The 60,948-nt window shown below is 35.0% G+C and overlaps 1 protein-coding gene across 1 annotated transcript; it reads right to left on the bottom strand.

The window, feature by feature from the left end:
- Positions 1-1,760: 1,760 nt before the first annotated feature.
- Papolg (poly(A) polymerase gamma) lies at positions 1,761-37,128 on the bottom strand. Its single transcript, XM_026387226.2, has 22 exons — positions 36,905-37,128; positions 33,203-33,364; positions 31,767-31,833; positions 28,077-28,158; positions 27,018-27,127; positions 26,095-26,148; positions 23,954-24,065; positions 21,665-21,754; positions 17,888-18,026; positions 16,315-16,387; positions 15,249-15,369; positions 14,851-14,935; positions 14,383-14,436; positions 12,233-12,352; positions 11,091-11,200; positions 9,248-9,369; positions 8,847-9,022; positions 8,227-8,315; positions 7,928-8,148; positions 7,338-7,403; positions 6,957-7,013; positions 1,761-3,892 (listed from the first exon to the last, which is right to left on the bottom strand). Exons 1-22 carry the CDS (start codon positions 36,919-36,921, stop codon positions 3,794-3,796), a joined length of 2,226 nt encoding a protein of 741 aa, XP_026243011.1. The 5' UTR covers positions 36,922-37,128; the 3' UTR covers positions 1,761-3,793.
- Between the last annotated feature and the right edge of the window lie 23,820 nt (positions 37,129-60,948).

Genomic DNA, 60,948 nt, shown 5'->3' with positions numbered 1-60,948 from the left:
GTAATAGCTTAAAATTATAACAAACTTGATAAATTTATGTTTAACTGATTTTAAATATAAAATTATATCAGAAAAATTATTTCAAAAAATTAGGGAATTTGGGAAGGACATGACGTTGTACAATTCTTCAGAAAACCTCAAAGGAAATAATTTGTTATTATTGAGACTGGTTTTCTTCCATCTGTGCACTATTTGTTATTAGCATCACAACCAATTTAGATTCTAAGCTTTGGATGATTTGTTAGGCAGTTGTTTATTTAAACACAAACACTTTATACAAAAATATTTATTTTTAACTAAAACACTTCTATTTATTGGTTTGTTCAGTGTGTTCTGTCCTGAATGACAAACATGGAGGAGAAAGTGAAAAATTTAATGTTACTGAACGCAAAGGATTAGGACCTTTGATGATTATTCTATTTTATATCACTTATAATGATCATTCTAAGCTATTTTACTCAGATGGATCTTAGGTTAAATTTGTTAGAACTAAAGTTTGACCCTGTTAGTGGATTTAACATGAAGACATATGATAATCTGATGTTGGTATATTTTTTATAATGTTGGTATGTTTCATCTGAAGTATATAAAGAACTTTAGAAATAGTGTTCCAGATCCTCTACCAATACTTTACTAGTTAAGAGCCACAGTACATTTTCAGAAATACACCACAGCAAAATCAAATGGAGGAAATTTGAAATATTCTAGGATTGTTCAATCCTAGTGGTTCCTACCTCCTTTCCCTTTTTCGGGTCATGAATCACTTTGAGAAACTTATGAAAGTTATGACCCCTCATCCCCCTAAAATATATAAACAAAAACATCTCATATATAAAGGGTTCATGATCCCCAAGTTAGGAATTCTCGTTTCACAATTGTGGGATAATAGTGGAAAATAACTTTAGCCTATTTTCTTTAATTGCTACTATAGTATAAAATAAGCACTTAAACACCATCTTAAGATAAAGTTCTTCTTATTTTAAGCACCAATAAACTTGGAAAATTCATTCTTTTGCCCCAATTTTACAGTTTTGAGCCAGTTACTATCTCTAAGTCCCTAAGGTTTAAACATCATCTATTTTCCTTTGATATATACTATTCTCCAAAGTTAGTCACTGAAAAATGAATATATTAAAATCTAATACTGTGTGAAAATGAATATGTGTCTATACACTGAAGAACAGGTTATGGGACTTTATGAAATGTATTTCTAGGTATAGTTCCACTTGAAAATGAATACATGTAGTGCCTCTGAACGTAACATACAATCCTAGACCACACTGTCTCCTTTTACTTCCTTGGAACCAATACAATGGAAGCTCCTACTATGGTCACGAAATGTACTGAGTCCTTCCTGCTTGTCAGGATGAGGAACACACTTCTGAGTAAACCCACCATCTCAAAGCATCTTATCAACCTCCATGACTGAACAAGTTGAAGAATACTATTCTTGAGGATTCTAATTTGAACCATTGACCATGGCTTAACATCATACAGAATGGATCGATCTTTAATCTAAGAGAAATGACTATATTATGGTAGGGGGTCAGATTTGTTGTTTCTTGTTAAAGAAAAACTCCACTGGCCACTCCAAAGAATATGTTTCTATAACAGGGAAAACATGGAGATATAAGGAATTCTTTTTTTTTTTTTTTTTTTTGTGGTGTTGGGCCTTGTGCATGTGAGGCAAGCACTCTACCAACTGAACTATATATCCCCAGTCCTATAAGGAATTCTTAAAGAGATGTTAAAGACTGATTTATAAAAGCAGGGGAGAGGAAATACAGAAACACAGAGACACTTCAAGTATATAAAATTTAATTAAGTCCCTTACCAAAGAATTTTCAAAGTTTGAAGTCAAGTGACAGTTTTTCAATTCTTTCATAATCATTCAATTTTGTCCAAATAAGAGTATTTGTAAAATAAATCCAAAATATGTGAATACAGGAAAAGGGTCAGCTAAGAGAATGACTTTGCCACGGAAACTACAACTTGGTTATGGGATTTCATTCTTATCTTTTGCTGATAGGGAAAAAGTTAATAATGGAACAATTATTTTTCCTTCTAGAAGTTTGCCACATTTTTCTTTGTACAAGCTAAACACTAGAATTTGTATTTCAGAGACCTAGGGGATGGGAAACAGGAGTGGGAGATGGAAGATACTGCTCTCTGACAATCTGAATTCAAGGATTTAAACTCAACGGTAAAGGGGCTTACAAGAGAAAATGGACTGCTATTCCTCCACTGACTAGATGGCATCCCATGAGTCCTATAAAATATACAACCAGGTATTTCTTCACTATTCAATGTACCATTCTGTTTTTCCTACTGGCCCACTAAATGTGGTATGAAAGCTGTAGAACTGTAACATATACTGGCATTCCTAGCTGTGCAATCTATACATTTTCATTTTAAATATAATAATTCAAGCATAATTCATATTTAAAAAATTAGACTAAAGAGAGACAGTAAAGGTTTTAAAGGTTTCTCTTTGAAAAGATGGTATCTTACAGTACATACAAAAATACTCTGAAAATACATACGACTTCATTTACAAAACACTGAATCAACATATTACAAGAATTACATGGTTATGGATTTTAATAAACTGAGCATGCATTCATGAAACTTAAAAAATATTAAGAAGTGCATTGAAAAAAGCAGTGTAAAAAAAGACAACTAATATAGTTAAATAAAAATTACAAAGGTCCTGAGCCAATTAATGGTTGTTAACAATGTCATTCAAAAATGCCTTTAGAGTTCAATAAAATCCACTGCTTATTTCTGCATGCCTAGTCCGTGAAGAAATTTTGAAGTTGTGGGGTAAATTATGGTCAGGAATTATCATGCCGAGTTAATTTTACACTTCAAAAATACAAGTTTGCCGTATGTAAAGGTATCTTGTTGATGGTGAAATGAGTTGATCCTCAGTAAAAAATACTGGTCAACTAACAAGAATGGCATGAGATAGTAGGATACATAACAATTTCACCATTCATATACTGACTTTCAGTATCCTGGATTTATTTTGATTTTTAATAAAGATGCATTTCAAAGGCCTCCATGGGAGGCAAAATATAGAGAATTTATGGTGCCCAACTCTTATGTAATCACTGGACTAATCCTCCCTGGTAACTATGCAACATTACGACAGAAAGGCACAAAAAGAAAAAAACAAAAAAAAGTTTAAATATTCCATGTGCCATCTAGAAAAAAATAATTTAAACCAACAGAACAGACAATACATCTACACAAATGAAGGAAGCAGAAAAGATATCTCACATTCATTCACCTCAGGTTTCAGAAACTGGCTCTGATACTAAAATAAATGCATTAACATTTGGAAAATTACAAGACAAAAATTTTTTTTCAACTTTTTCAGTTCTATACAATGATTACAACATAAGACTTAAAAAAAGAAAAAAAGAAAAAAGAAAAAAGAAAGTGTTTAGCACTTGTTTTCAGTGTCCAAGTGGCCAAGAACTGGTTCCCATAACAAGAGAAACAAACATCAAAAGTTAAGGCAGTAAAACCTCCAAATGCGAAGCCATAATACTGTAGATGACAATTTGATAGCAGGTGATCCTCAGAGGAGTGTATGTAGCAATCAGTGAGAGAATGCTACAGCATCTGCAGGTCAGTGTGAGAGTTCAAAAACCACTTCAAGGTCGTTAGGCTGATGACTGTAACTTTCACCTATTGTACGTATAACAGCCACTTCTATTTTGAAAAGAGTGGCTATATCTATGCCACTATATGATTGCATGCTCACTTAAGTGAGGAGGCACTGCTTTTACCGATTAAGGGTCAGTCGAATGGAATTTTTGATGACACGGATGTTATTTGCTGGAACTGGGGATGATGAATCTGGTAGTTCTTTACTTGGTAGTCTCTATTAGAAAGATACAGAAACAAAAAAGGAAAAGCAAATGTTTACATATATATAAATATAAAGCATTATATATGTGATATCTGTATATATAGAGAGCTATATATAAAATAAAGCATCCAACTGTTTCTCTCCAAATTCCTTAAGCTCCTAATTACTCAGGTATGTGTTGAATATTTCCTTCTAGTATTGTTTGTTCATTTCCTTTCTTGCTTTTGGAAGTTTTTTTTTAAAAAAACACAGAACTGAAAAGTGGAGAAACAAGGGAAAGGGGAAGAATTGGCATGAGGGTGAGAAGGTATAGGAGAAGAGGGCTATGTTAAATCAATTGCTACTTCCGGATTGAGAAATACTACAGAGATGCTAAGCACTGCTACAAATAAATAAAATAAAGGTACTGTGTCCATCCATCTATGACTAAATGTTTAAACAAACAAACAAACAAACAAAAAAGAAATGCATAAAGAACCTAGTCCCTGAAGTCAGGCAATGATACTAGAAACAGGAAGTACACTGTAACTAAATAGGAAACTCTTGGGGTGTGAAATGAAAAATGAGGGTTATGGAAGAAAATCTGATATTTGAGTTATATCCTTCAACTAGTTTCTGGAATACATTCATGAATCTCCCAATCGTGAGATACATAATTTTTCCGGAAAACTGAAGTTTTTAACCTAGGTAGGTAACTGATGACAGTGAAATTCAGGGACATCTGTGTGAGGTATTCTGAGGATGCTAAAGAATTATTATATAATGAAGAACCTAAGGAATTGAGAAGCAAAGAAAGACTTCTAAAAATATAGACCTGTGTGATGCAAACAGTATGATAGGGGCTGGGGTTGTAGCTCAGTGATAGAGCACTTGCCTAGCCTATGTGAAGCACTGGGTTTGAGTCACAGCACCACATAAAATAAATAAAATAAAGGTATTGTATCCATCTACAACTAAAATATATATATATATTGTATACTATATATATAGTATAAACCAGTATCCTGGTTTTAATTGGATTTTTAATAAAGATTCATTTCGAAGGCCTCCATAGGAGGCAAAATATAGAGAATTTATGGTGCCCAACTCTTATGTAATCACTGGACTAATCCTCCCTGGTAACTATGCAACATTAGGACAGAAAGCCACAAAAAGAAAATAACAACAAAAAAAGTTTATATATATATATATATAATATATAAATAAAAGTTTTATATATATATATAAAAAGAAAAGAAATAGTATAATAAAGTTTCTTGTCAAGAAATTCTCTGTGGTACATTGGCTAAACAAATTTCTCTATTTTCACTTCCATCAAAAAATTATGGCTGGGTGTGGTGGCGCATGCCTGTAATCCTAGCAGCTTGGGAGGCTGAGACAGGAAAATCAGTTCAAAGCCAGCCTTGCCAACAGCGAGGTGCTAATAAGCAACTCAGTGAGACACTGTTTCTAAATAAAATACAAAATAGGGCCAGGGATGTGACTCAGTTGAGTATCTCTGGTACCAAAAAAAAAAAAAAGAAAGAAAAATTTTGGACATAGATAAAAGTACAGGATAGATCAATGAAGATTCAGGCATTATTAAAATTACCACATTCGTCTGGTTTACCCACTTACCCTTTATACTCAAAATATTTAAGAACTCTGAACACATTATTTCATTCTTTAATACTTTAAAAATCCACCTCAAATTTTTTTTCTTCCATTATCATACTTAATATAATTATACACCTATAACTTTGTCTTGTGTTGCCAAATCATACAACTAATGGCCTGTGAGGATACTGCTTTGCTTTCTAATGGCTAATATGTCCTGAGACACCTCACAAGTGACAAGCTGACTGTAATGAGCACTTTATCATTTAATGGGAGGGATAAAGATAAACTATTTTGTTCACTGTAATTTCTCAGACAAGGGCTTTCTGTGATTTATACAAGGTTTTTTTTTGAGCACCCGTTTATTAGCTTATCATGCTTAACTGCATATTATTTGTCTCAAAGGTAACTCTTCAAAGATTAAACTTTGAATTAAGATTTAGGGGCTCTTGGGGCTGCCTCACATCTGTGAGGCACTGGGTTTGATCTTTAACACCACATTAAGAAAAAAATAAAATAAAGGTATTATGTCCATCCACACCTAAAAAAACAAACAAAAAAGATTTAGGGACTCTTTAGTTCATGCTCTATATAAAGGTACTTACTATGTATACTGCTATATTTGTTTCCTTCAAAATATTAATATGTATAGTTTCTAATTATCAAACCTAAATTTTAACATTAAGCAGTGGTACAAAATAAAAGCTATACTCTTAGGTGTTGGTAATTCCTAGGATGACCACCCTTTTTTATTTTGGTGGTGCTGGGTATTGAACCCAGGGCCTTACACATGCTAGGCAAGTGCTCTACCACTGAGCTACATCCCCTTCCTATATCTTTAAAGATAAATAAGAAACAAAGGATGAACAAAACCTTAACATTAGTATTATGAAATCTTCTTAAATTACTCCCTCTTTTCTTGATTTCTGAGTTATGTACAGTCAGTCAGAACTATATACTTTGTATGTTATTTCTATCTTTAACCCTAACTAGACTGCTGGTCTTTGAGAATAGGGGAAAATCTTACCATTTTCCAGTGTTGATTTTTTTTTTTTTTTTAGCACCAGGGATTGAACCCAGGGGCATTTAACCACTGGGCTATATATACCCCAGCCCCTGGTTTTACACTTTATTTTGAGATAGGGCCTCAGTTACTGAGGCTGGTCTTGAACTTGTGATTCTTCTGCCTCAGCCTCCTGAGCCACTGGGATTATAGGATTGTAGCCATGGGAGGCAAAATAGAGAATTTATGGTGCCCAACTCTTATGTAATCACTGGACTAATCCTTACCAAGCTGGGCCTCTCCAATGCTAAGCTCTTAATAAGCTTTTTGTATGTGTAGATTATCTATGAATTTTAATTTATGTATTGTACCTGTTGGGCCTCTCCAATGCTAAGCTCTTAATAAACTTTTTGTATGTGTAGATTATCTATGAATTTTTACTTATGTATTGTACCTGTGAATAAGACTATCTATTACCTTTTTGCGCGATGTATCAATAGTTGGAATAGGCATAGATTCTCCTCCAATGGCATCCTAAAAACAGAAGAATTATATACAAGTGAAAACTTTGCCATGTACAATTACTTATTCCTACTTAAAATAAAACTTAAGAGGCTGTGGTTATAGCTCAGTGGTTGAGCGCTTGCCTAGCATGTGTGAAGCACTGGGTTTAATTATTAGCACCATATAAAAGTAAAATAAAGGTATTATGTCCATCTACAACTTAAAAAATTCCCCCAAAATTTTTAAATAAAACAACTAAAGCCTGACAAATCTAGTCTGACCTACTCATATAATTTTTTTCCTGATACACTGCTCTTTAAAAGTAAACATTCTGAAGCATATTAATACGTTTACCATTGATTTTCTTTTTCTCTCTTCAGCAGAATGGGAATCCTTAAATGCTGATTCGAGTCGAATAAACTAAAATATAAACATTAAAAATGAGTTGCTAATACATACCTGCAAAAACCATACAAATCCATATAAATAGAAAATAATTAATAATGAGGCTCATCAAAAACTACCACAAACATGGGGTGGTGAGGGAAGGGAATTTAAATTAGACTGAATTCAACTTCTACCCTTCATTTCTACAGCTTTTTGGTTAAATCAGTAAAGACTCTAACAAGTAAATAAAGCTTTACCACCACCTACTGGAAGCAGAGAATATCAACAGAACACAAGAAATAATCTAATTACCAATAATGACTTGTAGAAGTCAAGGATAAATTTAGACACATTAGTAATTTGAACTTAGGATGATCAAGTAATATTGTTCCTTTAGGGCAGGAAATATTCTTTTCAAACTGTTAATTCCTAATATTCTTTTCAAACTTTCAATTCCTAATAGAAAACTAATATTGCTATGGAGAATTGTGGATTTAAAGTAAGTATTATCCTTACTTTAATAACATACTAAAACACCACTCAAGTTGTAACTTTACCTTCTCTATGTCTTTCAACCTTTTAGAAGTCCCATCTACAGATGGAGAATGGGATCTTTTGGGTGTAACATTCTTAGTTATATTTGACATTCCATTTAGATGTGGTTGTCCCTGGGCAGGGTTGTGGGGTGTTGTGATTCTAGGAATGACATTTCGCCCAACCACAGTAGGAATAGTGCACACAGCTGGGGATGATACAGTTTTCACTGTAGAGTCAACCTCTGAAAAAGAGAAAAACAACTTTAATAATTAAATACCTATGTAGTAGAATCATTCGAAATATAGTGTTAGACACCTACTTGCACCGATGACTGGAATAGATAATCCTTGAGCTGGTGGAACACTCAGTGGCTTTTCCACAATTACAGCAGCAGGTTCAGCATTATTCCTAATAAAAATGTTAAATTATCATCATTACATTATTTAAATATTGCTTATTTTCCAAACTCTAATTTTAACAGAATTCCTTCAAGTATTCCTACTTTAAAATTTCAATAAAGAAAAAGGCAAAGGGCTCAGTGAGAATTAACAGAAAAATCTGAGCAAAAAATCTGTATATTCTGGTGTACTTAATGATTCCCACATGTTTCTAAGCCTATATACCATATCTCACAGCACTACCACAAATTGTAGAGTATTTCTAAACAAACTGACCAGCAGCTATAAAAATCTAAATCTTTTTAATAATTTAAAAAGATATTGGGCTGAGGATGTGGCTCAAGTGGTAACATGCTCGCAGGGCATGCACGGGGTGCTGGGTTCAATCCTTAGCACCACATAAAAAATAAATAAAATAAAAATGTTGTGTCCACTGAAAACTAAAAAAAAATATAAAAAAAGATATTTAGCAAAGTTATTGAAAAATTCGTAATATCCTCAAAAAACCAGAAGACTAAAAGGACAATTTTGATATACAGACCTTTCTGCTTCTCCTGCAGGAGGACTTTCAGGTTTGGAAGATTTGTTTGTAGACACTGGGGAATTAAAAGGCGTTCCATTATCAGTGTCTCTAGAACTATCCAGACAACTACTGTCCAGAGATGATCTTTTGGATTGAAGTCCACCTGAACATCGATTGACATCAGACAGACTTTGCTGAAACAGAGGAAAACAAATGAGAATATAAGACTGATTTCAATTTTGAAGGGTATAAAAGCAAATCATCTTTTATAATTCCTGAAGGTAAGGATTTTAGTCCTTGATTGTCTATACCAGTTTCCTCTTCTCTTAATCAGTATGGGAGACATTAAAATTCAAATTTGATTTCATGATCATTTATTTGAGTGAAGCCATACTGGAGAATTAAGATTACAGACTCACCTTTTTCTTCTTTTGAAGAATCTCCGCTGGAAGATAGTGATGAAGTTGTTTTTTCTTTACATGAGTTGCTTCAATTTTCATTCCTTCCTTTAGCATATTTATATTGTTTGCCTGTCTGTAAACTGTAACAATGTTAACCATGTTAAGTGGAAACTTCCTTCTGAAGTAGGAGCTGTTTTTTCTCCCCAATGCATTTATCTTCAATATTTTCCCAACACAAACACACAGATGCAGACACCTCTTACAGATTAAATATTTCTAGAATATTTGCATTGTGCTACAATCCTATCCAAGAATTGACTAGTTCCACATTTCTATCTTCTCAGACTTTCTCATAATCAAACGTCATTAACAAAATAAATGGAAAAAAGACTTTTTCCAAATATTGGTTTTTGCTATTTTCCCAAAAGGCAATCTTTCTGCATAATTCCTTGCCCATAGTCTAAACTAATTCTTATGCCAGTATCCAAGATGCAATTCAAGTTCCCCCTCTACCATAGGCTTATTTTATTATTGTAATCCACATTAATCACAAAACATCAGACTTCAGAAACTATCTACAAATACATCCGTATTGTACAAGTGGGGAAATTAGGCTCAAAAGCCCTGAAGACTTGGACAAGACCAGAATACATACTGCTCAGATTCCCATTCTACTGCTATTCACACCTTTTAAGATAATGAGATATATTAATGATTATACAAATTACTTAATGTATTTTAACTGTGAATGGCCAATTATAAACCCAGTGAAGAGAGGGATGGGAGGCTTGTTTTGCACAGCAACTACTGTAAAATGTAGTAAATTATTTAATCTCCTGGGTCTTTAAGTTTCCATATCTGGAAAGGAGCATTTTATAAATCTATAATAAACAGAGCATCCCAACCTTCTCCTTTTTGAATTTGACCCTCAATTAGAATGGAATAATTTATATCTGTTTTCATCCCAGTGGCTATTTCATTTCTAGCTGCTCATAAAGTAGTTATTAGAGAGCTTATTCATAATCATAATTCATAATTTGTAGATTTTCTGGTTCCATCCCCAGAGAGTGTGACTTGGTGGTTCCAGGTGAAGTATGCAAATCTACATTATCATATAAATGAAAGGGCTAGTTCAAAAGAATTCAGAAGACCAGGTAAGTCAAGAATAATAACAGCATGTATACTATTTCAGATTCAACAACTCAAATTTATAACAAATATATTAAGATATTCAAAGAGGTGTAGTTGGGGGCTAGATATGAAAGACATTATTTTCACTGATCCTGAAACACATTCAGCAAGTCTGATATTTTTTCTAAAAACACACAGAAATCAAGTCATCTTTTATGACTGTGGTTACGAACCCTGGCTGTGCACACAAAGAACCACCTGTAAAAATTAGCTTGCTTTCTTTTTGTTGTAAAACAGATAACAAATGTACATGGTCCAAAACTCAAAGGATTTATGAGTACTCAGAGATTTATCACTGTCCCCCTAGACATACTGGTTCTCCTACCTAGAAGCAACAACCTTTGACATCTGCTGCTGCTTCTTTTCTTTTTCTCAAATAAATATCTTTTCAAATGGATTTGTAAGCAAAAATACACATTTTTTTTTAATTTATGCAAATGGTAGCACACTATATATATTTTTCTGCAACCCCCTCCCCTCCTTAATGTCTTGAAAATGGCTTCATTATTTTTTCCCTTCTTAAATAACAGTGCAGATTTCTATAATATGTATATACTATTTAATTAACGAACTGTGGAACTTAAAAAATTACAGGCAGCAGATCCTAGACAGACGATAATGAGTCACAGCCAAGGTTGAGAATCACAGCTCTACAATGACAAAGTCTTACCTGTATCAGTAAATGACTGTATATCATATGTCAAGTCTATGTTAACACTTTCTGCATTTTCTACTCTCCGAAAAATTATCCCGAGGAACCACATCGATACGTAATTGTTGCTATAAAGTAAAATTTAAGAATTTCCATTAGTTTTTAAAACAATTTTACAAAAGCTATTTGGAATTAAAACTTCATCTCTATGTGTCTATGTCATAAAGAGCGATTTCAGTGAGTTGGCCAAGTTCTTGAAACTGACATCCATAATACTGGTGAAGTTATCCTGTGTTGTTCTGAAATAATTAAGTCACATTGAAAATGAAGATGCTCCAAATATATATATATATATATATATATATATTTTTTTTTTTTTTTAAAGAAAGAGAGAGAGAGGGCTGGGGATGTGGCTCAAAAGGTAGCGTGCTCGCCTGGCATGTGTGCAGTCCAGGTTTGATCCTCAGCACCACATACAAAGAAAGAAGTTGTGTCCGCCGAAAACTAAAAAATAAAAAACATTAAAAAAATTGTCTTTCTCTCTCTCACTCTCTCTTTAAAAGAGAGAGAAATTTTTTTAAATATTTATTTATTTATTTTTTTAGTTTTTGGCGAACATAACATCTTTGTATGTGGTGCTGAGGATTGAATCCAGGCTGCAAGCATGCCAGGCGAGCGCGCTACCGCTTGAGCCATATCCCCAGCCCGCTCCAAATATTTTGATGGGAGTATTTACAGACGTCTATATGGGCTATCAAAATATTATTAATTATATTAATATTAAATATAAACCCAGTGAAGAGAGGGATAGGAGGCTTGTTTTGCATAAAATATTATGTACTTATTTTTAATCCATGGTCACTCATATTCAGTCATATGTCTCACTTTCCCATCAATACCTGTTATATGACAATCTTAGAACTGATCTGAATGCATATGCAAAATGACATTAAGAAATGTAATACAGGGGCTGGGGTTGTGGCTCAGTGGTAGAGCGCTTGCCTTGCATGCATGAGGTACTGGGTTCGATCCTCAGCACCACATAAAAACAAACAAAATTAAGATGTTGTGTTCATCTACAACTAAAAAAAATATTTTTTAAAAAAAGAAATGTAATATTAAGAAACAATTAACTTAAAAAAAATAAACAGTTAACTTACTCTTTATGATGTTCTTTATTTCCTGGGAATGACTGGGGATTCACATGGGCAAGAGTAATAAATTCATTCCGTTCCAAGTTTCCAACAAGAACACGGATTTTAGATTCTACTAATCCAACCCTAAAATAAGTAAAAATTTTCTTATGTCTATGTCAAATTTGGAAACTATACTTAAGTAAATCAAATAGCATATTAGTTATGGAGCCTTACATGTTCATTTTAAATGAACTTTAGTTCAACATAGTACGGCCTCTTTAAGCTACCATTCAGATGAATGACACATTTAATGAGTTCCTGTATATTTTATCTTTTAAAGTTTGTTTTCTTTTAAACAAAAAGAATTGATCAATATAATGCATTTCTGAATCTAAAATACCCCATCTTGGTTAAGACTATAAAATAGTCCTAATCTGAGCATGAACAAAAACTCTTGATTAAGCTGGTCCTTAATTTTTGTTTCCACTTTCAATCTTTTGTCTAAACTCAAATGCCAAGATACGTTTAAATAATGTGAACAAAGATGCTAATTCAGATCCATAATTTATAAATAAATATGCTCTGATTTTCACAAAATTAATACTAGACCTTGCATTTTAAAAAGAAGTCACTAAATTCAAATAAAATATTAGAAAATACACAAAATTTCATCAGATTTCTGCAACTTCATTTTCTATCTCACTTAATAAATATGATGAGGGGGCTGAAGTTGTAGCTCAGTGGTAGAGTGCTTGCCTAGCAAGCCAGCATGGGTGAGGCACTAGGTTTGATCCTTGGCACCACATAAAAGTAAATAAGTAACCAACCAAACAAATAAAATGTATTTTGTCTATCTACAACTAAAAAAATTTTTTAAAGAAATGTGACTAGCTCCAGCAAAATATTAACTTATTAGTGACTTTATAAATTAGAACAAGTATAAGAACATTAAAAATTTTTTTTTCAAACATCTTCAACAAAACCTTCCACATTATAATTGTGTATGCCTCAACAGTAGATGCACAAAAATCTGCTTTGGTCTAGTATCTGAGAGGCTGGCAAACCTTTTCTGTGAAGGGCTGGACAAAATATATTTTAGGCTTTTTGGGCCATACAGTCTCTTTTGCAACTATTCCACTTTGCTATCAAGTATGCAAAGAGCCATAGACATAAGTTTCACATAAGTGAGTGAACAAGCATTTTCTATCTCCAGTGAAACTTAAGGAATAGGTGGCAGACTGACTTTGGTACAGGCTATAATTTCCTGACCCTTGATCTAGAAAAATACTTTGAAAATGACCCAAAGATGCTCCAAATATTTTCAGGGTCTCTTTTAATTACCAATGAAATAAAACTCTTGAAGCAACAATAAGATAGTACTATGTTTTGCTTTTCTAGAAGTCAGACATGAGGAAAGTACAACCATCTCTGGTGGTCCAACAGTTCTGCCCAATGGAGTCAAGAATGTGAATATACTAGAGGCAGAGAGCATGAATTTAGATGCACTAGAAAGAATATATGTTCCACATCTCTTCTCTCTTGACAGAAACTTACATTCTGAGACCTTCCATGCCACCATCTCCTAAATTTTAAAATAATGTTATATTTTCCTTTGAGTTTGGATGGAGGAAATCATGATGCAAAGACTCATCCAAACCACCTAAAACCTTTTATTCAAATCTGACTCTGAGAAACAACAAAGAGCATAATCTGTATATATATTCTTATCTCATATCACCCCCAATTCTGAAACATTAACTTAGTGGCATTTCTTAATCACTGGTGCTCTATGGATTATACACACCAGCCACCAATAAGATATAATAACTATGAAAATCCTAGTCACTTGGGGATTTAGAGCAGGAATATTGCCAAGTTCTAGGCCAACCTCAGCAACTTAGCAAGATTTTCTCTCAAAAAAAAAAAAAAAAAAAAGAGCCAGGGATGTAGCTCAATGGTAGAGTGTCCGGGGTTTGATCCCTAGTACGGGGAAATTGGGGGGTGGGTAATGAGTGGAATTGGGGCAGGGGTAGTGAGTAGAGTTGAGGGGTGGAAGAAAAAGAAGGGAGAGATTAATAATTTTGGAAATCAAAGTATTTCATAATTGGTAAAGCACCATATAAATATATTATTTTCACCACACAGTAGGTAGAGAAGTTGAATATAAGTCTTACCACTCTAGATGGTTTTCTTCTGTTGATGCACTGGCAGTTAATACTATATAATGTCTATGAAGAATTTTTCAGCAACAATCAGAAAAACAAAGACAGAAACATTATTAGGGTCTGCTTTTCCTTTATTACCTTTTTATTCTCTTTCCCAATGAATAAAAGAGCAATATCAGCACAGTGTATAAAAATTAAAGTATGCTCTGATTTTCATAAAAATAATTCTAGGCCCTATAATTAAAAAAAAATTCACATAAAAAAATCACTAATACTGGATCAGTTACTACTGGAATAAAGGAATTCTATTAACACAGAGGACTTTAATTAACTTATTTTCTACTTTGCTTAAGAAATCTAAAAAACAGCTATCATCTACCAAATATTAACATACCATATATTAACTTTAATAAATTTAAAATCATTCTTTGTGACTGCATAAACGCACACACACACAAAATGCAAAATTTCAAATACCTATACTTTTGAAAGAAATTTGGTGGTTCAAGTAATTTGGACCAATCTGATTTTCCTTGAAGAATTTCATCTGTAACTGCAAGACCTAAAGAGAGGGAGGAAGGGAAGGAAGAAGAAAGAGAGAGTCTGATTTCTTGTATCACTCCACTCCCCCAAACTTCTTTTGTTTACAAAATATAAATATATTATTTCTCAGAACACAAAAATTAAGTTAAACCATAACTGGACTAGCTCAATTTTTGGTCTTAATATTATCATATACTTTGGAAAATATTTGAAAGAAGTTTTAGAAAGAGTGTTACATAATTCTAATTGCCACTCCATAGCTGCAATAGAGAACAAAACTGTCAACCAACCTTGTGGGAATATGTAAAGGGCAATAGGGCCAACATGTTTACCTTGTTTAAATTCTTCTACCATTACTGTCCGAGTTGATGTGGACACATTATACGTAGAATTCTGTTGTGGGTAGGCAGGGGTGATTATGGGCATGAGATGATACCTATCTGATGGATTTACCTGTGAAATTAGAAGCAGAATAATTGATCTATTCTCCTATTTCAGTTGTCCTCACTTCATTTCCCCAAAAGTCTGAAGAATATGAAATATAAATTTAATACTAAGTTTCCCCCAATTCTAAGAAGCAGATTTCCCCTCCCCAACTACAATTTTTTTCTGAAGTTAGATGTGTCTAATAATCAAAGTCAAAGGACCCTTTTGCAGTTTATTTTTCTTCAGAAAAACTGTTAAATCAATGGTGTACCTTACAAATAACAGTCATTTAGAACCAAGGAAATTAGAGTATCATAATCATAAAAAGCATTATCTGGTCCAATGGTTTTCAATGCACCCACTTAATCGATGACTTCCCCTTAGTTATAAGACGAAGGAGCACTCAAGCTAAAAGCAAATTAAAATGCAAGGTACACAAAAATTATGCTATCTTGGAAACAGGAATGTGGTTTAAATTGTACTGCAATGTAAGTTTTCTAATATACCTTGGTACTTTATTTTTAGTAACTAATTACTTGTGAGACAGTTTTTCACCATGGATTATGATATTGTGGTTGATATACACACTTATCTAGTTTTTTAAAATATTGTTTTAGTTGTAGTTGGACACAATGCCTTTATTTATTTATTTATATTAGTTTATTTATTTTTTATGTGGTACTGAGGATAGAACCCAGTGCCTTGCACATGCTAGATGAGTGCTGTACTGCTGAGCCCCAGCCCTAGCCCCACTCATCTAGTCTTACATAGGCAATTTTTAATGAAATAACATTTGGATCAGCATTAGAGATTCAAATCATCCATGCCAAAAAACACAGCGAAGGGAATGAAAGGAGCACAGCTATACAGAAGGGAGAAGAATGGGAACAAGAGGAATTATCTTTAGACTATAATTTAGAGAAATGTCCTTTTCCTAAAAGGTTTAATGAAATTCCACAATAAATCACATACCCGAGGATCCCAGACAGGTAAATTCAAATTGCTTTCTTCTGGTTGCTTCAATAGCACAGGATTTGGCCATTCCCTAACACGAATGAAGCAAATTAACTTACATAGACTCTCATTTCAGATACTATATGAAATATTAAGAACTAAAATCATTAGACTGTTCCAACCTTTATACGGCAGATATTTTGGGTAACTTTGAAAGAAGGGAAGGAAGGCAGGAAGGAAGAAAGAGGGGACAGGGAGGTTAGGGAGGAGAGGGAAAGGAAAAGAAAAAAGAAAGAGGTAAGGGAAAAATATACAAAGGAAAACTATTTTGAAGCAGTGTTTTTTAAATGGGCAAACAGTTCCTTAGTTATAACTAACTGATACCTGAATCTTAACTAATTGGTACTTGAATCTTTTCATTTCTTCTCATTTGCTTTCATAGATTTAAATTTGGTAATTTAATAACAGCAATAACTAACATTTACTGAAAATACTACCAATATGGTAGCTATGATTATTATCTCCATTGTACAGATGAGAAGAGTTCACCACTTCTGCGCAGTTGATAATGTGCAGAGTCAAATGTATTGTAACCATTCTTGCAAGCTAAAAATCCACATTTACAATTATTGTGCCATAGTGTATTCATTCACAAAAAAAGAAATGAGTTGGGTAGGATAGTATATGCCTGTAATCCCAGCTACTCTGGAGGCTGAGGTAGGAGAATCCTAAGTGTAAGGCCAGCCTGGGAAATTTGCTATGACCCAGTATCAGAAAAAAACAAAGGGGGCTAGAGATATAGTTCAGTGGTAAAGTGCTTGGCTAGCATGCTTGAGTCCTTGAGTGGAATCTCACCCCCCCTTCCCGCCCCCCCCCTACACACACACACACACACACACACACACACACACACAGAGAGAGAGAGAGAGAGAGAGAGAGAGAGAGAGAGGTGAAATCCAGAAATCCAGTCATTTGTGACAAAATGGATGGAAATGGAGGTCATTATGTTAAGTGAAATAAGCCAGGCACAGAAAGACAAACACTGCATCATCTCATTCATATGTAGAATTTAAAAAATACTGATTTCACATAAGTTGATATAGAAGTTAAAAGCAGATTAGTGGTTACCAGAGGTTGGAAGAGTAGGTCAGATAGAGGGATGGGGAAATGTTGGTCAATGGGTACTAAGTTACAGTTTGTAAAATAAGTACATTCTAGTGAACACATACTATAGATAATGCTACCAAAAAGAGTTTGAACATTTTCAATGAAAAAAAAAAGCCTGAGTAGATATGTTTACCCTATTTGAATAGTATGCAATGTATGCATGTATCATAACAATATATTAAGGTACTCTATAAATGTGTACAATTTTTGTTTCAATTTTAAAAGTTAAAAAAAAATGCTTTCTTGGTCTGGATGTCCCACTATTGCCTCTCACCAATTTGATGTTTTTAAACTTTTAATTTAAGGAATGTAAAACAGAAAAAAAAAATCTATGTACAGGTCTTAAATTTCCAAATAAAATTACATATAGGCAGAAGTTAGTAAACATCAAAATACATATACATACACACATATGAATACTTACCACTTGGAAAAAACTAAAAAAAACTTATGAACTAAAGTAGAAGCCGCAGCATTTGGATACAATTGGCAAGTCCTTGCAACTAGCATTGCCCAGGAGACACCACCAAGAAATCCCAGCATGTTGGAATAAATACCACGTCCTAGAAAATTAATTACATTTGTTAATTATTGTTTAGATCTACTATCCTTGACATTCAATAGTATAACTTCATCCTTAAGACTTGTTTAGAATGTTTTCCCTTATTGACACATTAAAACTGACAAGCAACACTTCATGCTAGGCCCACAGTCAACCATAAATTGCTCCTCTTACTACGTCTATTTTGCCTTCCAATACAGACACCTCAGTACCCTGCCTTAGTTCCAACTCTACAGCTGGGCTCTACTGAAATTACATTGAAATTTCTCATCATTTAATATTTGTGATTTAGAGAAAAAAAGTAATCAGTAAAGGCATCTGGAGGATCTATAAATGGGGAAGAATGAACATTTCATAAATAATCATACTCATGGGTAGTATTTGAAAATCAAGTGTAAAATTGGCAATTAACTTCAGTATCTCACAGAATCTGGTACCACTCCATAAAGTATAATACACCATTGATATACTCATCTATTATAAAATTGTTTCTTACAGCAATCTATAAAACATTATTATTACCTTGTTTCACCACATCTAAGATGCTCTCAATTATATAACATTATTTTATGATCCACTAAGGAACAGGTGGAAAAAAATTCAACTATACAATGCCAATTTTGGACATGTTCAATGTAAAAAATATGCATCTAAGAATTGACAAAATATGATATTTAATCTGTAAGGAAAAACAAATTGTTGTTACTTAGGAGGCTGAGGCGGAGGATAGCAAGTTAAAGGCCAATCTGGGCAACTTAGCAAAGACTCTGCCTCAACATAAAATAAAAAGGCTGGGGATATAGTTTAGTGGTAAAGTACTTATCTAGCATGTACAAGGCCATGGGCTCAATAAAACACACACACAGCAAATTGTTCACCTTATTCTTTCACTGCAAAAATGTACTTGAATCTGAGGACAAAGTGCATTGTTCAATATCGTAGCCACAAGCCACATGTGGCTATTTCTTTTTTCTTTTTATTTTTTGGTGAATAGTTTTACTGATATAAATTCACGTACCATAAGACTCATCCATTTAAAACAATTCAATGGTTTTTGGTATACTCAAGAGTTTTGCAATCACCACTATAGTCACTTCTAAACATTTGCATCACCCCAAAGAGAAACTTCTAACAGTGACACTTTGACACTTCCCCCTCAATTCTCCCAGAGGTGGGTAGCCATTAATACACTTTTATGTTTCTCCAGAAATACCTATGAAGGTCATTTCATATAAATGGAATCATACACTATATGGTCTTTTATGACTAGCTTCTTTCACCTAACAAAATGGTTTCAAGCTTCATGTATGTGGTATCATGTATCAGTACTGCATTTCTTTTTACTGCTAAATACTATTTTAGTGTAGATATATCACCTTTTGTTTATTCATTCGTCAATTTATGAACATATGATTTCCACTTTTTGGCTATTATCAATAATTGTGCTAGAGACATTTTCATACAAGAATTAGTATGTATGTTTTCACTTTCTTTGGGAACTATTTAGCTTTAAATTCACTGAAATAAAATACAAATTTAAAATTCAGTTCTCCAGTTGCACATTTCAAGAGCTCTATAGTCATAAGGTTACTGTATTTGACAACACAGAAAAGAAAACATTTTTGTAATCGCACAAAATTTTGTTGGAGTGTTGTTTTAAACTATGTAAATATGGAGCCAGAAGTGTAAAAATCTTTTAAACGTGTAGTCATGAACTGCATAACAACATTTCAGTCAATGACAGACCATATATGATGGTGTTCCCTTAAGACTACAATGGAGACAATAAACTCCCACCTCCTCATGAATACATAGCTGAAGAAAAGGCAAGAAAAAAGGAAACTGCAGAAAAAAAAGAACCACCACCAAAACCAAGAAAATTCACATTGAAGGGTATAGCAGAAGCTAATGCAAACCTTAACAAGCTTTCTAAAAAGTCTGAAAACAAGGAATATGGACATAGTTCAGTGGTACGGAGGTTGTTTGGCATGTATGAGGCTTTGGGTTCAATCCCCACTACTGAACAAAACGAAACAAAATAAAACAAAAAACTGAAAACAGGGACCTCCAACACAGAAAGGATTTTCATTAAGAGAAAGGAATATTCATGGTGCATTATCTGCTTATAAGTAAATCAATGATGAAAACATGAAACAAATCCCCAAGAAAAGCTTGAGGCAGGTCCTGAGAGAGGTATTCCAGAAAAAGGCACTGTTATTACAGGTGATGACAGCTCATGCATACTGGCTGTGAGGCCCAATAGAACAAGATGTGAAGATGGAAGACAGTAATAATAATGATCCTAATCCTATGTAGGCCTATGTCTTAATTACTTAAAAAAGTATTAAAGCAAAATTTAAAAATATATATTTTAAATTTTAAAAAGCTTATATAATAAGGATATAAAGAAAAAATATTTTTGGCTAGGTGTGATGGCATACACCCATCATCCTCAGTGACTTGGGAGGCTGAGGCAGGAGGATCACAAGTTTGGGGCAACCTTAACAACACTTTCTTAAAAAAGGTCTGGGTCTGGGGATGTGGCTCAGTGATAAAGAACCCCTGGGTTCAATTCCCAGTACCCCCTCAAATTCTTTGTAAAGCTGTACAATATGGTTTTGTTTTGTTTTCTTTTAAGTGACAGGATCTTGCTATATTGCCCAGGATGTCCTTGAACTTCTGAGCTCAAGCCATCCTCCTGCATTAATCGCCCAAGTACTACTGCGGTCTATGTTTTAAGCTAAATGATATTATAAGAGTCCAAAAGTTAAAAAAAAAAAAAAAGGAAAGTTTGTAAAGTAAAAAAGTCACAGTAAACTAATTTATAACTAAAGAAAGAAAAAAACTTGTTTATAAATTTAGTGTAGCTTAAGCATACAATGTTTATAGTCTAAAGTAGTGTGCAGTAATGACTGAGGTTTTTAATTTTTTAAAAATACTTTTTAAAAAAAGAACTTAATCTTTATTTTATTTATTGTTGTTTTTTATGTGGTGTTTAGGATAGAACCCAGGGCCTCACCAGTGCTAGGAAAGTGCTCTACCACTGAGCCACACTTCCCAGCCCCTATGACCAAGGTTTTTACATTCACTCACTGCTTGTTCACTGACCCACCCATATCTTTAGACATACAAATACTTACGTTGTGTCACAACTTCCTAGAGTATTCAGTACAATAACATGCTACATAGGTTTGCAACCAAGGAGCAACAATTGTATCACATAGCCTAGGTGTATAGTAGGTTTTATCATCTAGGTTTATGTAAGTACATTCTCTGATTTCCACACAACAATAAAATCATCTAACAATGCATTTCACAGAATGTATCACCATTGTTAAGAGACATGTAACTGAAGTTACAAATAATATGGAATGAGGGCCTTTCAAGTTCTGAGCGCCTGGCTGAAATCCAAGATGGAAGGTTAAGGGGCTTTTAGTTTTAACCCAAGGAAGGTGGAAGGAGAGTCACATATTACAATATCATAATCATTATAATTGAAAAACAAATAGCTGTTTCTAAGTCTACTAGCCCCAATCCTTAATAGTTATCAATAGGCTTAGAATTTCTATATGTGCTTCTATCACTGGCAACAGAAAACTGGAATTTTATAACGTAAACATAAAAGACTTGGATACTTACGTTTTGCCCATAATTTGACTGCTCTTAGGGTGAGTCTAAAAGTTTCTTTATTTGGCACTAAATGCAAAATTTCATCGGTAACTCTACATCCTGAAAAAGACAAAACATTCATTTTCCACTATGCAACAAAACTGAATAAAATACCCTCCTAACCTCCAGATTCCCAAATGTTAAAAATGAAAGATATATGTCAGGGTTTATTTTCTATATGTATTTGAAATTTAGCATTCACATATAAGTACTCTGCTTTTGAAGAATTAAAAGTGTATGGGCAATGAAATCCAGTCTTAAAGTAGATGTGGTTCTAAGTATCTTTTTAGATTTTCTTCATTTGACTTTGTTAAATGCATGTAAGTTGTAAAACTGTTCTTGCTTCAAGACAAACCTTATTCACAAATAATGTGATTTATTGTTACATTCTGTAAGTATAGCAAATTAAGCAAGATACTTAAAACCAATGGTTCTCAAAGTACAGACTTTGGACCCTCTAGAATACGTGAGGTTAAAACCATTTTTATAATAGTACCAAAGCTTTCTTTGTCCCACTTACTGTATTAATATTTGCACTGTTGGTACAAAAGCATCCCTGTTAATACTTTAGCAAGTAATCAAGGCAATGGCAACAAAGTGTACTAGAATATAATACATAGTTTACTAACACACACAGTTAAATAAAGGAAAAATGAGTATGATAGTTTGCGCTGTAGGCTGAACTACTTGTTTGTTTTTTTTTCAAGGAACATCAATTTTACTTGAAACTATGATTGACAGATAAACTATGGTTATTCACAGTTACTAAAAATTGACCTAAGTAAGCTCCTCACTTCAAGGAATACAAATGACACAATTTATTGCCAATAATAAAATGCAAACTTTGTTAAATTAGAACATTGGATAACGTTTATCTGCTACTGTGATCCTGGCAGACTTCTAACAAAATTGGTGGTGATAATAATGAATGCAATCTAGAAAATATTTTATACTGAAATGTGTTAACATTTGGAAGATACAAATAACTCTGAATCAGTATTTTCCAAAAGACCAAGGCATGATATAGTATAAAACCACACATGAGAAAAAGATCCATAAGATCCAAAGGATAAAACAGCAAATTTTCATGTGAGAGTACAAAATTTCATTGATGTGATTTTAGATTCTATATTGTAATTAACCTTTTAGAAATTACCACCTTTATTCATCAATAAAAAAGTAACAAACTACAAACATGAATGAAACTCACAAACATTATACTAAGTGGAAGAAGCCAGACACAAAGACCACATATTATATAATTCAATTATATGAAATATGAGGAGAGGCAAACTATAGAGACAGAAAGAGGATTAGTGGTTGCCTGAGATGAGGGGCAGGGGTTGGAAGGGAAAATGACTGCAAATGGGTATGAGGGATCTTTTGGGAATGATGAAATGTTCTAAAATTAGATCATGGTGTACAACTCTGTTAACACACTAAAACACAGAACTGTACACTTGAAAAGGATAAATTTTATGGTATGTAATTATATCTCAAAAAGCTGTTGAAAAGAAAAAAAAACTGTCACTGGTCAAGTTTTGGTGTACTATCAAATAAGAATAATTGCAATTATCTGAAAAGGTTATTAAAACATTCCCCCTTCTCAACTTTATAGTGAAAGGCAAGATTTTCTTCTTATATTTTAACAAAAACAAAATATTTTAAGAAGTTGACTATAGAAGAAGATAGAATAATTTAGCTGACTTTTGTTAAGTCAAAGAGTAAAGAGATTTGAAAAATTTAAGTCATTCTTTATACATAAAATTTATTTACATTAACTTATAATGGATTTATTACTGTTGTTTCTAAATGAACTAATAATTATTTTTAAATTTTGATTTTATTTCTAATATGGTAAATACTGACTTATATAATTCAAAAAAACAAAAGCACTTTGTAGTTTTCAATAAATCTTAAGATTTAATGGTCCTGAGACCAATAAGTTTGTGAACTATAACTAAAAACATAAACAACCTTTCAAATTAAATTTGTGGTTTACAGGATGGTCATGGTATCTATATATTATCTACACAAAGAAAATTACAGCATCTTTGCATGTGTGTATATGCTGGGGATTGAGCCCAGGGTCTTTCACATGCTAAGCATGTGCTTTACCACTGAGCTACACCCCCATCCAACTTAACTTATAAATAACAGAGTTAGTCCAATCCCTAAAAAGGCCATGAATATTTCTACAAAAAGAGCTCTACTTGTCTGTTTTCAAGTAGTATCTGAGATTTCTTTTTAGAAGCTTACCATTTAAGCTGCGAATACACCTTATATCAAGGCTTCTCAGGCGAGAGTCGTCTCTTAGATCTAAATTATCTGATATGGTTTGTATTGCCAGTCTTGCAAAGACTAGATCAATCTTTGGAAAGAGGCAAAAAAAAGAAAAAAATATTACTTTTTCTTCTTCCAGCTCATCCTCCCCCATCCCACATCAAAATGTAAAAAGTTCTAATTATTAATTGTTAAATTCTATCAAAACCTCAAGGATGTATGCAGGTAATCTCATGTGAGTGAAGTTTTACAATAATTAAAATTTCTGGTTTTGGCAAATATTGTGACTTTTAACATATATGCCAAGTGTTTTTAAAAAAAAATCTTTTGAGTGGATTTCTAAATAAAGATGGAAGATCCAACACACATTTACATTCACTCCTTCTTGAAACCCAACTAAAATATCAGATAAATTTTGTTTGGTTAATTTGAATTTAAAGGCATAATCCACTAGGACAAAGAGAAAGAGACAGCAAGAACTATGAAAGCTAGAAAGCAGATGAACAAGTGATAACAGTTCCAGTAGACCTAGCAAAACAGATAGAAAATACATTCAGGAACTAAGGACAGACATAAGCACATCATAAATAAAAAGGAACATTTAGAAAATAAAATTATTTCTAGAAATTAAAAATAGGACGGTACAAATGAAAAAAAGCAAGTTTGAAAGATTAACCCCCCCCCAAAAAAAAAAAACAGAACAAAATTAAAATGATGTGATTAAAGCAGGCTGTTCTGGAGACCCAAAATAAAAATTTGGCGGGGGGTGGGGTGGGGGTGAGGGTGGGGGATGGAAAGCGGACAAAGGCAGGAAATACCATAGAATTCAATAAAGTTCCAAAAACTAAAGGATGAAACTTCCAAATTGAAAGAGAATGACTGACTGCCTAGAACACTGGCTGAAATGACACTAGCCCAAGTACATCACCATGAATTTTACAACTATGGAAACAAAAGCAAAAAACCCCCAAACTTCCAAAAGATAAACTTGGCATATACAAAGAACAAGGAATCAAAATGGCAACACATGTTTCAATGCAGTATGAAAGCTAGAAGACAATAAAGAAAGGCCTTCAAAATTCTGAGAAAAATCATCTCCTACCTAGAATGCTATAACCAACCAAATTATCAATTTAGTATAAGAATGGAATGAATGTTTTTTTTTTTTTTTTTAGTTTTCGGTGGACACAACATCTTTATTTTATTTTTATGTGGTGCTGAGGATCGAATCCAGCGCCCCGTGCATGCCAAGTGAGCGCGCTACAGCTTGAGCCACATCCCCAGCCCCATGAATGCATTTTTTAAACATGCAAGATATTGAACAATACAGTTTTTCAGTAAGTTAGTGGATGAGCTCCATTAAAAACGAGAGTAAACAGAAAGAAGAAAATTCTAGAGAGAAGCAAAAGGAAATTACAAGATATTGGCAAAGGAAGATGCCAGGATGACAGCTGTACACTATTCACAAAAAACAATCAGCTTAGATTGGAACAGGTGAATAGACTCAGTTTTTTTCCAAAATGACAAAACCCCAAACAATTATTTACATCTAAGAAAATAAAATATCACACAGCAAAGAATGGTAATCGAGGATGTTTAGTGCTCAGCTCTGAATATGCTTGTAAGATCATAATAATGTAAACACAGAATACTGCTCCAACTAAAATTATAATAATACAATTATTTTAAATTATGAGAAAAAGAAAGATATATCTAAAAACCATGGGGGTAGAGAGGGAGGTTTGTTTATTTTCCATGGTGAGAAGCCAATAGAAATAAAAAAGGAAGGTGAGGGGCTATTTAAAGATTACTATTTAATTCTTTTAAGATACGTGCCTACATTAGATGAGGCACATGCCTCTAATACTAGCTACTTGGGAAGCTGAGGTAGGAGAATCATAAGTTTGAGGTCAGCCTATACAACTTAATGAGATTCTGTCTCAAAATAAAAAATAAAAGGGATAGGCATGAAGCTCAATAATATAGCACCCCTGGGTATCATTCTCCTGCACTGAGGGATTATAAAACAAAACAAACAAAATCTTTTTTTTTCCCCAACAAAAAATCTTATTGGTTAATCAGTTCATTTATCAAGTCAGAAGAATATAAACACTTACTTCAATACCATCAAATTCAAATTTTATAACAGGTACAAAAGCGTCTTCTACAGCCTACAAAAGAGGAAAACAATTATAACACACAGGTTAATCTTCTCTTTATACTTCCTAAGTGCTGGTAACATAAATCTCTTTGTTTCCAATTTGTATTTTAACTCAACAGAAAAAATAAAAAATGTTCTTCATCTTATATTCAGGTTAAGGACTTCTACTTTGTGACCTGTGTTACTTAAGATAAACAAAATGCCTATGATAATAAATATTAAATTTATTATCCTCCTAAAATATTTGTCGGAAACTGGAAAGCAGAAATGTTGTCATTTGGATACTTACTGTTTCTTGTGTCTAAAGTGAAAAGTGATTATTTAGAAACAGCACTAGTGTTAGAAATTTTAAAATAATCAAAATTCTTGACCAATAAAAAATTATATTTTAGGAATAAGGCCAGTAACTGCAAATTATTGCTATTAAAATTTTATTTGTTGAATGAATAGTTAGATATATAGTTACTAACTGAACCTTCACTCAATAGCACACACAATTTGATTATGTATCAACCATTTATGAGATACTACAGTAAATGGTTTATATAACTTATCTCACCAATCCGTAAAAAAATCTTATAAAAATGTTATCACCATATCTTTAAAATAAAGATAAAATATAAAATAAATAAATAAATAAATAAATAAATAAAAATATAAAATATAGGCTCAGAGAGAGTAGGTAACAACTAAGGTCTAAGAGCTAAAAGTGGTATTCCAGTTGAAAACCCAGGTTTGTATAATTTTAAAGCCTGTGTTCTTACTCTTTATGTGTTAGTTTAACAAAACAGCAACTTCTTATGAGGCATTTCAATAATCCTAAGACCTAGGATAACTAGGTTACTAATTTCAAAATATCAAATGCGAAAAGATACTTACTCTTAAATTTCTAATGCCATCTTGATGTTTCAATTTTTCAAAAAAAGACTGAAAAAAATCAGATCTTTCTACATGTCTTGGAGCTACACAAAGTGCATCGATGTCAGCTCCTACAAATCAAAGTATTTCTTATGAAGAAAAGCATACTATGCATTTTCATTAAAGTTCATGCAAACATATGTACAGAACAAAGTATGGAAGGTGTGTATAAGAAAAATGTTAGTTGAAAAGATGTGGAGAAAAAGGTACACTCTTACAGTGCTGGTGGGACTGCAAATTGGTGCAACCAATCTGGAAAGTGGTATGGAGATTTCTTGGAAAATTGGGAATGGAACCACCATTTGACCCAGCTATCCCTCTCCTCAGCCTATACCCAAAGGATTTAAAAACAGCATACTACAGGGACACAGCCACATCAATGTTTATAGCAGCACAATTCACAATAGCTGAACTGTGGAACTAACCTAGATGCCTTTCAGTAGATGAATGGATAAAAAAAAATGCGGCACATATACACAATGGAATATTACTCAGCAATAAAAGAGAATAAAATCATGGTATTTGCAGGTAAATGGATGGAGTTAGAGAAGATAATGGTAAGTGAAGTTAGCCAATCCCAAAAAACCAAATGCCAAATGTTTTCTGTTATATATGGAGGCTGATTCATAGTAGGATAGGGAGCGGGAGCATGGGAGGAATAGAGGAACACTAGATAGGGCAGAGGAGTTGAAGGGGAAAGGAGGGAACATGGGGTTATTAATGATGGTGGAATGTGATGATCATTATTATCCAAAGTACAGGTATGAAGACACGAATTGGTGTGAATATACTATGTATATAACTATAGATATGAAAAATTGTGCTCTATATGTGTAATAAGAATTATAATGCATTCCACTATTTATATATATATATATTTATTTATATGTATAAATATATAAATAAATAAAGATTAGTTCTGAGTAGTGATAGTGGGAATTTTTTGCTTTTATATTTTCTATGAACAAATAAGCATGTACTCAAAGTTCTTATCACTAGAATATAACCAAAACCAGTTACCTTTAGTGTGTACTCCAAGCCTATAGGATCCAAATGTGAAAATTTTACCACCAACTGTAGCCACAACAGAAGGTGGGAGATTCTAAAATAAAATCACACAAAAGACATTCAATAGTTCAAGTTATTTTGTACAAAAAACATCTTTACATTCTACTGTCATGTAAAGCTTAAAAGAACAAATAAAAAAAAATTTTTAAGTGTCTAAATGCTTACTACATTTTATTCAGCATATGTTACACAGTACATTTGACAGCCTTGGTAAAATGGGATTTGTTAAAGCACTTCAGGGGTCTTTTGGTTTTGACATGAAACAAAGAGGGTATTCCCAGAGGGAGGACAAAACATTTATGTCTACTACACATGCCCCACATCTCTACATCTCTCTCTTTTTTTTTTTTTTTATGGGTTGTTCAAAACATTACAAAGCTCATGACATACATCTCTCTCTTAAATATAAACTTTTTTTCATCACTTGACTCTACCTGACTTTTCCATATCCCTGTCTTTTGGCTTGATCACTTTTAACAGTCACCAGGGAACTCTTAACTACAAATTAATAAGCTTTCAGCTATTTACAACATGATATTCTCAGCCTATCCCATTTCCCCTTAAAGTATGTTTAATTTCTTGACTCTATTTCTGCAAGCTTTCTCAGGAAAGTGAGGTCATTCTTAATATGATATATTCATGAGAGCTAATCTAATAACTTCAATTAATATTTCTATGATTGTACCATAATTAAAAAGCTACTTTGGAGCTGGGGTTTTGGCTCAGCGGTAGAGCACTCGCCTAGCACGTGTGAGGTCCTGGGTTCGATTTTCAGTACCACATAAAAATAAATAAATAAAATAAAGGTATTGTGTCCAACTACAAAAAAAAAAAAAAAAAAGCAAGCTACTTCTTATTATCCATACTGCCTAAACTAATCATTATTATTCTTTTTGGCTAATTCTTAGTTCATATCTCTTAAATTTGTTGCTACCATTCTAATCAACTACTCTTCCCCTAACTTCAGGCTATTTAATAGTTATCCTAAGCTATATAATCTTGCCCTTAGTCTTTCTTTTCTCTTATTCTATGTTGTACAAAATTCACTGACTCGTGTTCCTAAATTATTCCATTACATACTACTTCTGCTCAAAACTTTACAGTGCAATCTTCCTGGACTACTGAGGTAAAGATTCTTGAGCCTGGGGCTGGGAATGTGGCTCAGGCAGTAGCGCGCTCGTCTGGCATGCGTGCGGCCTGGATTCAATCCTCAGCACCACATACCAAGAAAGATGTTGTGTCCACCAAGAACTAAAAAATAAATCTTCACACTGTGCTCTTATGGAACTTCCTTTCTGATGTTACTCCATAACCCAATCTCCTTTCCACTGCATTTGCCATTGCACCTGCCTCAAATGCATGCCTCTTTGAGTACCTTTAATACTTTTTTCACAATTCATTTCAAGTTCTACCTCTTCTGTAAAGACTTCCCTGACTATTCTTATTCAGGTAACAAGCTCTTTTTCCTCTGTGCTCCTCCACTATTAAAATCTTTATACTACACTTATTGACCCATAAATGTCTCCTCTCCAACCATATTTAAAAGGTGAGAATTGTATCTATTACTTCTCTGTATTTTCCTATAATACCTAGTACAAATTACATCTGTTCATTAACCTGAATAGAACTATCTGTATAGAAGAATATGCTTGTTACTTCTTCTGTTTAATGAATATTAATGTTTCAAGAGTATCACAATTTTATAGCTAGAAAGGAGTTGGTAAATTTGTTAATAATTAACATGAATCAAAAGATAAGCCAAACATTGAAAAATCTTTTAGTTTACCTTTCTACTTTGAAATTTAAAAACCTTGCATGATTTGTGAGAAAGCAATACACTGAATCATAAGTAAAATATTTTTTTTATATACCTTTATTTTATTTATTTTTATGTGGTACTAAGGATCAAACCCAGGGCCTCACACATGCTGGGTGAGTGCTCTACTGCTGAGCCACAACACCAGTCCGGTAAAATGTTCTAAAACATAATCATTTAGCTGAAATAATCAGAATTGGTGTTCTAGACCATTTAGAGTTTCTAACACAAATCCTTCAGTTATTTTCCAAACTAAAATATGCATAAAACAAAGAATTACAATTGACATAGCAGATGACCTTATCTACTCAGTGAAAAATGTCAAAACTTCCTTTCTGATTACTAGTAACAAGGATTACACATGCTCAGAATCTGACATATCACTCCACTGTTGATAACCTTGCTGAGAGCTTAGAAATGAGCCAGATTGCCTTTTGGCAGCAAGAGTAAATAGTAAATAGCAAATAGCATAAAGACTGTTAAACTCAATGACTAAAGTCTTAGGAGAATCCTAACCTTACTTGAGTCATTGTTTATAAGAATCAAATCTACATATTTATCATAGGTATAGAAATAAGTAATAAAAGTTGTAAAAGAAATAATTGTAGGATATGTTTATCTAATTTCTAAACCCATGCAGACTAAGGGGCATAAAGGGTCTTTATAGATACCAGTTGGCAGACATGAACTTTCAACTGCTACTATGGGAAGAGATGGAATTATTATTTAAAAAACAAACCAAGTTTATAATACAATAGTTTGAGTTACCTGATGAAGGACAAGTGGTCTGAATGTGAGCAGACCACTTGTCCTCCAAAGGTTTATATGTTAAAGGACTGGTCTCTAGGGTGACAGTATTGGGAGGTGGTGTGGACTTTTAAGAGGTAAGGCAGTAATTCATAACTAAGTACAAAAGGAACTGTGAAACTCCACTGGTTCTATTTCCTGGGTGGGGATGTGCTACTGGTTCTGACATAAACTCTTACTACTGCCATTCACTATCCTCATCAAAGGTCCAAAGCAAAAGGGTCGCCTAATTTTGGACTCAAACTTCCAAAATTGCAAACTAACTAAATGTTCTTTTTTCATAGTCTGTCTTAACAATTTTTTTAGTGATGAAATGCTACCTGCTAACTAAAATAGTTAACTCCCAGTTGAACATGCCCCATTTAATTGTAATCCAGCCATTAAAATAATATTCACAGTGATTATGAGACAATAATGAAAATTCAATTATATTCAAAATATTCTAAAAAAGAAAAATATATAATTCAGAGGAAAAACAGTTAAGCTACTTGCATAATTATAAATTTGTGTTTACAAATTCCTATGTCTTAGAGGCCAAGCAGGTATGCAAATAAGGAACTCCCACATGAGAAATACAGAATTTGATGAATGGCACTTGCCTTGTCAGAAATAACAGGAAATAGTGGGAGCAGGAAGTACTGAGTACTAGAGGGCAGGAACCCAGTCCCATTCAAGCCTTTCTGCTGAGTACAAAAGCAGGCCCAGTGTTGCTAGATCTGATGTTTCATAATAAGTCTGAAATCTAGTTTTTTAAATAAAATCTCCTCATATTTAAATTTTGGCCTACTACATATGGATCCAAAAAAAAAATTTATGTGAACTTGCAGCTATAATTTGCCACCTCTGGGGTAAAACCTCACCTACTTAGAAATTAAATTATCTAGACTAATTTATCCCCTGTATACCACAGAGCTAAGTTATAATGTGTTTCAGATAATTCTCAACTTTTGCATCTTACTACTAGGACAAAAGACCAGGACATAATGAAACAAAGAATTCCATGTAGTATAGAATCTTACCTTACTCTCACTGACATCAGATATCCATTCTTTTACTAAATTATTCAATTTACCAAGAACAACCAACCTATAATAAAAAGTAACATTAAAACTTTAAAAAAATATTAAAAAAATAAACATATAGACAGTATCTCTGTGTTGGTGTTTGAGTAAAAGCACATTGTATATATGCTAATACTATCACATCTGTTGATATACAGCACATTTTTGGCATTCTTAGATCCCTAAAAGTGTCAAAGAAATGATAAATGTGATGATAGTATTTTGGTCTCTGAACTATTTTCAAAATTGAAAAAAATCTAGTAAAAATCACAAAGTTATCTTCTGTGAGTTGCAGAGGCCAACAGAATTGTCAATTTTCTTTGCTTTATTGTGTAATAATTAGATAAATTCAATGTGGTACTAGAGGCTAGCATTTGCTCACTGCCAGTAATAAGTCTTTGAGTAATTAAAATGGGCAAATTAATTATTGGCTAATTTTTGTGAAGTATATTATTTAATAAGAGCAGTTTGGTATTATTAAAACAAATTTACAGTCAATGCCACAAATAAATCAACATTAAAAAATAAAAGAAGGTTTGGGATATAAAAGATAACATGAGAGAATGAATTTGCTTTTCCTCCATCCTTCAAGATGCTGAGACTGAAAACCTTGGCATTGTCTTTCTCATATTTCACAGTCATTAAATAACCCTACCTTAACAATGTATCCCAAATTCTACTATTTATCACCTCCACTGCCATCCTCTAGTTCGAAGTACCATAATTTCCTCCTGGGGTTATTATAATGGCCTTTTAAATAATCTCTCTGCTTCTGCCCTTGCACCCCTATTCCCAATATAGCAGCCAGAGTGACTGTATTAAAACATTAGTCAGATCATGTTAATCTTCTCCTCAAAGCCCTAATAGCTTTACGTTTCATTCAGAATAAACCAAAACCTTGAAAATGCATTACAAGGTCCAAAGTCCAAGTCCCTTCCCACCTCACTTTCTTAAAGCTAAAATTTCCCTGCTTACTTGCTCTGCTTCAGATAGTCAGCAGATTTGAACTTACTATGTACTACTCAAACCTACCAGGTACACTCTCACCTCAGGCTTTCTATCCAGAATGTTTTTCCCTCTACTATCCACCTTCTCACCCATATTCACATTTTCCTCTAAATGTCATTTTCTCAATGAGGCCTTCTCTGAAAACCTCTATTCCCAGCTTTATCTTTCTCAGTAGCACTTATGTGTAATACTGTATTTATCTTACTTATTTGACTGTTAGTCTCTTCTAAACTTCACCTAAAATGTAAGCTGTAGGATGGGCCAAAAATTTTCTTTTTGTCATTTCTGTATCTCTAGGTAGGGATATAGTGGGCATTCAATATATGTTTTTGAATTAATGATTAAATAAGATACAATAAAATATTTTACAGTTTTCAATGACATACCTGTGGTTCAGTTCTTCCTCATCTTCAAATACTCCAAATGGCTTCATGGCATCAATTAATTTCTGTGTATAAATATGATCAATTTCTTTAGGACATGCCAAACTAATTGGAGAGGTAATTCCATAATGCTTTTGTTGACGCTGGCTGTCCAGCATGGTGTTTCTATTGAAGAAAAAGGAAACAGTAGAAAAAATTTAAAGTATCATATCATACTGATGCATTCACCCTCTCAATCCACTCATGTTAACTGAGCTACCTTAGAAATTAATTTAGTACTAACAGTTTGGGCAGGCACTTTTTTAAAGGAAAAATGGGGACTTTTCAAGCCAAAAGCAGCATGTGTTGGCATAACACCACTTACTTTGAATGCAAAAAACCTAAATGAGATCTGTGCCAAGGCTACCTCTACTACACCCAGTACACTAAAAGTCAAGTACCATCTACTTTCTAGAATCTTTGAAATGCAAATGCTTGAAAGAAAGAACTTTCTTGGTAAAAACCATTGGGCTTTTCCTTCTAAGAAAGAAACAAAAACTTACCATCAGAAAGTCCTTGTTGAAATAATCTGGCTTTTAAATGAAATCACAATTAGATTTCTCCTTGGGAAATTCAACACCCTTTGTTTGAATCAGAGTTTATAATCCTAACATTTGTTACTCTTAACTCTTTATTTTGGATTGGCACTAATAATATTTCACACTGAATAATTACCCAATTCTTTACACTAAATGTCAAACCTTTTTTACTGGATACAAGTGATCTTCCACAGACCCTAGCCATCAGGAAATTACATTCTTGAATAAGGTACAATAGATTTCTGAGATTTGGGGTTTACATGGACCAATGACTTCAAAATAAATTTTGGACCCAATAAGGTTATAACATCTTATTTTGCTGTGAAAATAAAGCAAAAGCACACACACACACTAACCAACTAACCTTACCATCCATCTTCACCATGCTTTCACTAAGGGACATCAATACCAAGTAATAGTAAGAATATAATCTCAAAATAAAAAGCAGTCTTTTAACTTGAATAAAATAGTCTTATAAAAATAAGACACAGAAGAATCCTGAGAGGCATGTTAATGGGTACAGGTTGCAGTTGAATAGGAAAATGAATAGCACAGTAGGACAACTGTGATTGACAACAATTTATTGCACATTTCAAAATAGTGGTGAATTTGAATGTTTCCAACAAATGTGTAAGGTAAAGCATGTAATTGCCCTACTCTGATCATTATATATCATATACATGAATTGAAGTATCATACTGTACCCCATAAATATGTACAATTACTGTGTCAAAATTTTAAAATCACAGCCAGGCACATGCCTGTAAGCCCAGCAGCTAGGGAGGCTGAGGCAAGAGGATGGTGAGTTCAAAGCCAGCCATCAGCAATGGCGAGGCACTAAGCAACTCAGTGAGACCTGTCTCTAAATAAAATACAAAATAGGACTGGGGATGTGGGTCAGTGGGCACTCGAGTTCAATACCCACTACAAAAAAATAAATAAATAAATAAAATTTAAAATCACAAAAATGCAACATAATTATTAACTAGTCAAAACATTGGCTTATCACCACTATTATTAAATCTATAAAATAAGGCATGTTCTTTAGCTACAGATTTCACAGGGAGGGAGGGAAGAATCAAATAGAAGAAACATACCAAGAAACTCCAAGAAATATACCAGTTTAATTTTCTTCAACATTGATTTTGTAAATGTTTATTAGTTATTTCATATATATATTTATGTGTGTATATGTGTGTGTGTGTACACACACATATACACACATATATTTTTTTTGGGGGGGGCAACAGGGATTGAACCCAGAAGTGCTTAACCAGTGAGCTACATTTCCAGGCCTTTTTATTTTGAAACAGACTCTCACCAAGTTGCTTAGGGCCTTGCTAAATTGCTAAGGGTATATCTGAACTTGAGATCCTCCTGCCTCAGCCTCCTGAGTTGCTAGGATTATAGGTATGCACTACTGCACCTTGCTCAAGTTGTATTTCCTTTTAAAAATTTGGCTTTTTATCTTCAGTGAGCTACAGAGGTGTTCTGGTATTGTTTGTGTTTGCTTACATGAATATGATAGACATGGGACAGACTGATTAAATATTACCATTCAATTAATCTCAATAACCAAGAGGCAGGTCTTGAATAAGTGCTATTTTCCAGAAAAGTACCTGAGGTTCAGAGAGAAAAAGAGCCAGAATCTGAACTCCAAAACCTTTTTCCACCATTCTATTTTCTCTTCCATAACTACTTCTGACACTATAGTCCCAGGTCTCAATTTCTTATCTATATTCTCAAAATGTTGGCTATTGAGATCCCTACTGATCATAAAAATCTCAATTCTAGGGTTTTGAACCTCCCTCATCTAAACAGGAAGGGGTGGGGGTTGTAAACAGCATAGTGCACATTCCCTTCAATCCATCAATTTCACTTATAGGCAAAAACCATAGAGAAAATCTAGTACAAGTGGACAAGAAGACATGTAAAAGAATGCTCCCTGCCACACTGTAACATTAAAAACTTAAAATATCCTAAACAGTCACTAAGAGGAAAAGGACTAAATTTGGCCGTATCCCCACGATGGAATACAACACATTAGTTAATGTAAATTAATTAAAACTGAAACTATTAACATGGACAGCTGAGAGGTACCATGTTGCTCTAAAGAAACAAGCTGCAGAATGACAAGTGTGACACTAAGTTATAAAGTTTAAAAATAAGTAAAACAACGACAGCTATTATAGACACAAACGTATATAAAGCATAAAAAGATGCATCAACAATAAACATCCAATTCAGAACTGTGGGGATCTCTGAAGAGGAACGTGAATGGGACCAGAGAAGGGGGAATAAGAATCCTTCAGATGTATCTGGAACGTCTGACTTCTTTTAAATAAATAAATGCAGACACACACACACCACACACCACACACACACACACACACACACACACACACACACACACGGGCGTGTTATTCTTTGGGAGAAATGGGTGGTGGCACAAGCCGGTGTTTCAGCTATTCTCTGCATTTTTTTATATGAATATTTAAATTATTTCCCAATAAACCGAAAGAAGCTCTAACAAAATCTTGGCAAGCAAAGAAACTGTTTCTGACTTATCAAAGTGAGAGCAGGAGATACAGACCGGTAGATATTGTGGGTAGGTGGGGAGGCCCGAGGAGGGGGCGTCAGTGGCGAAAAGGCCTCTGCCTTTATCAAACAGAAACCCCTGGGCTGGAATAGGTCATTCACCCCTGAAGACCTGAAGACAGCCACTCCGGCAGGGAGGAGGGGGAGGCAGGGGGATGGTATTTGCGCCAATGCAGACAGAAGCAGACGGGCTCAGACAGTACTGAGGACAGGAGAGTGACCGACAATTTCTCCCCACGGACACAAGCACTTCTCTCCCTCCTCATCAGTGTCTGGGGGGCGTCCTCAGAGGCGGGACCGTGGGGGTAGACAGGGACTCCTGAGTCTCCGAGTCCAGGCAGAGGTGGGTAGGTAAGCCACCGGGTATAGGGGAGGTGCCACTGCGGACTGGCTGGGAACGGGAAAGGAGATCACTGAGGCAAGGTGCGGGCAGAGTACTAGGGTCAGGGAAGGGAAACGAAGCCCCGGGGTGACCACCTCAGCTCACCTCTCCCCACCTCGCCCTCAACCGCCGCCCCCCACCACTTACGCAGACATCTCTTTCATCGCTTCCTGCGTCTCCCTCTTCAGCGAGTGTCTTTCGCTCTGGAGTCCTGTTCTTGTCGCTCCCTTCTCCCTGTATCTACTTTCCTGCAGTCACTTGCAGCTCGTTCGCTCTCTCACTTCCCCACTTACTACGGCCGAGGCATCCAAACGAGTAGTGAAAACACCACAAAACCGGCTCTATTTATGACAATACAGCGCGGACGACGCCAATATGGCGCCGCTTCCCAGACTGCCTCTCGTCCTCTGCAGCCCCGCCCCCTTGGTTCCCGGGCCCGCCCTCAACCACGCCCGCTCTGCCTTCGGGCTGCGTTGGCCCCGCCCACGGGGGCGGTGAGCGCCTTCACTCGGAACGCAGACAGGGAAAAAAGCTTTTGATCCTCTCCTTTGTCCATGGGGCTGTCAATCCAATCACACCTCTTGGAATGTAATTTGGAAATATGTTTTTCTTGTTTCTCCATTGAAAGCATGTATGTATTTTTTCAAATATCACATGCTTGCCTAACAAATACTATTTTAACTCTTCAATTTTCCCACATCTTTAATTTAATTAAGCGTAGTCAAACGTAATCAATCCACTTGTCAAGGAGATTATGTTGGGAGAAGGTCACACCCAGTAACGTGCGACTTTAACGCAATTATCCCAGGGGAAAGCAAGCTTGTCAATTGGAGGCTAACTGTTCACTTCACCTCTAAGTGCCACCCCCTGATTCATGACATTCTGGCATTTAGCTCAGAGAGGCTGAAAGTAATTGCTAACAGTTTGCAACAGGATAAATCCAAGGGTGAATCAAAATCTCACACTTTGAAATAATGAAGATCATGTTCTATGTGATTGTAAGGATGAAGATGGGAAAATAATGACTGATTTAAAAATGTTAAATTTATTTAAAATTTCAAATACTAACCCATTACAAAGAAAGGTTGTCAAGAAGCTGCTTATTCTTGGAATATGACTCAGAGTCACAGTTAAATAGAAGAGATTACTTATTGACTCATTCATTTATTAATTCAAAATATTTATTGAAAATCCAGTCTGCATTAGGCATTGTTTTATGCTCCAGGACTTACTGGTATGTAAAACCAGATGTATCCTTTGATCTTATCAAGCTCAGAGTTTAGTAGAAAACACTATCAGATATAAGTGTTACTTTTTTTGTTGTTGTAAAACTAAAGCACATATTATGTGGAGAACCTTAATTTCTGCCTACAAGAAATCATGTCCTGGGGCTGGAATTGTAGTTCAGTGGTAGAGTGCTTGCCTAACATGGGTGAGGCACTGGGTTCCATCCTCAGCACCACATAAATAAATAAATAAATAAATAAGTCATGCCCTAGGGGAGAAAAACATATACACAAGTCATTAAAATACAATATGGTCTATGATACAGATGGCATCGGGGTGATAAGGGACTTATCATCTAAATTTGGAATGTGTCAATAGTGGATTGGATGTAGATGGTAGGAAGAAGGCAAAACCTATTCCTGGAAACACAGAGTAGGAGCTAGCATGGGTATTAATGCAAGGTAGACCCAAAATTGAGTCCTAGGTTTGCTGTTGACTGGTTTTGTGACAACAACAAAACAAACTTTTAAGTTAACCTTGAAAAAGAAAAACTTTTTCCTCATCTGTAGAATAAAAGAGAATCAAATGAGAAGAGTATGTATGACCAGTATGAACCTCAATCCAAAAATCCAGACTTGCAACAATTAGCACTTTATTTTCAAAAATTTAAGTTTTGACTTTGATCCCTTCAGTCTTCTGAGCTAGCATACAAGGCAATTTTGATCATGTTTTCTCTCTATTCCCCTTTCTTGGGATAGTACTAAGGGACTTTTAGATATAGGGCAGATTATATATGTCTGGTCCTGGGCCACTTTCCTGTACTGTGGGCTTCTGGTTCTGGAGGTTTTCTAATGCATCTGGGTCGTGTCTGGGGCTCACGGTAAGGACCTGTGATCTCAGCCCAGAGTACCACAGAGATAGCAAGTCTTCCCATCTCCTCCACAGGTTAGTGTATCTTGCCACTCTAGGAGACAAAAAGCCTCCTTTCCTCAAGTTTTCTAACCAAGATGTGGAGTTCTCTTCAGGGCTTTGCCTTGTTTCAAATACAAATGTCAGGCAGACTTGCAGGGTTTAACTCTGCTATCTAAATAGTGTAGAGCACTTAGCACAGTACCAGGCTCATACGAATTCAATAAATTAAATTTTCTCTCTTTTTTGGTATGGGAAATTGAAACCAGGGGTGCTTTTACCCTTGAGCTACACCCCCAGTCCCTTTTTACTTTTTAAAAATTTGAGGCAGGATCTCACTAAGTTGTTAAGATGCTCACTAAATTGCTGAGGCTGGCAATTTCAATTATTCTGTCATATATTTGTTTTTTTAAATATTTATTTTCCTTTCTATTTTTTTCTGATTCTTTATCTGAAGAGAATAATTTGTTTGCCATCATCTGTTAGAACAATTTGGAAGGAAGGTGAATTCTCCTTTTAATCCTATTAATTCAGTGAAATCTTAGGTGTTTCTAAGATAACTTTTAAACTATATTTAAATAATCAAAGTCAACATCAGGAACAATATATTTTAATTTTCCTCTTTATATAATTTGTAGTTTGGCACTGTATAATTGCCCTCTCCCCCATGTTTATGTCTTTGATAATCTACCTAGGATTGAATTCTATTTAAATAAGGACATTTTCTCCTTTGCAGTATACATTATAGATGTATTTGTTAAGCTAAACTAAAGTTTTTCAAAATATAAAAGTAAACCATGTTCATAAAAAGAGAATGGATATGTGTCCCTCCCCCTTTCCCAGGGGAACCATTATTAACAGCTGTGTATTTATCTTTCTTTTTTTTTTTTAAGAGAGAGAGATAATTTTTAAATATTTATTTTTTTAGTTTTCGGTGGACACAACATCTTTATTTTATTTTTATGTGGTACTGAGGATCGAACCCAGTGGCCCCGCACATGCCAGGCGAGCGTGCTACTGTTTGAGCCACATCCCCAGCTCTGAATTTATCTTTCTAGCACCCCAAATCACATATAAATATGTACCAGTGATTCTGATGTATTGTTTTTTAATTTTGGAAACAATGGAATCACATCATACATATTCTGCTCCTTACTTTTTTTTTAACTCAAAATTATGGGCATCTTTCCATGTTAGAAAATGTTATGGGTTGAATAGTGTTCTCTGTAATTTCTTTTTCTCTACATTTTTACTTCGGTGCATTATTGTACATAATGGTGGGATCTGTTGTTAAATATTAGTACATGGACACAAGTGTTCTCCAAAATTTCATGTGCTGAAGCCCTAACTCATGGTACCTCAGAATGTGACTGTATTTGGAGATAGTCTTTAAAGAGTAATTTAGTTAAAATGAAGTCACTAGTGTGGATCCTACAACATGATTGGTGTCCTAGTCAGAATAAATTTAGACACAGATGAATGGAGAGGTACTATAATTTGGATCTGGAATGTTTCATATGTTAAAGGCTTTTCCCCAGTGAAATAATGTTCAGAAGTAGGATTTTTGGGGAGTGATTGGATCATGAGGGCCTAATAAATTAATCCACCGATAACTGAATGGACTGTTGGAAGTGATGGAAACCAGGAGGAGGGACCAAGTTGAAAGATGTGGATCTCTGGGCGCATGCCTTTGGGGACTTCATCTCATCCCTGTCCCTTTCACTTTCTCTCTTTCTCATTATTTCTTCATCCTGGCTGTCAGGAGCTGAATAGCTTTCCTTAGCCACACCCTTCTCCCATGATGTTCTGTCTTGCCTCAGGCCCAAAGCAAAGCAATGGCCAACCAGAGACTGAAACCTCTGAAATCATGAGCCAAAATAAACTTTTCCTCCTTTAAGTTGTTTTCTGTCAGGTATTTTGGTCACTGTGTCAAAAAGCTGACCAATATATCTACTTTGTTCTTTTTTTTTAATAGCATTTTTTGGGTTCTTTTTTTTTATATCAACAGTATTCTTTGTCATAGGTAATACATAATGCATTGTCATAATAATGTGTAAGTATAGCTGAATCATGTGGTGGTTCCATTCCTAGTCTTTTGAGGAGCCTCCAAACTAATTTTGATAGCAGTTTTACTAATTTACAATCCCACCAACAGTGTAGAAGTGTTACTTTTCCTCCACATCCTCTTCAGCATTTATTTATATTATTTGTATTCCTGATGACTCTCATTCTGACTGGTGTGACATAAAATCTCCATGTAGTTTTGATTTGCATTTCCCTAACTGCTAATGATGTTGAATATTGTTTCATTTGTATTTCTTCTCTGGAGAAGTGTCTAATTCATTTGCACACTTATCAGTTGGGTTGAGTTTTTTAGTGTGAAGTTTTTGAGTTCTTTATGTATTTTTATTTATTCTAAATTACTTTATGTATCTGGAAAACCTTACATTAACTCAGAGAGCTTTGTCTGGCAGATTGTTGTAGCAGGTCATTACACTGGTTTATTACGAGCACTTAAGGAAAAGAATTTTGGGGGGGGTTTGTGCATGCTAGATGCTCATACTCTACCACTGAGCTACATGCCTAACCAGGACTAGCACTTTTTAAAAAATGAAGATAAGTGTGATTCATCGGATAGGATGATCCAAAAATGATCTTTGGAGCTAATGCTGGGGTTGCCTACATATTGTGCCAGCTGGGACAAAGGTCTCCCCAACTATCAGCAGCAGGGGCATTGCCAAACTTAGCAATCTGTCCCTAGCAGATGGGGCAAAAAATTCCTAAAGATCTCCAGGTGCTAGGAAGTTGGCTTTCCCACACAAGTCCTGTAACAGCTGGTTCTTAAACTCAGTCACCCTGGCCCTAGTTTCTTTGTCCCACATTCTGATAAGGCTATTTTCTCACAATTTTGCCCTAAGAAAGTGTCAGAAGACAGCAGAAAATATCCCTTCACCAGAACACATATAGCACCTAGCCTTAGCATCTTTCGTTTCTTTTGTTGATCCTTGACTTGTATGTTTCCCGCATTAAAGGCTTGTTTTAGTCAGCTTGTTCACTATTATGACTAAAAGACCTGACAAGAATAATTTTAGAGGAGGAAAAGTTTATTTGGGAGCTCAAGGTTTCAGAGGTCTCGGTCCATAGACAGTATTGGATACGAAAAATAAAGGACCCCAAAATAGTGAGGCCTGGGAGGAGGAAATAGAAAAGAAAGCAATGCATTGATGGCTTTCTTCCCTCCCAAGATAAAACCTTTCCAGATGCTGGCCACAGGCAGGGAAAAAAAAAAAAAATTGGCTCATCAAATCTACAAGTGATAGTTTCTAGGAAATACTATCTCTTCCAAGACAACTCGTCTTCAGGTGCTGACCACCGACCCCCAACTCAAATTCCTGAGTGCCCAAACTGACATGCTCACTAAATCACTCACAACCTATATAAGTCCAGTCTCCTTCTTTGTTCAGGGGCTCATTTTCCACCAGGAAAGTGGGTCCCACTGTGTCCCTTTGTCCCTGCTTACCCTGTTCCTATGTGAAATTTCATTCCTGAATAAAAACAAACAAACAAACAAACAAAACTGAGCTGATTGGTGAGGTTGGTGTTTGTCCTGGTCTTTTTTGGCTCACAGATAGCCAGCTCCATTCCTTGGGGCTTAAGGTAGGCTAAATATCATGGTGGAAGAGTGTGGCAAAAGGAAGCAGAAAGAGACTCCACTTGCCAGATAAAAAATGTTTCAGATAAAAATATAATATAAAATATAAAAATGTATCAGATTAAAAAAAGGTCCACCTTCAATTCTCACCTCCTTCATCCACACCCTACCCCCCTTCAGTTACCACTCAGTTAATCCCATTAGGGGATGGGATTTAGTTTTGATTAGTTGATTTGAACAAATAGGAGCTAGTTGAATGTTGTCAGAAACTGATTGGATCCACAACCACATTTTTAACAGATTATCAGAAGAAATAAGACAGAAAAAAAGCTGACAGTAAAGATGCTTCAGAAGTATAGTAACATACATTGTTGGTGGGACTGTACAACCACTATGGAAATAAATATGGAGGCTTCTCAAAAGTCTAGGAATGGAACCACCACACGATCCAGCTATACCATTACTCATTATTTACCCTGATGATAAATTAAATTCATCATACTGTAGTGATATGTGCATACCCATGTTTATAGCAGCACAATTCACAATAGCCAAACTATGAAACCAGCCGAGGTGTCCATCAATGAATGAATGGATAAAGAAAATGTGGTCTATGTACACAATAGAGTTTTATTGAGCCATAAAAAGAAATGAATTTATGGCATTTGCAGGAAAATGGATGGAACTAGAATCCATCATGTTCAGTGAAATAAGTCAAACTCATAAGGTTATCATAAAGTTAAGGGTCTTATGGTTTCTTTCATATGCAGCATCTAGAAAGGAAAAAGGAAAACAAAAATTGGGGTGGATTTCCAAAAAATCAAAGGGAAGGTCAGTAGAGGAAAGGGACCAAGGGGTGAGAGATAGGGAGGGAGAGGGAAATGCTGGGGAATGATACTGGCAAAATTATGTTGTTAAATTGTGTGCATGTAAAAATATGTAACAACAAATCCCATCAATACGTACAACTATAATGTGCCAATGAAAATGTAAAAAAAAAAATTACAAATTTAAATGGAAAAAAAAGTGTAGTAACATGTTGCTATAAAATTGTGGGGGAGGAGCAGATGGGATGAGGGAGGTGGAGTTATAGCTGAAGCCCTATAGTGGTAGAGGGAAAAGGACCCTACTCTTTGAGGTTTTATGCTTGCATGACTAATTCTGCCTTGTTGAGACCTCAGCCTGCAACTGAGGGTGTCAGAGAGGGAGGAACATCCAAGTGTTGCGGTTTCTAAGAAGCTTCTCAACCCACCTTCTTTTAACACCCTGCAACAGGGTGGCTTGGACCACTCAATGTCTAGCATTTCCTATTTACAATCATTTGTTGTCTCCTCACAGAGGAAAGAGTACCTTCTGTGATTTGGTTTTATTTTGCTACTTAGTTAATTTAACCTTGAATTTAGTAGAAATTGCTGTTTCTAATTTGAAATTTCTGTTGCTGGGGAAGATACAGTTGGCTCTCCACATCCACGGACTCAACCAACTTCAGATCAATCAAAAATATCCAAAATAAAACTGTGTACTGAACATATATGTACAGATATTCCCTCATCATTATTTCCTAAACTATGTACATAGTATTCACATTGTATTATGTATTATAAGTAATCTAGAGATGATTTGAAGTATATGAGAAGATTACATAAGCTATGTGCAGATACTACACCATTTTGTAGAAGGGATTTGAGTATATGTGAGGTTTGGCATCTGTGGGATGGGAGGTGGGGATCCTGGAACCAATCTCCCAAGGATACCAAGGGATGACTGTGTTTAATATGCACAATTTGTTACTTTAAAATATATATATTAATTTGGTGCAAAAGAGGGGCAATCCAAGTTCCTATTCATTTTTCCTACATTTAGAACAAATATGTGAAACCCCTGACATGCTTTGAACAATTTACAAGCCCATTGATTTAAAGAGTTTGATTTTGAGAACATTTCCAATTTCAAGTCTGTGGATTTTCATGGTATGTGCTTGTAGGATGAGGCTCCCTAGGTTCTCATAGTGTTTTCTTTCATTAAAACCCTGCTAGCTTCATTGGAAGAGTCTTTGCCCTGTGTGCTGAGATGCATCAAATCAAGTAAGGTAGCAATCAACTGCTTTCCTAAGAGTTGTCTTGACAGCCTGAAGTTAGGGAACTCAGCATTCCATTCCCAACTGTTTGTTCTCTACACATTCAGAAGGGAAAAAAAAAATCTTTACACCAATTTAAAACTTTTCCCCAAAACTCAGGGGATTAATATATAAACGCTGTGGACAGGGAGGTAAGTTTCCTACTTCCCTCCAAATTGAAGCCAAGATTAATTACGAGATTCACCTGTTCCTGAAACAGGCCAGGTAATGGATCCTGGCTGTGCGCTCCCTGAAGCAGTGCTGGTCCCACAGTTCACAGACTTACTTGCTTTGATCAACTCATTCTTTCTCAGCAGGCCCCAAATGGTTGCCACGGGGACACAAGTGCTTAGTTTACAATCATGTTAATTTTGCTTTTTGTTTGTCTTTAGCAGTTGGAGATTAATGAGTAAAAAGGGTGTTTAAATTTTCAACCAGGCTTCTTCTAATCGCTGGGCCGCATTGTGGCTGGCAGTTTTATTACTTTGATTTCCTGAATCAATCAGGTATACGGTTTCTTTGTTCAATATAGGTTATGGTGCAGGAAAAGACAGTCCTACCAAGAATGACTGCAGCTGCTCTGGATTCCGTGGAAGGCGATTGTGAAAATACTTTGGCACCTTTGCAGGTTTTCATAGGAGGACTTTGTTGATGGCATAATTTGTTTGTTTGCCATGCTATGTAGGGATTGACCCCAGAGACACTCCACCACTGAGTTACATCCCCAGCCCTTTTTGTTTTTTTTATTTTGAGACGGGGGTCTTACTAAGTTGCTGAGGCTAACTTTGAACTTATCCCTTTTGGGCTCCCAAATTGTTGGGATCACAGGAAGTAAGCCACCATGCCTGGCTCCTGGCATTCTAAATAAACATACCTGAAGCATCTAATAAAGGAGGTTACTATGCCTGTTTTTCATACTGAGGAAATCAAATTAGCTGATATCTGCTGCAACGGTGAAAATTAATTCAGAATTTGAAATAAATTCCTTGGAAGCAGGAATTTGTTGCCACTTCAACTCTTGATGCTTCTGAAGTGAGGAAAACAAACTCCATTCTGTAGCAGGGTTACTTCAGTGTTTGCCTTCAGGTTTGTACATAAACCAGTAAGGCCATGGGGATTCTCTCTCAAAAGAGACTTTAGATCAAAGAAATCCCCTTCAGGTCTCATACATTGTAATAGAAATTTTACACACATACTACAACTGAATATGCATTGTTCCTGAATGTAAGAGATAAGGAGAACTTTGCTTTAACACAGTCTTTCTAAAGCACAAAACTGATCATGATACTTCAGAGGCCCAGGTATTGGAGGCTTGATCCCCAGCCTGTAGCACTGTCAGAAGGCAGTGAAACCTTTACAAAGTCAGGCCTGATGGAAAGAAATTAGGTCATTGGGAGTGGACCCTCAAGGAGGATCTTAAGACCCTGGCCCCTTCTTTCTCTGCGCCCTGGCTGCCCTGAGGTAAACAGCCCTCCTCTACCATGTGATCCCACCATGATATACTGTGCAGCCCCAGGCCCAAAGCAACAGGGCCAAACCACCATGGATGGACTGAAACCTTAGATGTGTTCTGAGAAATAAATCATTAAGCAAATCCATGTGTGAATATCATAGAATGTACTTACACAAACTAAGATGGCTACAATGTCATTAAGTACTGTATGTGGTCTCATGGAACCACCATCATGTGTAGTCCATCTTTAACTGAAGCATTGCTTTATAGCATTGATCCTTCTGATCCCATGTGTTCTCCTTACAACGTGATGTAATACTCCTCCACTGAGAGCCAGGTTTGTGTTCTCAATTCTGGAACCCGAGTAGGCTTTTTTTTTTGTAACTGTCTCAACCAAAATGGTGAGTGGAATGATGGTGGAATGTTGCTATGTGACTTCTAAGTCAGGTCTTAAAATGTAATCCAGTTTCTGCCCCTTTCTTTCATTTTTGGGACACTTGCCTTTGGAACCCTGAGCTGCTACACAATCCATCTACCCTGAAGCTGTCATGCTAGAAATACTATACAGTTAGAGTGGGAATGCTTGAGGAGCACCCAGCTGTTGGAATCTCTCTAGTTTAGGTACCTGGTATATAAGAAACCTTTGAGATAAACTAACCCCAACTTATCTGACTGCAACCTCTTGAGAGACTTTGAGTAGAACTGCCTAGCTGAACAACTTTGGAATTTTTATCACATAGAAACCATGAGAGAAAAATGATCATTGTTGTCCCAAACCATTATTTGTTGAGGTGATTTGTTTCATAGTTATTGTTAGCCCCAAAAGTACCCAACTAGGTACAAACTTCATGGATTAGCAGAGCTTTTATTCAGTGGTGAAGTCACCCCTCTGATGGACCTACTTTCCTGGTGGAAAATGAGCCACCAGCCAAAGAGGGCATCTGTGCTAATATAGATTACACTGATAGGTGACTTAATTAATGACAGAGCGTGTCAGTTTTCTGCTTTTACTAGAAAGATGGAAGGTCTGGGGTCAACGCTCAGTATCTGGGAAAGGATTTGTTTTGGGAAGGATCAATGCTGTGACTTCTTCCCAGAGACTGTCATTCTAGGGGTGATGAATATCTCCTCCCTGGGGCTTAGCTTGTCATTGGGAAAGAATGTATTGGGAAAGGATCAATGTTTTCAATGTGTTGCCTTCTTCCCTTTCCCTCTTCCCAGGCCACACTATTTTGGGGTTTATCATTTTCCGTATCTAACAGTTATAGTGTCTGGAAAAGGGAAAAGAGGGCCGAAAAGTATCATGGGCCGTAAATTAAATCAAATTATAGCTGGGACTAAAAAAAATAATTTGGTAGGAATTGCAATTTAGTCTTAAAAATATGAATCTAGAAAATACCAAGGCAATTATTTATGAATAGGTTGGGTTTATTTCAGAAATGCAAGGTTAGTTTAACATTAAAAAGTTAATGTAATTAACTATATATACAGAATATAAATAAAATATTTATTTTATATTATAATATATTTACAATTAAGTAAATATTTAGTAAAATTCTATATATACCTATGATTTTAAAAAGTCGAGTGTCAATGGTAAGAAAAAATTTTCACTAACTTGATAAATGGTTCTACAAAAAAATCTATATCAGATACATACTAAATAGTAAAATATCAAAAATTTCCCCATTAAAGCCAGGCATGGTAGCACATGCCTGGTATCCCAGTGGCTTGGGAGTCAGGAGGATCACAAGTTCAAAGCCAGCTTCAGCAACAGTGAGCCGCTAAGCAACTCAGTGAGACCCTGTCTCTAAATAAAATACAAAATAGGGCTGGGGATGTGGCTCAGTGGTCAAGCACCCCTGAGTTCAATCCCTGGTACCCACCTACCACCAAATTATTCCCCACTAAAGTTGGGAACAAGAGAAAGATATTCACTATCATAATTTCATTTTCCTTTTTATTTCCTTTTTCTTTTTTCTCTCTTTTTCTCCTCCCTTTTCTCCTTCTCCTTTTTCTTATTACTGGGGCTTGAACCCAGGGCCACTTGACCACTGAGCTATATCCCCAGCCCTTTTTAGTTTTTATTTATTATTATTTTTAAAAATTTTGAGACAGAGTCTCCAAAGTGACCCTAGCCTTGAACTTTTTTTAAAAAATATTTTATTAGTTATAAATGGAACTTTATTTATTTATTTGTTTATATGCAGTGCTGAGAATCAAACCCAGTACTTCATGCATGCAAGGCAAATGTTCTACCAATGAGCTACAACCTCAGCCCCTTGAACCTTGTGATCCAACTTCTTCAGCCTCACAAATACCTGGGATTACCACTGACACCCAGTTCTGCTGTTACCATTTCAATTTAATACTGTCTTAGAAAGTACAAAAGGCAAGAAAACAAAATAAATAAAATGTATCAGGTTGGGTCTTTTTTTTTTTTTTTCCTGTGGTGCTGGGGGATTGCAAGGCAAACACTCTACCAACTGAGCTATGTCCCCAGCCTAAAAAGTATCAGGTTTAAAACAGAAGTTAAAAATAAACGCTTTCATTATATGGAATTAACATGTATACTCAGAAAATTCAAAATAATCTATAAATAAATTATTGAGTGACAAGAATTTTAAAATAGTTAAAATACTAAAAATATAGAGAAATTAGAATCTAGCAAAGTTGTTGGATAACATGTTAGTCTACTGTCATTAACCGAATTTCTATACATCATTAACAATTATAAAATTTAACTTAATCAAGAGCATCAAAACCAAAAAACAAGCCCACAACAACAAAAACCCCAAACCATATCATATTGGGAAAATAATTTTGTAGTTGAGAAACCTGGAAAATCCTACCTTAATCAAGTTATCAAATATTACCAGAAAAGGGAATAATTGACATTATGTATATCCTAATATGGTACATCAGGAAAAAGAGGGCTGGGCTGTAGCTCAGTGGCAGAGCACTTGTCTAGTATGTATGAGTCACTGGGTTTGATCCTTAGCATCACATAAAAATAAACAAATAAAATAAAGGTATTCTGCCATCTACAAGTACAAAAAAATTTTTTAATATTATTAAAAATTTTCTGTATTAAAAAAAAGAAAATGTCAGTTCTATAGTTCTTTTCTGTTCAAATTGCATAAACTATATCTAATGATGAGAAAATGTCAGATAAACCCAAATCAAGGAATACTTTGATATATCTGGCCTGTAATTTTAGTATGTATTTATTTATTTTGTGGTACTGGGGATTGAACTAGGGGTGCTTTACCACTGAGCCACATGCCCAACTGATTTTTCTCCCCCAGGGCTGAGGCCCAGGCTCACCTTGAATTTGTGACCCTCCTGCCTCAGCCTCCTGGGTCCCTGGGATTACAGGTTTGTGCAACTGCACTGGCTGTCCTATATTTTATAACTTTTTTTTTTTTTTTTGAGAGAGAGAGAGAGAGATAGAGAGAGAATTTTTTAATGTTTATTTTTTAGTTTTCGGCGGACACAACATCTTTTGTTTGTACGTGGTGCTGAGGATGGAACCGGGCCGTACTCATGACAGGCGAGCGTGCTACCGCTTGAGCCACATCCCCTGTCCTATATTTTAAAAGAATGTCAAGATAAAGAAAGTCTGGAAAACAATTCTGGATTAAAGATGACTAAACATGTCATGATGAGGTTTAATATGAAATATATTTGATTTTTGTCCTGTTTCTTAAAAACCCTGGGAATTCCTGAGTGTTAAACATTTTTTATTAATAACAATGGTCCCTTTCAGATGCTAATGGAGTGACTTAGGGTGGGGCCCCTACAAAGCCTCTGGAGAGGGCCGGCTACTGGAAAGACCAAGTGATTAGACTTAAGAGGGTTGAAACTTTCTGCACCAACCACCAACTGCTGGACAGGGCCTGGGGTGCATAATCAAGCTCTGTAAATTGTTAAACAAGAATGAGCTTCTGGCTTGTTGAACAGGTGGAGGTGCTAGGGGGGTGGCAGTCCCAGAGAGGGTGTGGGTTCCTGGTGCCTTGCAAAATCTGTCTCTCTCTTCCTGGGGTTGTTTGTATCTTCTATAATATCTTGTATAATAAACTGACAAATGTAAGTAAATATTTCTGTGTCATTCTAGCAAGTTATTGGAACTCAAAGAGGAGGCTGCAGGAAACTGGTTGTAGCCATTCAGTTAGAAGAACCTGTGGCCTGGGCTTGTGTTTCTTATCATCGGAAGTGGGTAGTTTTGTAGAAATGAGTTCACAACCTGTGAGATCTAATACCATCTCCAGATAGATTGCATCTGAATTGAATTATAAGATACTCTGCTAGAAAATCACTGAAGGATTGTTTGATGGGGAGAAATCCAAGGATCACAAAGGTATTCTATATTGATTGTGAGATTAAAAAGTTGTTTGTTTTTTCCTTTCACATTTGATAAGAAAATGTAATATGTGATTTTGGATTGGATCTTGAACCAGGAAAACAAACTTTTTTCCTTTTGCCACAGGGAACGTTAGTGAGATTGAATTAATGGGATTGGAATAGATGAGATTTAAATAAGGTGTACAAATTAGATCATCGTACTATATCAATGTTAGTTTCCTGGTTTTAATAAGTGTACTGTGGTCATAACATTGCTTTTCCAAAAAAAGAAAGAAATATTTATAAGGAAAGTGACACTGTTGCTGAAAGCTCAGTTCTAGTTACCAAGGCCAATCCAATAATGAGGACACAGTTTCGAGAAAAAGGAAAAAGAAGATTTATTGCTGTCCTAGCAAAGGAGAAACACAGGGATTCCTGTCCCAAAGGTTGTGATTCTGCCCTTCGATAGGAACAGGGGGCTTTTACAGAGGTGATTTAAAGGCTACATTCCGCAGAGTTGCCTATGGAGTTGTAATTCACTTGTTAATTTGGGATATAGTCATTTCTGAGATCTTCTGGTGCCATCCCCAAAGTATGGATTACTTTGTTCCTATGATGAGTGTGTACTCAAGGACAGAGTAATCTGCCTAATAATGGAGAAGAAAGGTAATACTGTTTCCAAGGATCAGGGAGAGAGGAAGAGAAAGGAACATGTCCATTTTAAAAATAAGTTGTAGGCAGCAAGGACTATATTCAAAGCATAAAATATACCACTGTTACAGCATTATGTCTGCAATTTCCTCCAAACATTTAAATGGAGGAAAATACCATGTTCATGGACTGGAATACGATTCTCCTTAAATTGATCTGTACTCTAATGCAGCCCCAATAAAAATTTTAGAAAGCTTTCTGTTTGCTTGTTTTTGTAGGTTTTGACAAGTTTATTTGAATTTTTTGTGAAAAAGAAAATGATCAAAAATAGTTATGAGAGTCTTGGGGAAAAAAAGTAAATAGAAGGACTTGCTAGGAATATCAAAGCTTAAAACCCTATATTTAAGTTTAGAGACATAGACAAGTTGGACAGAATACAATAATTAGCAACAGATACACACACAGACACTTAATTTATAAGGTCACTTCAGGGTAGTGGGGAAAGATGACTTTTTTAATAAATAGTACTGGTATGACTAGATATCCTTAAGGAAAAAAAGATCTGGCTTCTGCACCACGTCATATAAAAATTAGAACTCTGGAAAATAAAACTCTAAATGTAAGAAGTTCTAAAAAGTAATACAGCATTATGCTTTGGATGTGAGGGTTTCCCAAAAGTTCATGCATGAGACAGTTCAGAGGAGAAATGATTGGATTGTAAGAGTTCAGAGGAGTTCATTGGATTGTAAAAGTTCATTGGATTGTAAGAAGGTTCAGAGGAGAAATGATTGGATTGTAAGAGTCTTAACCCAATCAGTGAATTAATCCCCTGATTGGGATTAACTGAGTAGTAATTGAAGAGATAGGGTGTGGCTGGAGGAGGTGAGTCTTTGCGGGCTTGACTTTGGGGATATGTATTTGTATCTGGTGAGTGGATTCAGTTTCTGCTGTGGGATCACCACGTAAGCTACTTTCCTCCCCCACTCTCTTCCACCTGGTCCTTCCTGTCTCACCTTGTGCCCTGAGGAATGGAGCCAGCTGTCTAAGGATTGAGACCTCTGAAACCATGGGCCCTCAAATAAACTCTTCTTTCTCTATAGTTATTCTGGTCGCTTCATTTAATCACAGCAATGAAATAGCTGACTATACTACATAGGAAACAATCTTTCAGGATCACAATGAACTATTTCTTAAGCAGGATTAAAAAGTGCACTCATGAGCTGGGGTGGCAGAGCACTTGCCTTGCATGTGTGAGGCCGGGTTCAATCCTCAGCACCACATAAAAATAAATAAAATAAAGATCTTGCGTCCATCTATAACTAAAAATTTTTTTTTTAAAAAAGTGCATTCACCATGAAGGAAAAGATTGAGCCATTGAACTAAGCTAACATTATTAATGCCTGGTCATCAAAACACATCATTGAGGGAGTGAAAAGGTGAATCATAGGATTTATGTTCAGAGTACATAAAGAGCTTTTCCAAAACATCAAGACAAATATAAACAAGCTATTAGAAAAATGGGCAAAAGATTTGGATGGACTTCACAAATGGACTACTACTAATACTTTATATGAGAACACACCTCAAATTCATTGTAATCACGGAAATTAAAATTAAAATGCACCATACCTATCTACTGGCATGATTAAAATGACAAAGACTGGCAATCCAATTATTGGTGAGAATGTAGACCTAGTGGCATCTCATACTTTGATAAAGGAGTGTAAGCTGGTACAACCACTTTGGAAAATATATTCAGTTAAACAATACACACCACAACCCAGCAATTTTATCCCTAAAATACATGCCCTGCAGAAATGTGCACATGTATCAACCAAAAGACACATATAGGAATACTATTCATACTATTTCCAAACTGGATGCAGTCCAAAAATAGAATAGTTAAATAAATTGCAGCATATTTGTATAATTGAACACTATCTGCAATAAAAATGATTGAATTGCAACTATATTCAACCACATGGCTGAATTTCCCAAACAAAATGTTGAGCAAGATATAAAAGAACATATGCTTTATGAGTGCAATTACATATTGTTTAAAACCAGCTAATCCTTTAAAAAATTTCACTCTTTATTAAAATTGTAACAAGTAGAAAAATGCAGGAATCTTAAATGTACAGAATATTTATTTAGGGAAACGGGAATAATGGATACCAATAATTATTGAAACTGGACTTTCATGTAGGACTTAACTTTTACTGTTTTTATTTCTTGCCCCCTCCTCTTTGTGATGTGCAATCTTCCTATTAAGATAATGTTAAGCTGTTGGGATAACTAATGTTGAGGGATTTAATTTTTATGTAAGTTAGTTTCAATTTAATCTCCATTTTGTAAAGTTTCCTCAGAATTGATTGATGACTATAAAAAACTAATCACTTTTAGGAAACAGTTTGGACACTGTGTTTGTACTCTCAGGTGAACATCAAATGGAATTTTATGTTTGAAAAATTAGAAACAGTTAATTATACTCAAATCATTACTCTCTCCTGAGGAAAGTACTTTTCAGACTATAATTATTAGTAATGCTTTGTAAATGAAAATGCAAGTATTGAAGAAATTAAATGCTCTATATAAAATTAGAGCCAGGAATGAGTCTTAGGAAATTTTGGTTCTTGTTTCTGTACCAAATCATCTGACCATGGGCAACTTTTAGAATTCAATTAAAAAAAAAAAGAATCTATCAAGATAACCTATATGAATTAATATACAATGTTAATATACAATTATCTTCCACATTAAATTTATGAAATTATTTAGTATATACTTTTAAGATATGAAAACTTACATCCTCAGTCTCAGCTGGTATCCTGCTGCCTAAGCTACAAACCTGGGAGTCAATTCTCACTCCTTTCTCTCTCAATCAAATCAACCAAATTTTAAGTTCTGTTAGCTACTTTTTTTTTTTCTTTTGGAATAATTTTAAGCTTACAAGAAAAGTTGCAAGAGTAGTGTGAAGAATGTTTTTTCCTTGAACCATTTGAGCACAAGTTGCTCAAATCTCTTTCTGGAGTACAATTCCATGGTATAAATGCACCATACCTTGTTTAACATTTCACCTATTACAACTAAAGTTGCTATAACTTCTGGGTATAGGTTTTAGCGTGAACATTAGTTTTCATTCCTCTGGAATAAAGGCCCAGGAAGGCAATTACTGGGTGGTTGCATGTTATTTTATAAGAAACTGCCAAGCTATTTTTTAGACTGGTTGTATTATTTTACACTCCCACCAGCAATGTATGAGTGACTTAGTTTTCACACATTCTCACCATCATTTGATGATAATTTCACTATACTTTATTTTGGCCATACTGATAGGTGTGTAGCGATGTTGTAGGGACAAACGAGGCAAGGCACCGAAGATAGCAGGAAACAGTTTTATTTGGCTGCAGCCAGATTCAGAGGGCACATCTTTTGCTGTAATCAATTAATCCCCTGAACCCCAAGTTCAGGGAGTTTCAGAATTTTATACTCAGCATGGAAAGGGAGGGGCTCAGAAGTTCACAGTCTGCAGAAGTTCACATAAAAGCAACTTTTTCTTTCACTGATCTGGGCAAGTTAACTCTTGAAGGACAACACCTGAGAAGGGGAGAGCTTCAACTCCCCTTTCTTTTTTTCCCCCTGCCAGCTGTTACCATGGGCCCATTTGTAACTTATCTTAAAAATGTAGACATCTCTGTGAAGCCCAGCTCAAGGCCAGAGGCCTTGTTTGCACATTTCTTCAAAGTACTATACTGGATACGTTTGTGAAAAACTAGTAAGGGGGTGTCCAGCACCTGGAGTGCTGGTATCTTTTCGGCCAGTGGCCAAGTAAACAGGGCGACACGAAAATAGGAAATTTATCTACATTGAACTCTTTTGCAGAGACTCTTTTGCTGACAGTCCTAAAATCAGCCATGTTGAAGATTTCTGGAGAGGCCCAGTTAAGACTTTTCAGTGGAGAAAGGGGGTGCCACTTCAGCGATATTCCATTGTGGTTTTAATTTGCATTTCTTTACAGTCAATGATGTTGAACATCTCTTCATGGATTTTATCTTGCCTTCTAAATGTTTTCTTTGATGAAATGTTTGTTCATGTCTTGTACCCATGTTCTAATAGGACTGTTAAATCTGGAGAGTTCTTTAAGTATTTTAGATATGAGTCCTTTGTCAGCTCTTGTGAATAGCACCCCTACCCCTGTCTGTGGCTTATCCTTTCATTCTCTTAACAGAGTCTTCTACAGAGCAAAAATTTTAAATTTTGTGAAGGTCCAATTCATCAGTTTTTTCCTTAATGGATCCTGTTTTTATGTCTAATCATTATCCAGAATTTTTAAAGTTTTTTCCCCATTTGTTCCTAAAGTTTTATAATTTTTTTTATGTATTACATGTCAGTCCATGATCCATTTCATTTTAAAGTTTTAGAAGGTGTGGCATGAGGCTGAGGTTTATTTTATTTATTTATTTTTGCCTCTCTGCGTCCATTTATTTCAGCACCATTAGTTGAAAAGGCTACTCTTCCTCCATCAAATCGCTTTCACACGTTATCAAAAGTTGGTTGGCCATCTCTGTGCGGGTCTATTTCCGAATTCTCCAATCTGTTCATTGATCTATGTATCTATCCTCCAACCAAGATCACACTGTATTGATCACTGTAGCTAAATAACAATATTAAAATTGCTCTAGAGTGATTCCTCTCTATTTCTTCTTTTTAAAAATTGTTTGAGCTATTCTGGCATCCATGCCTTTCCATGTAAATTTTAAAATAAGACTGAGTCTACGAAAACAAATAGCAGCAACAATAAAAACCTTTCTAGGATTCTTTTAGAAAATTACAATTAACCTATAGATAAATTTGGGGAGAATTGACATTCTTCTTATATTAAGTATTCCAGTCCATATGCATGGTATGTTTCTCCGTTTATTTAGGTCTTCTCTGATTTCTTTTATTATCATTTTGTGATTGCAGCAAAAAGATCATGTACGTGTTTTGTAAATGCATCTCTAGTATTTAATTTTTCTTTGGGGTGATTATATATAGTATTATGCTTTTATTTTTGATTTCAACATATTCATTGTTAGTATATAGAAGTGAATTGATTTTTGTGTGTCAATTTTGTATCCTGTGGCCTCACTGAAATTATTAGTTCTAGGAGTTTTTTGGTAGAGTCATTGGGATTCTGTACATAAATAGCACTGCAATCTTAAAATTGGATAGTTTTATTTTTTACTTCTATATGCTTGCTTGCTTCCATCCTTCCACTGGTCAGAACTTTCAGTACTGTGACTGAATGAGAGAGGTAAGAGGACATCTTATCTTGGAAAAAATTCATTCTTTTACCATTTGATATGATGTTGGATGTAGATTTTTGGTATATACTCTTTATCAAGTTGGGAAAGTTCCTGCTATTTCTAGTTTGCTGGAAGTTTTAATTTTAAATTGGTGTTAGATTTTGCTTTAAAAGTGTGCTGGGCATGGTGGCGCACATCTGTAATCCCAGGGACTCAACTTAGAAGGCTGAGTCAGGAGGATTGCAAGTTCAAGACCAGCCTCAGTAATTTAATTTAATAGTAATGGACTATTATAAACACAAACTTCAGGTTTTTATTTCATTGCTTTTCTCCATTCTTTTCCTATTTTAAATTTCAATAATCTCTGTTCTCATCTTCATTTTTTCCTCTGTATGCTTTGAATTTATTTTGCTTTTTTCCTAGTTTTTGAGGTGGGATATTGAATTATTGATTTGAGACATTTCTTTTTTCCAATATAGCATATGGTATTATACATTTCCTTACATAAGCACTGCTTTGGCTAAATTGCACATATTTTATTACGTTGTATTTTAATTTTCACTCAATATATTTATTTTCAATTTCTTTTAAGACTTCCTATTTTACCCATGTATTAATTTCTTTTTTTTTTTTTTAATATTTATTTTTTAGTTCTCGACGGACGCAACATCTTTGTTGGTATGTGGTGCTGAGGATCGAACCCGGGCCGCACGCATGCCAGGCGAGCGCGCTACCGCTGAGCCACATCTCCAGCCCCAATGTATTAATTTCTAAGTGCTCAAAGATTTTCCTGTTTGAAAAGCATGTTAACTTTATGTTACTGATTTTCGGTTGGATTTCATTGTGTCCAGAGAACATGCTTAGTGTGATTTCAGCTCTTTAATATTTGTTGAGGTTTATTTGATTGCCCAGGATTTGGTCTGTGTTGGTAGAAGTTCCATGGGTGCTTGTTGCTAGGTGTTCTCTAGATTAGATTCTGTTGGTTGATTATGTTATTGTGTTCTATAGCTTTGCTGATTTTTTATTTATGGATTTCTATCAGTTGTTGAGATTGGAATGCTGAATTTCCCAACTATAATTTTGTATTTGCCTATTTTTCCCTTTAACTCTATCAGTATCTGCTTCATGTGTTTTGTGTGATAAATAAATAAATAAATAAATATATTTAAATCCACTCTTCCAGTCTCTGTTTTTTAATTTGTGTGTCTGGACCATTTACATCTAAGGTAATTATTGATATGTTTTGACTTTTATGAATTATTTTCTTTTTTTTAAAGACTTTTTTGTATTTATTTATTTATTTTTTTTAGTTTTCGGTGGACGCAACATCTTTGTTTGTATGTGGTGCTGAGGATCAAACCCGGGCCGCATGCATGCCAGGCGAGCGCGCTACCGCTTGAGCCACATCCCCAGCCCATTATGAATTATTTTCAACTTGCTTTCTCTATTTCTAATTCATCTATTTCTCTTAAATTTTTTTTAGTTGTAGATGGACACAATATCTTTCTTTCTTTATTTTTATATGGTACTGAGGATCAAACCCAGTGCCTTACGCATGTGAGGCAAGTGCTCTACCACTGAGCTACAACCCAAGCCCCTTATTTCTCTTTTATATGAACATTTTAAAGAACTCCTTCTTGGTTGATTTATAGTGTTTTGGGATATATTGCTTTATGTTTTCTTAGTTGCTTTAGGTTCTCTAGTGTACATGGCATAACTATCATAGTCCACAAGTATTGATACATTAATCTTTGAGTAATAATAATGAACTATTATAAACACAACTCTTCTACTCATGGATTGAAGATTCGAGCAATCCCACAATCTGAAGCAATTATGTAGTGAAAGGATGCCTTCTGAATGTTTTTTTTCTTCAGAGACTTGTCCTTTCTTACATTTCTTGCATCTAATGTTAGCATTCACTTGCTGTTTTACACGATCACTTGAAAAATAAATTATTGAAACAGACCCAGGAGCCAGCAAAGAGGATTGTTATTTGACTTTTACAATAGCTACATAGTATCTGAATTTCCATGGTGTCTCAGCTGTAGTTGCATGTACACTAATTTCAGCATATTTCCTGAAATAGAACGATAGGAGGATCTCTACAGCAGGTGTCATGCAGGAAAGGCAATACTGGAATTTAGAAAGCATGCCAATTTAGTTATTTCTTCAGCAGGTTCTGGCAAATGAAGCACTTTCTCTGTAAACATCTATTGACCCGTTACTGAGCCCTGGTATTATTTTCTGTGAAGTAGATTATTAAGGCTTTCTTTTGTACAGGTGTCTTAAAAACATATAAGAGCTACTGTTTCATCTTATTTGAGCATCTTTCATAATAAGTAAAAGATAAGAGGACTCCCAAATCACTTTGGTATTCCATCACCTGCTTTTAACTGAAGAATGATGAGAGGAGCCTACCATAATTCAACTCACAGCCAGTAATCCTGCTACATTATTCTGTACTTTAATTACCTTATTGAACATAGGGTTAAAAGATGTGAACAGAACGTCGAAGGCTTGCAAGTCCTAAATCATCCTTAGCCTTTATCATGCTTGTTCCATGGAATGGCAATTGTATGACACCTAACTGATTTTCCATTCTATTACTGTTTCAGCTACAAGATTCACTATGCTATTGATTTTAGAAGAGCCAAAACAAAAACTCTCAGCCACCAAGGGAAGTTCATAATTTAGTCACTATTCCGCAGACCTGTCAACTTAAAGATGTCAGATTTTTTTGACATGCTCAAATGTCTACATACATACACCGAAGCAACACATTCAACAAGAGCACTACCTTTCTTGTGCACAGCAAATGAAATTCTGAAAAAATGTTTTCCAGTACTCTGTGTTCTTGAAGGAACTTTGTACCTAGGATTCATGGCTTTGGAAAACTCAAAAGATTTTCTTTTTTCATTTCATCAACAGAAAATGGTATAAGTTGAGTCATATCAAAATATGTTTAGGGTACTTAATTTTTCTCTAAAAATTTCCTCTACCTGTATGTTATTTACATTCTTTTTAATATCTGAATTAAAGATTAGTTATCATAGATATTGCGATATCGGAGTGAAATTTTTTTAATATTTTATTTTTTAGATGCAGTTGGACACAATATCTTTATTTCGTTTATTTATTTTTATGTGGTGCTGAGGATTGAACCCAGGGTTTCGCACGTGCGAGGCGAGCGCTCTACAGCTGAGCCATAGCCCCGGTCCTGGAGTGAAATTTTTAAGTGGCAGAGTTGACATTATACTTATACTTCATATTCACAAGATATAAAGAATACTCAAGGAGCTGGGGATATAGCTCAGTTGGTAGCATGCTTGCCTTGGATACATAAGGCCCTGGATTTGATGCCCAGCACCCCCACCACACACACACACAGAATATTCAAGTAAATGTGCTTTTTTTGAAAGCCTCATGGCCAAAGTGGAATTAATATTCAAAACGTTAATAGAGTTTTTATAGGTTATTTTCTGTTATGAATGCAGGCTAGTTCGCCAAGTACTTCTACAACTATTAGAATTTTAACATTACTGAAACATTACAATTATATATAACATCAGCATTCCTTTTATTCTGCATTATATTATTATTTAAAGTTTTATAAACATATTGGCTCAGAAAGAATGTAAAGTTCTTCATAAAGTTACACAGCTACTGCCATCTTTCTAAATATTCATATTAACTGCCAATGTGTTTCCTTATTTGTTTAACAATTTGAAAGCTTTAAACTGATTTTTCTTTTGTTTTTGTGCGAAGAATCAAGTCTAGGGCTTTGTGCATACTAAAATTGGTTTTATATGTAAATTTGGTAGCTTCACAGTCATCAGTGATTACTGCAGCACTTTACTCCTCCAATAATAAATGTACATTCATATTTCATCCAACAGGTAGAATTTCCAATTATAAAATACATAAGGAAAATTTATTCCAAAATTAAATCTAGAATGATCACTGATTTTTGTAAACAAAAATTCTAATAATAACAATGAAACTAAATCACATGCCTTCCTTATATAATTGTTGCTGAGTGGATAGGATGGCAATCTATTCTTACACAGGATTACTGATTACTCAGAGGTTCAGGGATGTCAAAACTAATGTTAAAGTAGGTACTTAGTAGAAGCCAAAGTCAATTAGCAGATTCTGGTTGAATTCTGAGGTTGAACCTAAACTTCAGTGTATGCCTAATATATTTATTTGTTTATTATATAACGTCATACTGCATTAACATATACATTAATCGTGGACACTATAAAACGTGCAAAAATTTAAGATATTAAAAGTGAAAGATAGAAGTTATAATGTTTTCTTCCTGTATTTCAGGAAACTCTCTTGCACCTGGGGGAAACTTTTCATACCCCACCTGGGAGACTACTGACTATATGATAAAGTTCAAACTCCTTAACCCTGTTGTAACAGAACCTTCAAGTTCTGGTCACTGTTTTATCTGTTACCCCTCTTTGCCTTGAACCTTGTACTCTGACAACATCCAATTGCTTGTACTCTCCTGCATGTCATGCTGTTTCTTGCCTCTGTGGC

The sequence above is a fragment of the Urocitellus parryii genome, chromosome 12, assembly GCF_045843805.1.
Source record: "Urocitellus parryii isolate mUroPar1 chromosome 12, mUroPar1.hap1, whole genome shotgun sequence".
In the NCBI taxonomy this organism is placed as follows: domain Eukaryota; kingdom Metazoa; phylum Chordata; class Mammalia; order Rodentia; family Sciuridae; genus Urocitellus; species Urocitellus parryii.
The sequence above is the reverse complement of the archived record's forward strand: the minus strand, read 5'-3'. Positions and strand labels throughout refer to the sequence as shown.

Coding starts and splice junctions, on each gene's coding strand:
- Papolg (XM_026387226.2), bottom strand. Junction 9,370..11,090: donor ACAGTCATTTACTGATACAG/GTAAGACTTTGT, acceptor ACATTGTTACAG/TTTACAGACAGGCAAACAAT. Junction 8,316..8,846: donor CCTGCAGGAGAAGCAGAAAG/GTCTGTATATCA, acceptor CATTTTTATTAG/GAATAATGCTGAACCTGCTG.